General features: G+C 47.6%; 2 protein-coding genes across 2 annotated transcripts; both read left to right on the top strand.

The window, feature by feature from the left end:
- The first annotated feature begins 21,562 nt into the window (after nt 1-21,562).
- Nucleotides 21,563-25,805, top strand: SLC32A1 (solute carrier family 32 member 1). Its single transcript, XM_055306111.1, has 2 exons — nt 21,563-22,049; nt 24,342-25,805. The coding sequence occupies exons 1-2, from the start codon at nt 21,657-21,659 to the stop codon at nt 25,527-25,529; spliced, it is 1,581 nt and encodes a 526-aa protein (XP_055162086.1). The 5' UTR covers nt 21,563-21,656; the 3' UTR covers nt 25,530-25,805.
- Nucleotides 25,806-33,556: 7,751 nt separating this feature from the next.
- ACTR5 (actin related protein 5) lies at nt 33,557-70,394 on the top strand. The gene is made up of 9 exons (XM_055302478.1): nt 33,557-33,961; nt 35,075-35,304; nt 37,061-37,230; nt 42,710-42,927; nt 43,602-43,784; nt 51,385-51,501; nt 52,239-52,378; nt 53,583-53,715; nt 58,197-70,394. Exons 1-9 carry the CDS (start codon nt 33,563-33,565, stop codon nt 58,452-58,454), a joined length of 1,848 nt encoding a protein of 615 aa, XP_055158453.1. The 5' UTR covers nt 33,557-33,562; the 3' UTR covers nt 58,455-70,394.
- The last annotated feature ends 304 nt before the right edge of the window (nt 70,395-70,698 follow it).

Below are 70,698 nucleotides of genomic sequence, written 5' to 3'. Positions count from 1 at the left end.
GGTCTTTGATGTACTTGATCGATCTGATGGATCCTTGGAAATCTCTACTTCCCAAATGTTGTTTCTTTGGCCACAGGTTGTGACCCCCAGCAGTTCCACTCAAGGATAACTTGCAGGGACCCCCCTCTTAGCCCCTGGCCTGGCAGGATCTTTTGGTTGGGATCAGGCTTCTTTCCAGCTCCATCCAGATGGAATTCCTCGGCTCAGACTGCTTGGAAGCGGTGTCCACACTGTCAGATGCTGCTGCTCTTCAGTAAACCCAGCCTGTCTCCCTTGGGCAGTCCCGCCATCTGCCCTGGCAATATTCTGCAGGAATGCACTATATGAAAAAAAGACTCCCTTATGATGAGACCCAGCTGCCCAAAGGTCAGCCACTCTGAGTAGATCCTTTGGGCTTTGTTTTGGGGTCATTGCAATGCCCAGCACTTCTTAATACACACAGTACCACTCTAGCCTTTCCTCCAGTGCTGAGAAGTGGGGGCTCGGGCTGTGACCCACAGGTCCATGAATCTTTGCTAGAAGAGCAAGTAGGTTTCCTGTGAATGCCGCCCCAATGAACGACTTGTTGCCCAGGGCACCACAGTGAGACAAAGTCTGAAGCTGTGTCTGGGCTCAGAAGAGCTTGCTGATGGCATGGAGTGGGGAATGGTAGCAGGTTGTTGATGCCCTTCCCCGTGTTCCCTTGGCCACCTCCAAGCGCGTGTCCAGCTCTGGTGGATGGGTTCTGGGCCTGCTAGCAGTTTCCCGTCTCTGGTGCTTGATTCACTACTCTTCTCAACCCGAGTCTTTCTCTGGTGCCATGAGTTAGTCCAACCCACTCGAAGGGCAACTGGAAGTGCTGGGGGCAACAGCCAAGGTGGGAGAGAGTAGCAACCCTTAGCCTATGAGGCTAGGAGTCAGTGGATCAATACTCCAGACTCCAGGGCAGCCCAGGTGGCTCAGCGGTTTAGCAAGGCCTTCAGCCCAGGGCCTGATCCTGCAGACCCATGCTCCCTGCATGGAGTCTGCTTTTCCTTCTGCCTGTGTCTTGGCCTCTCTCACTCTCTCTCATGAATAAATAAAATCTTAAAAAAAAAAATACTCCAGACTCCAGCGGGTCAATACTCCAGACTCCTCATCTGATGGAGGACAATTCTGAGGCACATTCTACACGGTTTCTCAGTGGGTCACCAAAGGGCCGAGCCCTAGCTGTCCACGGTGGCACCCACTTATTAATATGCCCTTCCCCTACTGGTTTTCTCCCTCCCTTGCTTCCTGGGACCACTCACAAATACTGCACCTGCTCCCAAGTCCTTGCTTTTGGGGGAATCCCAAACTAAGACAAGCATGATGGCAAATGTGTCCACCCTCGATTTGTAAAGTGGCTATGATAGCACTTAATGGTATCAACTTCTTACCAGCACCAAGACCTGGAGCTGGGGAGGCAGACAGAGGCACACAGACCAGAGCCAGAGCCTTGGAAAGGCCCAGTGTGTTGGGGTTGGACACCTAAATAAGTAACACCAGCCACATCCTAAGCAACACGGAACAGGGGGAGCACAGAGAAGGAAGCATTTGCTTCTGCATGAAGAGGCCAGCGAAGGCTTTCTTTGGAGGAGCTAACACATGAGTTGAACCTTGAGAATAGATTATTGCCTGTACTCCATGTCCACGATATAGTGTCAGCTCTTCTAGGAAAACATTCCTACTATATCCTACATCCTCCACTGGGTCACATCCCCCTGGCATCGGTCTCTCCTGCATAGCACTCCATGGCACAGGGCTATTTGTTGGGTTATTTGACCAAACCTCTGGCTCCCCAACTAGATCAGAAGCTCCATACTTCTGGGCAGGGACTTGGCCTGGTTTGGGGGACTTGTCGGTCTCCAGCATGGGGGGTACCTCCTTCCTCTCCCCTTGGCCATCACACTAGGTCTGATTTCATCATCTCCCACCTGGATGATTGTACCTGCCTCCTCACAGGTCTCCCTTCTCCTCAAAGCCACCCTGCACAAATGCTGGTGTCGGCAGCAGTCAGTCCCCTTCTCCTGGACAATGGACTGATTCAGACCTAGAAGGAGTGGGTTGGGAAGCTCTGCTCCCACCAGCAGGACCAGAATGTATGGGCTGGGGTTATTTCTACTGCTTGAATCATTCACAGACCTCAAGTAAGTCCTGGACACCTACCCACTGAGCCACAGCCTTACCTTGAGAGTGTACAAGTTGGTAAACTGAGGCAGATAGCCCTTCTTTTAATTCTGCAGAACCCCTGGACTTCCTCCTCCTCCAGGAAGCCTCCTCCACCCCACTTGTTCCCCTTGAGCCAAGTTAGGTGCCTCATTGGTATGCCCTTAGCCCCGGGGCTTCCCTCTAGCATAGGTCCCACTGTACAGTGTGTTTCATTCATTCACGGACTCATTCAACAAATATTTATTGAGCCCCTACTATGTAAGAGGCTCTGTTTTAAAAACTAGGATACACCGGTGCACAGCATAGAAAAAAAACCCCCGCCTCATGGTGCTTCATTCTGATACTAAACAAGATGAACAATTTCCATGTGCAGTAGATTAGGTGATGAGAAAGCTATGGGGGAGAAAGAAATCCAAGAGAAGCAGTAGGAAGTACGGGTGCCTGCAGCCATGTTGAAGGGTGGGGGCAGGGAGGGCTGAATCCTGACATTGGGGAAAGACTGAAGGAGGAGGAGGAGGCCCTGTGGATCCTGGAGGAGAGGGTTGTAGGCAGAAGAGACAGCCAGGGCAAACTCCTGAGGCAGACGAGAACCCCGGGTGACTCGGCCATCACTCTGAGTGTGATGGGAGCTGCCTGGCTTTGAGCTGCCCAAGGATAGGATTGGACCTGAGTTGGAACAGCCTCATTCAGGCTTCCGTGTTCAGTGGAGACTCCAGGAGGCACAGAGACAAAAGCAGGCAGCCCAGATAGAGTTTTGCAATGATCCAGCCTAAGAGATGCTGGTGGCTTGGACTGGGGTGTGGTAACATGTGGTGACCAATCTCTAGAGCACAGATTCGTTGAGTAGGAAGTTGGCTTTCCAAATTTGCCTTCCAGGACCCTACTGGGTCTGGATCCTTGCCACAAGCCCAGCCCTTTCTTCTTTCCCCAGGGACTGCCTCCTTTGCCCCTCAATCCTAGCCCACCCCATAAGCTTGGGTCATAGCACTGCCATTCCTCACAGACCCCTGCTGCATCCCCACCCTGGGTTGGACTTCTGGGGCCTGAGCACTGGCCCATCAGGCCCCTCCAATAGGAGGTGTCTGGCTTTGCTCCAGGCCAGCTCCTCAATCCCAGACCCTTCTCCTCTTCAGCAGCACAAGGGCTTGACCATCCTGTATATACCAAAGTCTCTCCTTTCCTCCCCACATCTGTCCCCTGCTCCAGCAGAAATACTTGCACATTCCCAAATGCACCAGGCCTTTTCTCATCCCTGGACTTATTAGAATGCCCTTCCTCCACCCTCTTTTTTTTTTAAGATTTTATTTATTCATTCATAGACACAGAGAGAAGAGAGGCAGAGACACAGGCAGAGGGAGAAGCAGGCTCCATGCAGGGAGCCTGATGTGGGACTCGATCCGACACCCCAGGCTGCGGGTGGCGCCAAACCTGCGCCACCGGGGTTGCTCCCTCCACCCTCTTCATCAGAGTTGAATTCCCTTAGGGCTCAACCCAGGTGTCACCTCTTCCAGGAACCCTTTTGAGAGTGCCCTCAAGCTAGGACACACATTTCCCCCATTCTTCTGGTCACATGACTCTTTGGGGGATAACCTCTCCTCCACATTACTCTATATCTAAGCTCCCTAAAGTGAGCCCAGCTCTATGACCTTGCTCCAGAGTAGTCAATGGCTCCTTGATGCTGGATGTTTAGAACACCAGGTGACCTTAACCTACCATCTCTATCTTTGGGACTTGTTCTCCAGCTCCCTTTACACCTGACATTCCCATTTCTGGACCTTGCCCTAAGATTTTTCAGGTCAGTGGCACGAAGTGGCCCAACATTCACCCAGGGCCTTCTTAGCAAGTGCCCTGTATGAGGGAGGAGCTGGACATTCGAAGCTGCAGGATGATAACAGAGACCTGTCCATAGGAGTGAGATGAGGCTGGCACTGCCCCTGTGCTCCTAGGAGTATGGGGTCAGACAGGCCCGGGGTTGAAACTTGAACTTGCCACATCCTAGCTATGTCACCATGGACAAGCTCCTTCGATTCTCTGAGGCTTGGTTTTCTCCTTTGTAAGTGGAAATATTAATACTTGCTTTGCAGGCTTGCTGTGAGAGTCCAGTGAAATAATGAACATAAAATGCCTTAGCCCGTGTCTGGTAAATAGTCAGAACATCACCACATTATAATAATAATTGTCATGGAACAAGTCAATGAGGAAACCTCTGCCACTTTCACAGCCAGAGTAGTGACTGAGAGTGGACTCTTTGCTCACACCTGACAGTGCCTGGCTTGTGAAGATTCAGGATCCTCCAAGACCCAGCTCTGGGGGGTTCGAGACAAGCGAGGTGCAGTTTGGGGATCTGCACTGAGGAGCTCCGTCATGGAACTCTGCAAGTGAGGAGACTGTTTTCTTCTGTGCCCCAAGATGGGCCCACAGGCATCCATCCAGCCTGCAGGGTTTCTGAGGAGCATCCAGCTGCAGCCTTTCTCCTGGGCATCTTCATCAGAGCTGTCCTGATTGGCAGAATTTTTAGGCTATGAGTCTTGACCAAAATGCAAACTCCAAGCTGAGGATGGAGGATGAGATAGCCATCGGCCAGGAGTGGTTGGGCAGGTGGGGTACCACTCAGGCCAGAGGGGGCCAGACTACATAGCTCCGGTCATCTGTTTTGAGCTTCCTGCTGGTTCTTCTGCCCAGGAGCACTCCAGGTCTTAAGAACATGGCAGCTTCCTGGAGGTCTTTAATTCTCCTGTCATGTCCAAGCCAAGCTCCCAAGTGTTGGTTCAGGAAGGACTCCCTCGTAGCTCTGGCTTTGGCTGGATAAACTCATCCCTGGGCCATTCTATGGCCCATGTCTGGTTTTGAGTTTGAGGTCCTAAGTTTACATATAATACCAGAGGTGTCACTTAACCTTGAACATCCACCTCCAACCCAGGAGTGGTGAATAAAACATGACCAGGACATACACGATCTTCTCCTGTACCCTGGGCGACATCAGTAACTGACCAAATAACTCTTCCCACTGAGGATATGCTTCGCTTCAGAATCCAGCCTCCTGCAAGCTACTGCCAAATGATTGGGAAATCCATCTGCATCTGAGCAAAGGTCTCTGTGCCTAGGCAACAGCAATGACAATGATGATGGTAATGACAGTGATGGTGATGATGATGGTGATGGTGGTGATGATGATCTTATTCACAGATGTTCCTTGTGGCTTGAGGCTTGCAAAATACTAACGGCAACCTTGCTTCCATAGGTTTCCCCTTCAACCTTCAAAGGTAGGTCATTGTTTTATTCAGGCCTTTTTAGGTTGTCACTAACAGAGGATTTTTTTTTTCTCTAACATCCTTGAAAAAAAAGCCCTCCAGAGAATGCTGATGTCTAGGCCTGGGTCACATCTTTGTCCCTGGGGTCTGCAGGGCTGGCTCAGGTCCTACTATATGTACTGAGAAGGATGATTATGAAATGGGGTGGGGAGAAGGTGATTCTCCAAGAGAATGGTTCCTGGAGGTAAAAAAAAAAGCACAGGTCCACAGGAGCATGACTGCCCACCCCTAACCGCATTTCCCAGAGGAAGAAACAGATGCTCAGAGATGGCCAATGCCTTGCCCAAAGTCACACAGCCAGAAGGTGGAAGTGGCAGTATGAAAACCCAGGATCCTAAAACTCTGAGTCCTGGATGCTTTTCCTTTCATTACAGCTGCTCCACAGACATTAAAATGAAGTGACGCTTACTACCTTCAAGAAACTGCCCACGCAGAGCACTCTTGTGGGCAGTGGGACCCACAAGGTCTTTTCATCAAAGTGGACAGAAGAGGCCTCTACTCTGTCACGATGCCTCCCCAAATGGCTGGACATGGATTCAGAGAGGATGGTGGTGGCAGAATGAGCAGGGACACTCCCAGCGTCAGCCACCCCCCCACCCGCCCCCTGCCCAGGTGGAGTCATCCTGCATCCCCCATCCAGGAGACAGCAGGAGGCCAAATAGGCAATTAATTACTGCCTGGCGGCTGCCAGCTCCCCTTCCCACTCTGTTCAGCCAAGTGTGTAATGGAATTGGGACTAAAACAGACTCCCCTGCCCAGAGGGACCCTGGCCTGCTTAGCAGAGGATGAGCTCCAGGGAGCCAGGGAAGGGGCTGGGACACAGAAGTGAGTTTATTAAAACAATGAGCTTCTCCTGGCTCCTTCCTCTCTGTCTCTGTCTCTTGGCTGCAGGCACAGCCTTCTCAGGGCTCTGCTCAGGAGGGGTCCTCTCCTGGCAGCCTGAGTTCAGGATTGTTGTTACTATCAGTCTTCGATAACGTTACCTGCAGTGTATTGAGTGATGTCCTGCTTCCTTTACAAGCACTATCTCTTCAAATGTTCAAGAAAGTCTTTGATGGAATTATTTTATCCCTCTTTTACCGCTAAGAAAGGTGGAGGCCCAGAGAAGTGAAGTGGGCTCTCGGGGGCTAGGATAATGTAGTGGTTGGAGTGCAGGGTCTGGAGTGGGGACCCATTCACGGCCCTCAGTGCTCATTGGCCCTAGGCCAATCACCCTCTCTGTGGTGAAGGGGTGAAGATGGTCATCCCCACCTCATAGGGTCACTAGCACAGTGTCTAATGTGAAGCCTTCAATTAACAGGAGCTGTGTGGCTTGAGAAGGTAGACACTGACACTCCTTGTCCCACGACAACTTTAAAATAGCAAAGGTGCTAGATGCACAAAGTGGACATACTGCTGTTTGTGCCCTACATGCATGACAAACACCAGTACAGAACTTGTCATTCACAAATTTTCAAGGACGTTCTGAATCTTTTCTCTCTGTCTTGTTTATCTCTCACAAGCTGACCCCTCACTTGGCTCTCATTTCCTGTGCTTTGTATTAAGAATATAATGGGAGTTTTTGTCTGTTCCCGTGTAAATTCTGATGATGAATCTGCTTTTAGTAAACTTATACACACACTCCTGCTAGAGATTCTTAGAAATCAACCAACCTGGTTGAAAATTTATTGCCAGGGCACCTGGGTGATTCAGTGGCTGACCATCTGCCTTTGGCTCAGGTGGTGATCCCAGGGTCCTAGGATCGAGTCCCACAATGGGCTCCCCTGCATGGAGCCAGCCTCTCCCTCTGCCTATGTCTCTGCCTCTCTCTCTGTCTCTCGTAAATAAATAAAATCTTAAATAAATTATTGCCCCAGAACAAGGGGAATTGGCTCCCCTAGATATTCAGGTGAGAAGACCGATGAGCACGTGGCCATGGTGCATAAAGAGGAGGAAAGAGAAAACCTGAGCCCAGATCAAGGCATACAGAGAGAACTAAAGTGAGCCAGGGATTGTCCCCTCCCCAACTCACAGCTTGGTGGGGGTGTCCTTCCTCCCCCAGCCTCTAAGCCCTGGGGGAGGGGGCTGGGAGAATTTGCTCAAGCCACCCTAGCACCCGCATGAGGCCCAGCACTGAACAGGGGGTCCTTGAATGCTGAATAAAGGAACAAATGAATGGAAGAAAAAAAGGATAAATGGCATATCTATTTGGGGGAAGCTGTAAAGTATAAATAAAAGAGAGAAGAAGTAATTAGATGGGGCCGTCTATTCTCGGCTCCTTTAGAATACTGAATAATCTCTATATTCTGATATGATGGATCTCCAAAGACAAATAGTTGAAAAAACCCAATGCACACAATCAAATGTAGACTATGCTACCTTTTGTGTTTCCAAAGGGGAAGAGAACAATAAGAACACACATTTGTATTTGTTTATATATTTGTACATGTTGCGTAGGTAAATGGAAGAGTGCTTAAGAAACCAGTAACAGTGGTTCGGGAGAATTAGAAAGTGGGTAGATGGATGACAGGAGCTACAGGGACACATTTCATTAAAAAAAATTGTATATACATAATATATAATATATTTGTTTCTGAGGCATGTGGAAAAGAATCAAGAAAAGAAAAAAAAAATTACTCCAAGAAAACACACAAGTCACCCTTAGCTTGACGCCAGGGGAGGCAAGAGATGCCTCATTATCTTCCCAAGGAAGTTTAATTAAGGGCTTTGAGATCTCCTTACCTATTGATCTTGGACCAGAAAACATTAGGTGAATTCCCAGGAGCTCTGGGCCTTCTGAAATCATTTCCCTACACTCCACATCTCTTTCAGCCTCCGCACCCTTCTGTGGTGACAGAGGGGTGGCGCTGGTGGCTGCCACTAGGGCAACAGACAGGCAGCAGGAAATAATTCTTGGAGGGCTGGGAGGTTGTTGGGGTGAGAGGGAAGGGGAGAAGCTCAAAGGCCTAAATACAGGAGGGGTGCAGGAACAAAAAGAAGGAAACTTTGTTTCTGCCTTCACTGCATCCCTGCCCACGCCCACCTGCTGGGAAGGTGGATCCACCAGCCATGGAATGGGGGGAGTGAGAGCAGTCCTGTGTGGACATCCACTCCGGATCTCCAGGGGCAGGAAGCACCCCACTGACATCAGGGCTACATTGATAATAGTCCATGGAAGGAGCACGGATGCTTTTATTCCACTGAGGGCCCCAGGGGCTGAGTCCCAGCACCAGGAGCTGGGAGAATGGGAGGGGGCAGTCCGCAGCACCCACACCTCGGGTCAAATTGATTCAGGAGCCAAAGGGAGGAGGCCCGCAGCTGGGCTGGTTCTGTGGGATCTAGACTCAGGGACCCCATGGAGAGAACCTCCTGCGACCTTGGAATTTCTGACACCAAGAGGCACCCTCTACTAGAGGCCCTTAGGTTAAGCACATTCATTTGGTTTTTACACCTTTGCTTGAAGGAGGCCTCCTGACCCTTCCATGACCTTCATTTTGACCATAACAGAGCCCAGGCTGTGAGTCTCTAAGAGGAAAACCCCAGCCTTGGTCTGCAGCTGGAAGGATCAAGGCCTCCTATTCTTTGAAGCTGCTATGAAGCCTGGTCAAACCCCTGGCTTCGGTGACAGGCTGGGTCTGGGGCAGGGTTTTCTTTTTTTTTTTTTTTTTTTTTTTTTATTTATTTATGATAGTCACACACACACAGAGAGAGAGAGAGAGAGGCAGAGACACAGGCAGAGGGAGAAGCAGGCTCCATGCACCGGGAGCCTGACGTGGGATTCGATCCCGGGTCTCCAGGATCGGGCCCTGGGCCAAAGGCAGGCGCTAAACTGCTGCACCACCCAGGGATCCCTGGGGCAGGGTTTTCACAGCAGGATTTGTTCATCCTCGGAGCAGACCCACATTGCATGGCTCCAGCATCACATGCCTACCTGGGAGTGCTGCATCCTTTTAGGCTGAGCAGGGTCCACTCTGGTTATACTGCTGCTACTAACAACAACAAAAGCAACGTTAACCCCAGCTGCCATTCACTGAGCCCTCCCTAAAAGGCACCGGACTTTATTTATGCACATTACCCCACTTGATCCTCACATCAACCTCACGAGGAACATGGGCACTATCTCCAGCTGCCTGGGACCTTCCAAGCCAGGCTTAGAGCAGATGGCTAGTCCCACTCTGGTGTGACAGCCATAACATGAGAGGCTTAAGAACTGTGGTTGGTCATGTTTCCCTCAACATGGAGAGTCATTCAGAACACAGAGGTGATGTGCTGAGCACACAGATGCAAGAATCAGAGACGGGTCCCAAGGTCCCAGCTCTCCTGAGGCCATGCTGCTTCCTGCCCTTCTTGAGTTACCTGAGATCCCAGCAGCTTCCAGTAATGCCCCTTTGGATCTAAGCTAGGGGCTGAGGTTGAGGAGAAATGAGATAACACATTTAGCCTTTTGATGGAAAAAAAAAGCCAAGTCTCTGCTAAGTGGTAGCTATTATCACTCTGATTAAGAGGACACAGACTCACCCTGAGACGTGGCCTATGCCAGGGCACAGGCGCAGGTTCTATATCTCACACATTACTGCAAGCTGGCTGGTCCCGGAAAGCCCCTTAGACATCACAGACCTGTGAGCTGAGGTGGAGGGTAGAAGGTGCTCCTGCAGCGAAGGGGTCTGGGGACTGGAATGGGGACATGAGTCCTGCTGAAGCATACAGCGAGGAGGCTTGAGGATTCAGTCCCACTTTTCCTGGTCCAGGCTCTCTGGGGCCAGTGATGCTTGGCCTGCCTGTCAGCACCGCGGTTTGTCCAGAGGCCTGTGAGGAGCATCCTCCATTGCAGGCTCTGTGCTGAGCACCAGGACACAAAGGTGTCCTGCAAAAGGATACAAAGTAAAACACATGCCGCACCTGCATGTACATGCAGCAGGCCAGGCCAGAGTACAGAGGGTGGTAGGAATACCTGAGAGGGCCATACCTAGTTGTGGGGAATCAAACAGGGCTTCCAGGAGGAGGTGACATCTAAATAGTGACCTATTAATACTAGCTAATGTCCCTAAAGAATGTATTATATGCGAGATCTTTTAAATGCTTTATATCTTGTGGTGTCATCTTTTCTGCCATCCTTGGAGAGATATCCGACTATCTTCACTGAACAGAGGAAGCTCTGTTAAATGAAATGAGTCTCCTACTCACACAGCTACAAAGTGGTGGAGGTTGGATTTGAATTCAGCCCTGCCTGGGTATGGGTTCTGAGTCACAAAAAGGAGAGTGAATGGGAGTAGGGGTGAGAAGCAGGTCCCTCTCTGTAGCAAGAGCAAAGAGATCCTGCCGCTGAACTGCTGGATAGGAGGCTGCTGAGACAGGCCTGGGGTCAGAACTCACAAGGCCTTGTAGACTGTGAGTGGTGGGGAGGGAGTTTGGACTTTGTCATGAGGGCAGCTGGACGAAGCAGAAGGCCAGACTTGGTTTTAGGTTAGGGCAGCCTGGGTGGCTCAGTGGGTTAGCGCCGCCTTCAGCTCAGGGCCTGATCCTGGAGACCCGGGATCCCTGCATGGAGCCTGCTTCTCCCTCTGCCTGTGTCTCTACCTCTCTCTGTGTGTCTCTCAAGAATAAATAAAATCTTAAAAAAAAAAACAAAACTGCCAGGTTATAGCATCATGTCAGTAGACGAAGCCTTCGGTGGCTGGGGACGGTGGTGCCTAGGCCTGCGTGCTGCTGCCTCCCTGGATGGCAGGTTTCTCCTCCTGAGCTCTACCTCAGAGCCTCTAAGAGCTTGGGTCCAGGCGTTGGAGGGAGGGAGCTGAGGGACTGGGTTTCCATCGGCCTTGGCCTTGCGCAGACCCTCTTCCCCTAGAGTGAGGAAATTGCTGGTGCTTCTCAGCCAATCACCAACACCCCCCCACCCCCACCTACCCCCCACCCACCCCCCACCCCCGGCGCCAAATGAGCCATAATGACTCCTGATTGCTCCTTTGTCGCTGGGCTGGCTTTCAATGCCACTTCCATCTGACGTGTGGGGAGGAGGAAATGGGGGCCATGCAGACCAATGTGTGCTGCTGGTTTTCTATTTTAGGATAAGTTCCTGTGTGGGGGGAGTTTGAGCCCCCCCAGGCTCTCAGATCCAAGTACCAGGCACAGATGAGTAGGGCTGAAGGTGGAGATGAACAGAACCAGTTCCCACAGTGCACAGGACTTCACAGTTTACAAGGCACATCTCTGGCTGTGGGGTAGGATCATATCCTTAGTGGACAAATGAGTAACTGAGGCTCAGGAAGGGGTTGAGAAGGTTGTGTATGATCAGAGATCATAAAGCATAGAACCAAGTGAGGTTTCACTTATTATCAATCAGCTGACATTTATTGAGCACCTACTCTACGGCAGGCACTGTGCTAGGTGTTAAATATAAACCCAAGGTTTTCCAATTGAAACAATAGGAATAGCTACCTTTTAGCAAGCATTTACTATGTGCCAGCTGCTTTGCTGCCTACTTGTCATGTTACAGTTCACCAATCTTCCCACCAACACTGTTAAGGAGAGTGAAACAGGCGCTTGAATGGGGCAGGAAGTGTTTCTTTCCATCTTCATCCTGAAGGTCAGCACAGCCCAAGATGGTTCAGAAATAGGAGCATTTGGAGAGAACAGGACTGATGGCCTGAGGAGGTAAGACAGAGGGTCCAAAGGGGAGGGGTCATCTCGAGGTGGATGGCCACATGGACGGCTCCAGGAGAAATGATCAAAGAACTCCCATCCTGTAGAGCCTGGGTGAGCTGATTAGAATAGAACACACACACACACACACACACACACACACACACATCCCAGCCACAGATTGTGTCGAATTGGAAGATCCTACTTGAAAACAAAGTGAAAGCCTCTTCCACATCTTCCTTTGGACTGTGTGTGCATTTCTGAGCATTGACCAGTTTAACAGTGAATGCACCACCCCTTCTTCCCACTGCCAGGACATAGTTCTAGGACAATCATTTTTATTCCTATTTAGTAGATGGGTAAACTGAGGCTGAGAGACCCTGAACTGCCTCCCCAGGGTCACTCAACCAGGAGTAGCAGAGGGGACTCCAGAGCTGAGCTCAGAACGGACATCCCCCTCAAGCTGTTCCTGGACCCACTGGTCGTAAGGCCAGCCTAGGTGCCCTGGGTACATAGCACACGCAGTGGATGATCAGCCTCAGCCCGACTGTGGAACAGCAAGCCCCTCCCCCTCTTCCTGCCCCTCCTCCCCACCGCCCAGCTCTGCTCAGAGCTATTAACCAGGTCACGCTGGCTTGTCCCAGTCCAATAGTTCCCTTAATTGCCTTTTTATAGCACGTCGTACAACTGTTCATTACGCTGTCATATTTCCCCTCGAAGGCAGCAGTGGGGGAGCCAAACTGAGGATGGGGACCCGTCCAGGTGGCAGGGGCTGTGTGTAGAGCACCAATGTGTGAAGCTTATTTTCTACTTGGTCAGAATGAATTAAATGCATGCTTCTCACACTTGAGTCAGACATGAGCCACTTTTAAAGGGGAAAAACAAATCACAGCCCCTTCCCAACAATTGATGAATTATCTTTATTACAATTATACTGAAATATGTATAAACATAAAGCTAGGTAGAAATCCTTTTCCTTTTAGCTCTATACAATAGGAAAAGCTAAGACAATGTGCCAATGGGATACAAAGAAAGCTAAAAAATGAAAAGATTAAAAATAACACAATTAATTTAATGTGATAGATGATGCACTGCTGAAATTAAATCGCCATTTGCACAATGTGTATGGTTGTCTATGCAGCAGCATTTAGCCCCCCGCTGATCTTTTGTCATGAGACCTGTGACAATGACAGCAGCTTGGTCATCTAGAAGACCTAGAGTCTGCTGGTAGATTTTCATTTTTATTTTTATTTTTTATTTTTTTAAAGATTTCATCCATTTATTCACGAGACACACACTCACACACACACCCACAGAGAGAGAGAGAGAGAGAGAGAGAGAGAGAGAGGCAGTGACACAGGCAGAGGGAGAAGCAGGCTCCATGCAGGGAGCCTGACACGGGACTCGATCCCAGGTCTCCAGGATCAGGCCCTGGGCTGAAGGCGGCGCCAAACCGCTGGGCCACCTGGGCTGCCCTTGGCTGGTAGATTTTTTAGATATAAAATAATATAGGAGCGCCTGGCTGGCTCAGTGGCTAGAGTGTGTGACACTTGATCTCAGGGTTCTGAGTTCAAGCTCCATATTGGGTGTAAAGATTACTTAAAAGTACAATCTTGGGATGCCTGGGTGGCTCAGTGGTTGAGGGTGTGCCTTTGGCCCAGGGCGTGATCCTGGGGTTCCGGGATTGGGTCCCACCTTGGGCTCCTTGCGTGGATCCTGCTTCTCCCTCTGTCTGTGTCTCTGACACTCTCTCTCTCTCTATGTCTCTCATGAATAAATAAATAAAATATTTTAAAAAATAAAAGTAAAATCTTAGGGCCACCTGAGTGGCTCAGTCAGTTGAGCATCTGCCTTCTGCTCAGGTTATGATTCCAGGGTCCTGGGATCAAGCCCTGTCCTGTCTGTCTGGCTGTCTGCTCAGCGGAGACCCTGCTTCTCCCTCTCCCTCTGACCCTCCCCTTCTGCTAACGTTCACTCTCTCTCTCAATAAATAAATAAAAAAAAACTTTTTAAAAAAGAAGTAAAATCTTAAAATAATAATAATATAACACAGAATGACCCAATTCTGAATGAGAGCTCACACACCTCAGGTTAGGAAATGATCGATGTCCAAAGAGTCTTTATCAACTGTGCTGGGCTAAGCCATCCTGCGGGGAAGAACCATGTTCTCTTGAGGCTGGAAAGCCCAGGACACAGGGTGCAGCCCTCTGAGGCCAGCCTGCATCCAGACATTAGTGACACCCACAAGCTCTTCTGAGCACCTGCTCTGTGCCTCTCCATCTCCCTGTCCCAGAGGAGTTGCATGTATAGTCAGGAGGAAGAAGAGGGTGGCCAGAGTAGACATATACACTAGCCAGTGCATGGAGAGACATCTGGCCAGTGGGAGCCAAGTCTAGACTACAGCCCTTCCCTGGAGCCCAGGGTCCAGGTCCTACTAGGAGGACTCACCTGAGTACTGAACTTACAAGGATAGCTCTGAACCTGGGTCTGAATCCTGGATCCACTACAACCTAGCTGTGAGACTTTGGGCAAGTTACTTAACCTCTCTGTACTCCGGTGTCCTCATCTTGTAAATGGACACGAAACCAATCCAAGCTCACAGGGATGCTCTAAGGGAATCATGAAAGAACTTGCATAGCATAAACACTTGCTAAATAGTAACATTGACACCTCAGCTGACTCCAGCTCTCAGGGAAACTGGAAGAGAAAGAAACTTACAGATTGGCTTCTTAAGCTGGAGGCCATGAAGTCATCATGGGCAGGCTATAGAGGCTTTGGAACTCCGTGTGACATGTGTATGCGTCTGGAAAGAGGACCTTCAACCTCATCAGACGTCCAAAGGGTTTGTGACCTAGAAAAATCTTTGCCCACTAAGCTAGTGCTGGTCAGGGGCTGGCAGAGTGACTCAGTGTCTTAGCTATCTGACCAAATGCCACAAACTTGCTCGCTTACCCAACAAATGTTCACCGTCTCACAATTCAGGAGGCTGGAAATCCCAGATCAAGGTCTGGCAGGGTGGGTTTCTGGCCAGGACTCTTCCTCGTCTGCAGGTGGCCACCTTGTCACTGTGTCCTCACATGGCAGAGACAGCAAGCAAGGTTTGAGGGTCCAGGAGGTCAGACACCCCCATCTCCCCAGCCCCTTTGCACTCCTGGAGCCCAAGGTCCTCAATGCAGAGCTCACTGGAGTCAGAACCTCCCCCACAGTTGTCTCTCCCAGTCGCTATAACCAGTGACCCACAGATTCCTAGGATCACTGAGTGCTCTCGAAAGGAGTCCCTGAATCTGAGTGTGCACCCCAAGCACGTTCTGAACAAAGATCACATCTTGCACATGTCCGTATGTAGGAAAAGACATTAGGGTTCAAGAAGGAATTCTTGAGACGTCTTTGGTACAAAAAGGTGGCATTATTAAAGCACGGGGACAGGACCTGTGGGCAGAAAGAGCTGCACTGGGGTCATGAGGAGTGGCCCATTATATACTTCCAAGTTGGGAGGAGGTCAGGGATAGGGTAAGTCTCTAAGGAATTTTGGAAACAAGGATACCAGGACCTTGAGGGGGCTAGCCATTGTTGGGAAAAAGTCATTTATTATCATCTAATAAAACCTGAGTCGTGAGACCCTTCAGATGTATATCGGTTCACTCTCCAAGCCATGTGCTTGGGGGATGATTGCCAACATGTATTCGGGCAGTTTAGAGATAAAGGAAATTTCTAAAGGAATTTTTATATGTTAAAATAGACTTACAGGATCCTGGGGGTCAGGCTAACATTGCCTTTTGCCCTTAGCAAAGTACTAACATCAAGACAGTTGAGTCCCTAGAGGAATGTCACTCTGTTTCAAGGACTTGTCAATAGGCTGTATAGGTAGTAAGGAAATTTAATAATTTTCCTCTGTCTTGGTTTCCCACATCACGTTTGACTAACTTTCAACCCTGCAGAAGGTGATATGAGTGTGAAAAATGAATCTGTTTAGAGGGGCTACAGATCCTAAAATTCAGAGCTGAATTTTGGCCACTGTGTATGTGTGTTTCCTCAGCCAATTAAAAGTTCACAAGGGCAAACGGTTTTGTGACGTGGATTTAATTAAACCCCACAAATGTTTATTGAGTGTCTAATGTGTGCTGGGAACCCCTCGGGGAGTCATGTCACTGTGCTCCCCACCTCCCACCATAACAGGAGGCTATGTTCTCAGAAAGGGGCAGAAACCATTGCTCTAACCCACCAAGTCTGGTCCAGGTGGTCCTCCTTTACAGGCAGCTTTTTCTGGTTTCCAAGGCTGCCGAGGGCCAGGCCTGGGTCCACACTTCCCCTGTTCCCTGGTTTTTCCCTAGAGCCATCTGCACAGAGAGCTTGAGTCTAGAAACCCAGAAGTTTTGGAAATCCAGCCTCCCTTGCTCTGAGACAGAACTCCCCTGAACATCATCCCAGCATGCCTTCAGAGATGGGATGCTAATTTAGCAAGGAAAACCACTAATATTTTGTCATGAATTATTTTAATATGTTTTACCCAGAGCTATTGGAGGCAGCACTTACACCCTCCATGGTCCCACCTGATTTGTCACACTAAAGAGGGGAAGAATCAGGTCTTTGTTTCAGGCATGGGCTGCTGGCTTGGAACCCTCAGCCCTGCTGCCCCCTGCTTCCCTTGTGCCCACAGATACAGCATCAGGAAATTGAGTTCTGGTTTTGGGCAAGGTAGGCATGGCTTTCTCCAGCTGCAGGAAAACCAATGCCCCAGCTTGAGGGAGGAAGGATGATTTATAGATCCAGCATCTGTCCCCTCAGCAGGAAAAGGCTCACGACAGAACTTGCTCTAGAAAAAGAAGGAGGGGGTGTCTGTCTGTGATCATTCAGCCCCGAAATGATGCTCATGATGTTGGCTTTCCAGGCCATTAATTCAAGGGCTCCCTGCCCCATCCCCCATGTTACTGCCTGCTCTGGGAGATAAGCCCAGTTCTATTTAACCCTATTTATTCCCCCCCCCCAGTGGCTTCCATCTCCCTTTGCCAGGCGTTTAACCCCTTGGGTACTGAAAGCATCAAAAACAGAGGGGGGGGGAGGGGGGGGAGGCGGGGGGAACAGAGACGGATCTCATGTTGTGAGAGCGCTGTGCATTCCATTTGGGCCCACGTTGCAGGGTTGATCCAGAATACTGTCCTCACTTCCTGGGGCTTGGCAGGAGTCCTGGGATCCCCCATGCCCCTCAAGACTGTGGGACCTTGTATGGCCCTGAGAGGAGAGCCGCACCCCCACTCCCAGGGAGTGCTCCCTCCCCACACTCCCTCCCAGCTCCCATTTTCTTAGTCACAGGACTGGGTCCCTGGCATGGGTCAAGAGGAAGGTTGTATGTAGCATCTCTGTCTCTTTTGTGCCCTGCTAGTTGGTGCTTCTGCCGGGCATGTCCCCCTCTGTCTCCCACTTCCCTCTTCTGGCATGTTCCTTTTTATGTCTCTTCCACCCCTTTCCTCTCTTTGTTCTCCCCTCTTTTCCCCTTTAGTAATCCTATAGAGATATTCTTGCACTGGGGGTGCCTGAATATGGGTCTCAGCATGAATCTGGATGTGTGATCTTATGTATATGCCTGTCCCGTGCTGCCATGTGTCCAAGGCTGTTATCTGGGTGGTGGTGCCTATGGGCATTGATCAAGGGGTGTCTGTCCTGGTTTCTTTGTGTGGCAGGCAATCTTGGGTCAAATCTTCTGTGTGTCTATGTGCTGCCCTGTCCTTGACCTGTATGTGCTGCCCAGTGTAAATCTGCCAATGTGCTTGAATCCATTTCTTTGTCCATCTGTCAGTTGCCTTGTCATTCTCTGTTATGCGAGTGTATGTGTATATGTGTGCGTTGTGTTTCAAGGCAGGGGGCCTCGATGCTGCAAATTCCTCTCGAGAGGGTGCCCCTAGAGGAGCTGTCAGGAGAATCTAGAGGCTGATGGCTTCACTAGAGCACGCCTAGCTCATTACCAGCTAGGCAGGTTGTCCTGTTTGCCTCCTGGGGCTGCCTGCCAGGTTCCCTTCCCTCTGCCCAACACCTGACGTCCATTCCTTTCCCTGGAAGGGGTGAGGACAGAGAGGTGAAGCAAAGACAGAAAAGTGCACATGCCAACTCACCCTGACTTTCACACCCATCACAGGATTTTTCTTGTACACTCACTTTTCCCTGAACAACCAGATATGGCCATTTTATATGACACCAAGGATAGAATAATTGCTATCATGAACTGGCCACTGAGCATTCATTGCTAGGCATTTTATATACAAGACTCACTGAATCCCTTCAAAAACCAAATGAGGTTGTTATTATTATTTTCATATTTTAGTGATGGGGAAGTAGAAGGTAAGAGAAGTTAAGTAAGTAGTCCAACGTCACACAGCTAGTACACTAAGAGCAAAATTTTTAGTACAAGGGAGCAGAATTTTCCAATAGCGGAGGGGCTGCTTGGGAGCTTGCCACCCTGGCCAGAGAAGAGCCATTTATCCCAATTAGCCAGAAAAGAGGGATACAAGGCTTTCCTCCTCCAACTGCTGGCATCTAACTGCCAGAGGGATGGATGTCTGCTTCGAATTTCAAATTTCGTCTCTTGATGGTGTGGTGGACACCAAATACCAAACAACCAGGAAGAGGAAATGGAAGGACAGACAAGGTCATGGAAGGGAAGGTATCAGAGGAGCATCAGGATTCCTGGGACCTAGCCTGGCTCTACTCTAGACTCTGGGTGACCTTGAGCAGGACACTTCACTGCCACACCTGGGTGTGCTTATCTGTAAAAGAAGCAGTGCTTTAAGGATGTTTTAAGCATCGCAGAAAGGATGATTAGACTGAATGCTCTCTGATGTCTTCACAAACCCAAGAATTGTGGTGGGGAGCCTAGGCAGAGACCATGTTCACATGTCTTGGTGGCTTCCACAACAGTGGGAAGACAGACACATGCGCAGTAGGGCAGTGAGAAGGTTTGCTGAATGAATAAATGAATGAATGACCCTATTTTTCACTAATGAAAGAACTGCACAGCTCCCCTTGGGTCTTATAGCAGTGGACATCATAAGGGAAAAGAGAGAGAGAGGGTAAGCATTTTGGACCCTCATAAAATCTACACATAAATCAGCAATGATCAACTGATACATATATGTCATTACTTCACTTGTCAAAGAAGGCATCAATGGCCATCTTCAGGTCTGGATGTGTATGGGGTAGAGGCAGACACTAGGGACCCCTAGTCTCTGCCCACATCACCTTGTGTGGAACTAAAGAATTTCACCTCGAACAGAAAAGGTGGCAGCTGAGGATTAGGAGGTAAAGATCTTTGTCTGTAGTAGTCTGTAGGAAAAGGATCTCTCTTCCCCAGCCTTAGGGGATGGGGGTGGAGGACGGTCTCTCCATAGGGCAAATCTCGGCAATGGGAGATGAGTTCTATTTCAAGTCTCTTTGGAGGAGACGGTCTATGTTTGAGGAGGAAGGATTTCTGTTGTCTTTGTTGAGTCAAAGCATGACTTGGAGGGTCTGTGTTTGGGGTCTGGCTCTATGGAAAGGTTTTCTTGTCACAGCAGCTGGTGCAGGGAGACTGATTCTTCAGGTTATGGAGGGGGTGGTTCTGTCTTGGTTTCTGGAAAGCAGGCTCTTGGGGCAATTTAAGGGGGTGTACCTGGGGTGGGATCAAGAGCATCTCTGTCTAATGTGGCGGAGGTTCCCTAACTCTAGAGGAGCTGCTTTGGAAGACTGTGAGGTGCTGAGAGTGAGGGAGAGGGAGTAGGGGGGAAGCCTATCTCGTCCTGGCAGCTCCAACTCGCTGGTCAAAGCCCTCAGGCCGCCCTACTTGTGCGCTGGCGTGAGCTAATCTAGAAATACTACAGGGGAGGGGGAGACTGGGGTTCTCAGAGAGACAGAACCTCCAGAGGGGGAAATAGGGGATCCCTTTTTTTTTCTTTGCTTCAGTTTCTCCCTACCCCTACCCCCACCCCAGTTACAGCCGCCAGTTCTCCACGTAGGCCGGGTTGCAAAGCCGCTGTTTACAGCTCAGGCTCAAGAAGAATCCCTGCGGGAGCCCAGCTGGAAACACAGGCAGGGACCCAAACCGAGCGGTGGACCCTCAGGGAGACACAACCACAAAAGGGCTCACACAGGCAAAACCGCAGGCAACCCAGTCGGGAACACTTAACCACACAATCCAACACACAAGCTCTGCGCACGCAGAGACTCAAATGCGCACGAAACCACACATCTACAGAATAAACACGGTTACCAGATCTCACCCTCGGAGTCCACTCAGATTCGGCCCGTAGCTGTATCTGATGCAGTATCGGTCTTTGTCTGCGGGTCGCCCTCTTACTCGTGCGCGCACACACGCACCGCACTCAACGGAACCGGTCCGGGGTTTCAGCACCGCGGAGAGCGCCCGCGCACCTGCGCGCCCGGGGCCAGCCGCGAGCCCTGCTTTCCTCGCCGCGCGACACCGGCTGCGCCCCTCCGCGGCGTGGACATTCGCAGACCCGCCACGAGGCTGTCCAGAGAGGCCTTCAAGAAGTCCTGCCTCCTTCCACGCTCCCAAACGCAAAGAAGGTGAAAGGACAACCGTTCGCCTCCATTCTGCTCACATTTTGAGAGTGGTCGGTGGCGAGCGGGCCGCAGAATCGCTTCCAGCGCAGCGCCCCTGGACGGGCTGAAGCAGCCCGGCGACCGAGGGCAGGCTGAGCATTCTTGAGAGCGGCCCAGGACGGACACTTCTGCCCTCGAGGGGGGCTTGCGGACAGGTCTGTGTGCGTAACGGGTACAGATCGACGCCCAGACGGCCCGCGCCGCCGGAGACAGGTGACTTGTCGCTGCCTTTCTGGACGTCTAGACCAGTCCTTGGCCAGAGGCTCTGGGGCCGAAAGGCTCTCGGGCTCCGGAGGGGGTAGTCGCGGCCTCTGGACCGGGAGAATCAGCACGCTTCGGCCCCCTCCCTCCCTGCGGTGGCGAGGTGGGAAGGGCTAAGATCCGAGCTTAGCACCTCCCCCAGAAATGCAGCACTCCGGCCCCCACCGTGCCCTCTGAGCCCCTTCCCCGTGTGCGCTCCCACTCGGTGCCACCCATCCCGCGGCCGCCCTTCCCCGGCCCCCATCTCAATTCTCAGGAGTCCCTCCGAGCCCCTTGTCTCTTCTCGTCGCCCTCCTCCCCCCCACCCCCCGCCTCCGGGTGTTCCCCCTTCCCCAAAGCCCGCCCTCCGCCTGATTCCGAGGGGCGGGAGCGCATTGGGCCGCGCGCGGGTGGGGGCGCCGCGCCAGCCTCGCGTAGCGGCTCTGACGCCGCCGCCGCCGCCGCCCTCCGCAGCCCAGCGCGCGCCCCGCGGCAGCTCCGCAGTGCACTCGCCGCCGCCGCTCCGCCAGCCCCGCTGCCCGCCCGCAGGGTGGGCTCCGAGCGAGCCTCAAACGCCAGCCGAGAGGGTCATGAGCCAGGGCGCCTCGGGGCGCCGCGGGGAAGGCGAGCGAAGATAGCGGCCTCGCGCCCCCCTGGCCTTCGCCGCCTTGCCGCGCGTCCCCCGCGTCCCCAGCCCCTTGTGTCCTTTCCGCGGACCTCGCCGCCGCCATGGCCACCCTTCTCCGCAGCAAGCTGTCCAATGTGGCCACAACTGTGTCCAACAAGTCCCAGGCCAAGGTGAGCGGCATGTTCGCCAGGATGGGTTTCCAGGCGGCCACCGACGAGGAAGCGGTGGGTTTTGCTCACTGCGACGACCTCGACTTTGAGCACCGTCAGGGCCTGCAGATGGACATCCTAAAAACCGAGGGTGAGCCCTGCGGCGACGAGGGCGCCGAACCGCCCGTCGAGGGAGACATCCATTACCAGCGCGGCGGAGGCGCGCCCCTGCCGCCCTCGGGCTCCAAAGACCAGGCTATGGGGGCTGGTGGCGAATTTGGGGGCCACGACAAACCCAAGATCACGGCGTGGGAGGCGGGCTGGAACGTGACCAACGCTATCCAGGTGAGCGCGGGATTCCCTGCTCTGCCGGCCCCCACCCTCCACCTCCTCCCTTTCTGGAGCACCAGGCTCTACCCTCAGCCGAGTCCTCCCCCCGGGGCGATCTCGATCTCCACCGAGAGAACCCCTCCGCACCCAGGATCCCGCCAACACCCCCCCCATCCCTCCCAGCCCTTGGGGCGGGGGCGGATATCTACAACCCTACAAATCGATGTCTCCCGCCCTGACCCGCACTCCCTCCTGCGGCTCCAGCCGCAGGACTGCTAGGCTGGGGTTTGGTTTGAGAGGCACTTGCCCTCAGACCCTGCAGACGGGAGGGAAACAGGAAGAGGGGAGCGGAGAGGGGTGAGGAAGAAAGAAAATCAGGATCGGAGGGAACCGTGTCGCGGGGGACTCCGGAATGGATTCACAGCTGCATTTTCAGACGGAAAGATGAGAGGGAAACTGCTGAGCTGGGACTCTCCTCCCCTGACACAGGCACAGACTCACTTGGTCATATATCCCCTTCCCACAAGAACAAACGCTGGGCACAGGTGCACACGACATGCAGCTATATATAGACCACAAGATTATCCTCAAACGCACCTTCATACACCCCCACACAAGCACATACCTGTGCATACCAAACACACGCACGAACCTGTTTGAACATACACATGCATACAAGCACAGATTCATGTAAATAGGATCCAGCCCACCTTCTCAGGTGCAGCCCTATTGGGGACATACAGGTGTACACAAAAGTAAGCACATAATTTTGTACCCGCACAAGCACAATTGGTCTCTGGTAACTCCGTGCTTGCAGCACACAGACTCACCCCTTTCACCCGAAATCCCGGCTAAGCCGCAAAGAGGTGACCAGCTTCTCTGCGGGTCACCCTGGAGAAGTCGCCTCTGGATGCTCTTAACAACCTCTGGTCTCCAGGCCTGCCACCCCTTCACCCTACCCGCAAGGACCCACTCCCCACCAGGCGGCGCAGGACTCCGCTGGGAGCGGGTTTGGAGTCTGCCTAACGACCCCAGGAGCTGGCAAAGGGAGGCAGGCCGCAGCTGGAGGGGAGGAGGAGGCCTCAACCCAAGGATCCCCCGGGCCCTGTGGCTTGGTCCCCCTGGCGTCCCCGGAGCTCACGGTCGTTGGGGCGCACAACGTGGATCTCTCGGGAGCAGAAGGCCGCTGCGTGGTTGCTTTGGGGACCCAGGCTGCGCAGGTCCCTGCCCACTGAGTGGTCCGACCCGAAGCGCCTCCTGCTCCCGGGCCCTGCGAGACGGCCGAGCGGTACCACGGGGCAGGGGACCGCGACCGCCTCCTGGCCCCCGCGCCTGCGCCAGGGGCATCTTTGAAGGCCCCGTTCCGGAGGCCCGGAGGGAGGCCAGGGAGCGGACCTGGAGGCTTGGAGACGGCGGGAACCCTAGATTTCGTTAGCTTTTCTTCGCTTTGTAGATCCCAAACCCTCCTTCCGTAGTCCGCCCGCCTCTGTCCACAGCTTGACGCTTGCTCCATTTAGACTCTCACAGGCTCGCGCTTTCCCCCCCTCCCCGAGGCCCCTTTTCCTGCTAGCCTCTACCACTCACGGCCCCTTCCTCAGGCCTCAGCCTCTGCTACCCTACTCGGGGCCAGCCCTAGGACTCCCGGCGCCTCTGGCCTCATCCCCGCTCCCCAAGCTGTTTCGAGCATCCTCACATTCCCGCCTCCTTGCCTCCTTCTGCTTCGCGTTCGCGTTCGCGCACCCTCAGCCTCTCTTCCTCCCTACCCTAGCTCTTTTCTCTCCCGCAGCCGCTTTCGTGTTCTTCCCCAGTTGGCCACAGGCTCTTATGAGCTTCCCTGGATCCCATTCCAGCCCCACCTTAAATCCCGCACCCTCTCTTCCCAATGACTTGGGCCCAGCTCTCTACCTTTCTCAGCACCCTTCTCTAGCCACGACCTCTCTGTCCCCTTATCTCTAACAAATTATCTTATATAGCATTCCCTCCTGGTGTGTTGACCCTCCCACACTCAGCCTCCTCCGCACCTCCCAGCCTTGAGCGCACTTTCCCCTCTCAGCATCCGGCCTTGAACACCATCTCTGGTGTTCAGCGCACTCCATCTCTGACTCGACGCCCAGGCTTCCCGCATTAGGCCGCGGTGCACCCCCAATCCAGACTACTCTAACCTCTAAACCTCCGGGTGGTTTACGCCGGGTTCTCACTCCGCTTAGCTCCCCCTTGCGGCTACTGCCTTAAGCCACGCCCCCAGGTCCCCTGGAGCGGGGCTGCGGCCGCTGAGCTCCCGGGTCTGGTTGCCTTTCCGCTCCGCAGGGCATGTTCGTGCTGGGCCTGCCCTACGCCATCCTGCACGGCGGCTACCTGGGGTTGTTTCTCATCATCTTCGCCGCCGTGGTGTGCTGCTACACCGGCAAGATCCTCATCGCATGCTTGTACGAGGAGAACGAGGACGGCGAGGTGGTGCGGGTGCGGGACTCCTACGTAGCCATAGCCAACGCGTGCTGCGCCCCGCGCTTCCCCACGCTGGGAGGCCGCGTGGTGAACGTAGCGCAGATCATCGAGCTGGTGATGACTTGCATCCTGTACGTGGTTGTCAGCGGCAACCTCATGTACAACAGCTTCCCCGGGCTGCCCGTGTCGCAGAAGTCCTGGTCCATCATCGCCACCGCCGTGCTGCTGCCCTGCGCCTTCCTTAAGAACCTCAAGGCGGTGTCCAAGTTTAGCCTGCTGTGCACTTTGGCCCACTTCGTCATCAACATCCTGGTCATCGCCTACTGCCTCTCGCGGGCACGCGACTGGGCCTGGGAGAAGGTCAAGTTCTACATCGACGTCAAGAAGTTCCCCATCTCCATTGGCATCATCGTGTTCAGCTACACGTCGCAGATCTTCCTGCCTTCGCTGGAGGGCAACATGCAGCAGCCCAGCGAGTTCCACTGCATGATGAACTGGACGCACATCGCCGCCTGCGTGCTCAAAGGCCTCTTCGCGCTGGTCGCCTACCTCACCTGGGCCGACGAGACCAAGGAGGTCATCACGGATAACCTGCCCGGTTCCATCCGCGCCGTGGTCAACATCTTCCTGGTGGCCAAAGCGCTGTTGTCCTACCCGCTGCCCTTCTTCGCCGCGGTCGAGGTGCTGGAGAAGTCGCTCTTCCAGGAAGGCAGCCGCGCCTTCTTCCCCGCTTGCTACGGCGGCGACGGGCGCCTCAAGTCGTGGGGGCTGACGCTGCGCTGCGCGCTCGTGGTCTTCACGCTGCTCATGGCCATCTACGTGCCGCACTTCGCGCTGCTCATGGGCCTCACCGGCAGTCTCACGGGCGCCGGCCTCTGCTTCCTGCTGCCCAGTCTCTTCCACCTGCGCCTGCTCTGGCGCAAGCTGCTGTGGCACCAAGTCTTCTTCGATGTCGCCATCTTCGTCATCGGTGGCATCTGCAGTGTGTCCGGCTTCGTGCACTCGCTGGAGGGCCTCATCGAGGCCTACCGAACCAACGCGGAGGACTAGGGCGCGGGGCTCCCGCTCCCCCGCGCTCTTCCCACCGTCCCCACCCACCCCCACCAGCCCTGTGCGCCCTGCCGCCGCGCTTGGGAAGCCAAGCTTCAAACATCTCTGGTTCCTAGTTCCTGATTATTGGGGATGGGGGTGGGAGGGGGATAGGAATCCACAATCCATCGCGTCTGCGTTTCTGTTGTCCTTTCTTTACCACAACACCCTAGTTTCTGGGGAGGCGGGGACGAATTTACGGGCCGGGCTTTCCGTCCTTCCCGGAGGGACCCCGACTCTTCGGTCCCTGGCGCTGAAGTGGGTGGGAAGGGAGGGAGAGGGGGCGCAGCTCGCAGGCGCAGAAACTTGACCTTGGGGGGACATTTCACAGCCATCCAGTGCTCGGAATCTGCAGCGTCCAGCCATTTCCAAGCAAGAGTGCTTCCCATTCCAGAGACATTTCAACCCCGCGGAGGGAAAGGCTGGCCGGGAAATCCGATTCGGGTGGGCGATTTCCTACGGCGAAGCGGGGAGGCGAGAAGCCGAGGCAGGGCTGACCTGCCTGCCGGTTTTCAGGAATCCAAACTCATCTTGTGCAATTTATCAGGTTGTGGAACTGTTCTACTGTGCGTGTGGTGTGCTCGTGGTGAATAAGATGAAATGTATATCAGAAAAAAAATCTATCTCTAATTTAGAGTGCGGTACATAATTATATCCGCAAATAAAGAAGAAACAAAGGCGACCGCCCTTCGTGTCAGTTCTGCATTTCTGTGCCCCCCCCCCCCCCCCCCGGGATCCTAAAGCGTTGGACCGCAGGGAAACCGGCTCTGGCCCGGTAGGGTGGAGCGGGGGGGGGGGTGGGGGGGTGGGGGTGGGGGGGGTGGAGGAGCACTTGTAGGTAAAGGGGCCTGAGAGAACCCTGGGGAGTGAAGAGGTGAGGATGGTCCTCACTTAAGAGGAGGAGGCTCTCCAGGCGTTTGGGGGAGGCAGGGGAAGGAACATGCCTTGCTCCCAGCGATTTGTGTGGCTTTGGCAGCCCTATAGCCACCAGGACAAGATTTGTTCTGAATCCCTCCTAGGGGTTGGATCCATCTGAGAATTCCAGGGACTCTTTTAACTTCCAATCCTGGGAGAGAGAGAGGGAAAGAAAAAGCCAACAAATAAGGGCATGCAGAAATCTGCACTTGGCTGTGGACTGTGAGGAGAACTATAAAGGAAATCAGCAGGTGTCTTTCCTGAGGCTCCCAGGGCCAGGGGCCAACCTCACCTCCCAGGCATGTCTCACCCTGGAGAACCCCACTTAAGTCCAAGCTAAGTTTACACAGCCACAGCGAAGAGATCTGGCTGTTTAGAATCAACAGCCTGAGCAATTAGAGTCCCAGTCTCCCCTCTTCTTGAACAGCCTGTTTGAGGTTTTTTGTTTTTGTTTTTGTTTTTAATTTACCTAGAGAATCCTGTCCTTTTTTGGTACAGATCCCACTCCAAAGCACCGGTCTTGAACCCATTGGAGAGGGTCGTAGTCGGTCTTAAGAGATGGGACCAAGGAATGCAGGAAGGCTGGGCCATTCCTGGGGTCCTTACTGCAAGAGAAGCCCTGCAGAAGGTTTTTGGTCTCTACCACCAAGGCAGAGGACTAGTTTGGAACAATTTCTCTAGATGTGATCTGTACACAAGGAAGAACTGTGAGAATGCCTAAGAACAATATCCATTCTCCGTGCCTTTTACAATGGCTGTGGGGGCCTGGTGCGCATGTGTAGGAGATATAAAGATGTGCGTGTGGAGTGCGGAGAAGCCTGCATCTGTGTCTTGTGAGAGTCTTGATGAATGTGTGCCTCTGTGTGTGTGTGCGTGTATGTGTATGTGTGCCTGCGACAGAGGTGACTTCGGACCACCCTTGGTTCTAGAGCCATGGAGCATAAGGGACAAGATCTGGTCCCCTCTGTTGCCGAGGGTTCTGACGATTTAAACGGGTCGTTTGAGTTGCCCACTGTCATCTGCCTATCACCATTTGTCACTATTCTTGTTTGTCCAGGATCCAGAGCTGGCCCGAGGAACCTCAGTTTCCAGCTTCCCTCAGCTTTCTGATGTCTCCCAGGCCTGGAAGGTGATTCCCTTCCACCCCCAGCCCTGCCTGCCCTGCCTGCCACTTCTCCTCAGTGGGTCCACTGACCCTGGGGTGCGCTCTGAGTCTCAGGGCAGTCTGTAGTCTTCAGAAAAAGCCAGGACTGCTGCAGTGGAGGGAGTGGGAGCATCACGTGCATCAGCTCCATCCTTCCTATCTTTAGAAGGACAAATGAGACGCATAGACAGTGCCACCTCCTCGGACTTGCCTAGATCCACTCCCCAGCATTCTGGTCCAGGCTTTGTGCTCAGCTTTCAGGAGCCTGGGTCCTGTGTGAGATGGGGGCAGGACAGCCAGCCTTATAGGAGCACCCCCATTGGTAGTACATCTATTTCTGACTTGCATTCAGGCTGCAGGGAGAAATAGGGAGCTGAGATCCATCCCTGCACCCCTGCCTCCAACACGCCAATGTGCAATGTATGTGGGTACAAGTTGAAAGGAAGCATTCCAATCTTGCTTTGGGTCTTCAGTGAGGGCACTTTCAGAGTCTGAGGGAGCAGTTAGGCCTAGCTAGATTCCTTAGGGGGTTGAATTGAGGAAGGGGTGGGGGCCCCCAGGGTGCCCATCAGTGCCCATCAGTAACTCATCAGTTCTTTGTGCAGATCCTGAAAAGTGGTCCCCTCCAGCATCCGCGTCAGTCATGCATTGGTGTACCTGGCTCAACACTTTGAGACCCTGGCCTGGAGCCAAGACCCTTGCCCCTGGGGGAATCCAAGAGTTGCCACTACCTGGTCCCCAGATGGCCCTGCCTTGTCCCCCAGTGGTGAAAGCCCAAGCTGCCTGCCCTCAAAGAAGGCTCTCCACTTTTAGAATTTGGGTAAACTCTTTCCTGTAGACACCAGATTTCTAAAAGCTTCCTCCCTCCCTGCCCCCCGTCATCCCACCCTGCAGTTGATAATCACTGTTTATCTCTATGCTTTATTTTCAGGTCCTCCATATTTTAAAAGTAGGTTTTGATAGTTTTTTCCCTCAAATATAGAAGGATGCTCTGTTGTGGAACATGCTTCATTAAATGACAGATCTTACCCCAGGGACTGATCTGTTCCTGCTTTAGGGACTCAGGAGGGAGCCCAACAGGCTTATAGGGACAAGTCAGGAAGTTGAGAGGATCCTTGACTTTCTGTTGGTGGGAATGAAGGTTCTCAGGTCAAGGGACAGAGAGAGGCCTCAATCAAATTGGGGACAGACCAGCTAGATGGCTTTGTCCTCACTGCCAGTGAGGGGGTGATGGAAAACCCAGATCTGGACATCCAAGGATTCAGGAGAGAGAGCTTGTTGGACCCCAGAGAGCCAGCCTTGGGTGTTCTCGCTGCTTTTATTTTTTTTCCTTTTCAACATTATGAGAAGTTTCAAGCATACAGAAAAGGTGAAAGAATTCTACACTGACAGCCCACATGCCCACCACCTAGACCAAACAATTACCATATTTACAATGCTGAAATATCTATCCCATAGCTATCCATCTGTCCATCTAGCAATCCACTAGCAATTAAATAAAATGCATTTTCCAAGTTGCAGACATTAGTGTATTTCCCTATTGTTGAAGCACTCAGGATCAGTTATGATGACATTCAGATAGCACAGGACCGATAGTAGTCTACGCTTCACCATATCGAGTCAGAAGCAAAAGAAAATATCAGCAACAATCGGATCTCGATTTCAAATTTTATTATTTTGTTCATGTTATTTTGAATGCTATAGCTGTTTTGAATTTTGATTTTGAAAATAGTTTATCAAATATCTTATTGAATTTTTTTGCACCTTCTTAAATTTTACTCTCTGAGCAAATACTTCACTTGCCTCATGCTAATCTCAGTGAGGTATGGCTTGGGAGATGAGCTCTACTTCCTAGAGATTTGGACAGAGTCTGTTCAAGAGCCTAGCTGTGACTGACCCACAGTGAGGCTGTGGGTGCCACCCTTACCAGTTGTGGGGATCAGGAGGGGCCAGAAGAAGAGAGGCCCCTAGCCAGAAACACCCAGCAGGATGATCCAGTAGTGCTGAGGGCCAAGATCGAGGGGTAGGGGGATGGTGGTGGTGGTAGGTGGAAGAGCTTTATATTTTCAGCAGCTCCCAACAACACTCTGTGGGTGGGATGGAAACAGGGTGTACAGATGTAATTCATTAAGATAAGGTCATACTGAAGTAGGGTGGGCACTTAATCCAATATGACTGGTATCCTTCTAAGAAGAGGAAAAGAGATTCACACACAAGGAGAATGCCATGTGACAGTGGAGACAGAGAGTGAAGTGATGTGCGTACAAGCCAATGACTACAAACAACATCAAAATATAATATAAAAACATGGAACAAATTTTTTCCTTTAGAATCTTCAGGGAGAGCATGGCTCTGTGAACAGCTTGATTTGGGACTTCTGGCATCCAGAAGTATGATAGAATAAATTTATGTTGTTGTCAGCCATTCTAGTTAGTGGTGCTTTATTATTCCAGCTGTAAGAAATTAATACAGTAGGCTTCTGATTATTTTCTTCTAGTCATTTCTGTAGGCAAATAACCACAGCCATAGATTTTGACCAGTGCTGTGTTTGTTGTGCAACAGAGTAGCCACTAGCTACACACAGCTTTTTAAATTTAACTATAAACTAAAATTAAATAAAATTAAAAAATCAGCTTCTCGTTTGCACTACTCACACATGTCTCATGCATTGGACATTGCAGAACATTTCCATCATGGCAGGAAGTATTATCGGGCACCATTGGTCTAGTGTGTCTGTCAATGTTCTCCTATGATGCTGCTGCATGGCAACCTAAAATTTTGATGGATTATAAGAACAAACATTTTTGGTATTATTGTTCATGCGGCCACAGGGCAGATCAACTTTATGTTGCAGGTCAGTTGAACTTGGTTCCTGGCCACTGTTTGAGTTCTGGTCTGCTCCAGGTGTCTCCCATCCTCTTTAGACTCAGGATATGTTCTTCTCATGACTAATAGCAGGAGTGCAAGAGACCAGCCTAAAACCACAAAGCACACTTAAAACCTTTGCTCAGGGCAGCCTGGGTGGCTCAGCGGTTTAGTGCTGCCTTCAGCCCAGGGCCTGATCCCGGAGACCAGAGATCGAGTCCCATGTCGGGCTCCCTGCATGGAGCCTGCTTCTGTCTCTGCCTCTCTGTGTGTGTGTGTGTGTGTGTGTGTCTAATGAATAAATAAATAAATCTTAAAAAAAAAAGCAACAACAAAAACCTCTGCTTAGGTCACATTTGGTTATCATTGGCTAAAAGCAAGCCACATGACCAAGCTCAGTATCAATGACTATGGTGAGAGGCCTTATAAAGTTACATGGCAGATGGTATGGATTATTATCCTCTTATTATACGGAAGTAAAGAAGTGGGATCAAGAATCCAGGCTACCTTTCTTAGACATAGTGCTTGTGTGTGTGTGTGTGTGTGTGTGTGTGTGTGTGAAAAAGTAATACATTCACATGGCTAAAAATGTTTTAAGGTGTGCAGTGAAAAAGTTTCCTCCACCTGATCCTCCCACCTTGGCTCCACTCTTTTCTTTAAAGACTTTATTTATTTATTCATGAGAGACACACACAGAGAGGCAGAGACATAGGAAGAGGGAGAAGCAGGCTCCATGCAGAGAGCCCGATGTGGGACTTGATCCTGAGACTCAAGGATCACTCCCTGGGTCAAAGGCAGACACTCAACCGCTGAGCCACCCAGGCGACCCTTGGCTCCACTCTTTACAAGTAAACTCATATTAGTTTCCTCTCTATCTATATGAAAATATGAGCAAAACCATATGTATTTGTTACTCCCCCTTTTAAAAAAAGGGAGTTCATTACACATTGTACTGCCTTCACTTATTTCTTTTAAAACTAAATTTTGAAGACTTTTCCATGTTAGTATGTAGAGATGTAGTTCTTAAACTTACATTCACATATATTTACTATTCTCTGTCTTCTGCTTATTCCTGCTTTCTCAGCTCAAGGATGAGTCCTTTCAGATATGAGATAATGGGTTTGTGTTGGAAGGCTACACCCTTAATCTGATTTTGCCACTTGGCTGGTTTTCAGTCTGGCCTAGAAGTGTTCACAGAGATTTTGAGAAAGGTTTAAGGTCTCATCTCCTGTTTAAGATGTTTATTCAGAGAGGTCTTTTATAATTAACTTGCTTTTTTTCTCTCAAAGTTATGTGTTCCAGAACTGGAAGCATAGAGTCAAGGCAGCTGCTGTAAACCTTTGTATACTGCTAGCTGAGGGAAATCAAGTAAGGGAGAGCTTGCTCAGTTCTTTTATTTTATTTATTTATTTAGATTTTATTTATTTATTGATGAGAGACACAGAGGCAGAGACATAGGCAGAGGGAGAAGCAGGCTCCATGCAGGGAGCCTGCCAGGGAACTGGATCCCAGGACCCTGGGATCACACCCTGAGCCAAAGGCAGATGCTCAACCACTGAGCCACCCAGGTGCCCCTATTGTATTTAATCTAATTAATTTTTTGTCTGTTAAATGATTATGCCTTAGAAGTGAAACATTGATGCCTGACAATGGTTTAAAGGTCATTGACTTGGGAAATGTAGAGAACAGTTGCAAAAATTGTATTTGTAATCATGAATATCGGAAACAGAAAACATCCTCATAAATACATTGCCTGTTAAAAATATATTCCTGTACATAGAATCCATCGTTGTGTAGACTTTATTTTGTGGTCTCCATTTTTTAAAAAGTTTAAATTAGATTTGCCAACTTACAACGCCCAATCCTTTTAGAGCTGGGGGGGGGTCCCATTACCTCCACTCCCATGCCCATTGCCCAGAATTTAGTCATATGGTCATACTAGATGACCTCCTGCGGGGTGGGGAGGGGGCAGGTTACCACCCCTTTTGGCAGGTCACCAAAAGGAAGAGAGATTATACATATTGAGGATCAATTAGTCATTTTTTTTCAAATTTTTAAACATTTTATTTAAATTTAATTTGCCACCATAGAGTGTAACACCCTCCCAGTGCTCATCTCATCACAAGCCCTCTTAGTGCCCGTCACCCAATCCCTCTACCCACCTCCCCTTTTCCTAAGTCTTTGAGGTCTCAGTGAGAGGGCACAGTCTGTGGGAGCTAATAAACGATAAATAATAATAATAAACCTCTGAAAACGCTTTATTGTATCACAAAATATTACAGGAAAGTGCACAAATCCTAAGTGGACAGTACGATGAACTTTCACAAAGTGAAAAAGTGCGTAGCAGGACTGCTGGGCAAGAAATCGAGGGGGATCCCCGGGTGGCTCCGCGGTCTGGCGCCCGCCTTCGGCCCAGGGCGTGATCCTGGAGCCCCGGGGTCGAGCCCCGGGATGGGATCCAGCCCCACGTCGGGCCTCTGCCTGTGTCTTTGCTAGTCTCTCTCTCTCGGTGTCTTTCAGGAATAAATACATAAAATCTTAAAAAAAAAAAAGAAATTGAACACTATCGCTCCCCTAGTCCGCTTCGCGGGCTGCAGGCGAGGGCGGCCTCGCCGTGCGGAGGAGGAGTAAAGGAGAGTTTACGGGGAAAACGGGCTGCGGCCGGTCGAGAAGGCGGGACGGCGTAGGTCAGCGCCTAGTCCGGGAGCCCAGGGAGGGGCGGGGCCCGGGGGGGCGTCACGCCTCGGGGCGGGGCCCGGGGGCGTCACGCCTCGGGGCGGGGCTTACTGGCCGGCGTCCCGGCTGCGGCGAAGGGGCGTGGCCAGGCCGGCTGGTGGGGCGAGGTCAAGCGGAGGCGGGACTGCGAGACCAAGATGGGCGGGGCCTAGCGATCCCCACACGGTCGGGGTCGCAAAGGCTGGCCGGGCGTAGCGAAAGTCGGCTCGGCCGTCGGGGCGGGATCCTGCGCCTTCCGTGCCGGGCTGCGGGGGGGGGGGGGGGGGGGCGGGGCTCGGCGCCGCCTGGGCGACGCTGCGGAAGGGGGCGGGGACGGCGGCGTGCGCGCTCCAAGATGGCGGCGGCCGGGGCGGCCGGCGCCGTGGCCAACGTCTTCCCGTTCCGCGACGCCCGCGCCGCGCCGGACCCGGTGCTCGAGGCCGGGCCGGGGGCACACGGGCCATTGCCGGTGCCGCTCGTGCTGGACAACGGGTCGTTCCAGGCCCGCGCTGGCTGGGCGTGCCCCGGCCCGGACCCGGGTCCCGAGCCGCGCCTGCAGTTCCGCGCTGTGTGCGCCCGCGGGCGGGGCGGGGCTCGGGGCGGGGCGGGCCCGCAGGTGGGCAACGCGCTGGGCAGCCTGGAGCCGCTGCGTTGGATGCTGCGCTCGCCCTTCGACCGCAACGTACCGGTCAACCTGGAGCTGCAGGAGCTGCTGCTGGACTACAGCTTCCAGCACCTCGGTGTCTCCTCGCAGGTGAAGCGGGGTGGGGGTGGGGGGGGCTCGCGGCTCCGCGCTCTGGGCTCTCTGGGGTCGTCCTCACTACAGGAGCTCTCATTTGCTCATTTACTCATTCACTTGGTCAGTCGAGTAAGTCGTAAGCGCCCAACGTGTGCCAGGCTCCTGGGGTACAGCAGTGAGCACACAGCGCGCCTCCTCCCTTGCAGCACACATTCGGCCGTAGGTATTGAGCACCCCACTCTGTGTCAGGCACTTTTCTAGGCGTTCGGAATACATCCGTGAATGTGGAGCTGGAATGGAAAAAAGACAGTCTAGTATGAAACGGCGAATAACTAGAATTAGGTGGTAGATTCAGGTAGGGTAGGAGGAGAGGAGAGTATTCCCCCCCCCCCCGTCATGGTCAGGATAGGACGCAGGGAGAAGATGCTGTTTGAGCAAGGATTCAAGGAGGTGATTGAGGGAGCAAGCCATGTGAATGAGCAAAGGGCATTCCAGACGGGGAACAGCCAGTGAGCAGGCCCCGAGGCAGGGATGTGCCCCAGTCCTAACTGATAGCAGCCAGAGTGAGAGGAGAATAGTAAGTGGAGGAGGAAGTCAGAGAGCTGCGGTGGGGGGAGCAGATCACGTTTGGCTTTTACTTGCGTGAAATGAGGAGCCATGGCAGGGTGTTGAGCAGGGGCAGGGATGTGGCTTTTGTTCCAGAGGGATCGTTGTAGCTGCTAAATGCAGAACAAACTGGCAAGGGGCATAGGGTAGAACCAGGAGGTCAGTTAGGAGCCTGTTGCCATAACCCAAGTGAGAGGTGGTGGTGACTTACGCGAAGGAAGTTGGGGGAGGGGGATGTGGTATGAAGCCATTGGGTTCTGAAGGTAAATCGGTGACAGAGCTGATATGGTTTGCTGACACTTTGGAGGGAGTTTGACTTAATAACCTTAAATTGACCCTGCTTTCATATTTTCTACAACAACTTCCAGTAGAGATGAGGTGAGTATTCTACAGTTGCTTCTGGTCAGATTTTTGATTAAAGACCAAAAAGCAAATTCAGTCTTTACAGTAGGACTTTGGTTTCTTTTTGTGCTTTGAAAAGAGTGTTTTTTGTTACTTGTCTGTTTTTTTCTTTCAAAGTAGGGCTGTGTCGATCATCCCATAGTTCTGACAGAAGCTGTGTGCAACCCACTGTATTCTCGACAAATGATGTCCGAGCTTCTTTTTGAGTGCTATGGGATCCCTAAGGTTGCCTATGGAATAGACAGCCTCTTCAGCTTTTACCACAATAAGCCAAAGAACTTGATTTCCAGTGGGCTCATCATTTCATCTGGATACCAGTGTACACATATTTTACCCATCTTAGAAGGGAGGTGAGTAGCCTTGACAGCATTTGAGTGCTGTTTTGAGAAACATTCAGAAAACATTTATTGGGGGCCCACTTTAGAGGTGGAGTGGAAAGAACAAGCATTGGACTGTGAACCGGCCTCTGGGCTTGGCTCTGACATACTTGACTATGTGACTTTAGTCAATCCACCTTCCGTCCTTTGTGATCTCCTGGGCCAAGTTGCAGTAGATGGTCTGCGAGGGCCAAATCCACAATTCTAGAATTTTACTATTTGGAACTATGGCAAGATAGCTCACATAGTACCTGCAGGTAGTAGGTGCTCCATAAAAATGTTTTGAATACATTATTTGAATAATGTAAACGGTCTTTGAAATGTTCTGGAGTCACCTTATTATTGAGAGGTTATTTTTTTATTTAAAGCTTTTTAATCATGATTGTTTAGACCTTTTTTTTTTTTTTTAGACCTTTTTTTTTCCAGGTATAGTGCCTGGCATGTAATACAGGTACTTATTAAAACATTTCCAAGTTGGATAAAAGGTGAGGGTAGTTTCATTTTTAAACCTGTTTTCATTTTATGTTTGGACTTTTATGCTCAGAGAAGAGACGAGGCCAGCATAGTGCTCTCTGAGGTTTCTCAGTGCATAAAGGGCATTTAAGTAGGAAGTAGAGCCCTGGTTTTGGCCTCGAAGGCCTGGATTTGCAGCCCTGCTGAGGGTGAAGTTACTTACCCTCTTCACATAGCTGCTTAACATGTAAAATTGGGAGAAACTAATTTCATCCTCACCCTGAGGATGAAATAATTATGTAGGTGATGGCACTTTGTGAACTAGAAGATTATAGTCTGAATGTTTAAGTCAAAATAAATGTTGAATTTATTTAGAACTAAAGTGGTATTTTCTCTGAAGTTTCTACAAAAATTTATGAAGATAATACTTCTTTTACATATTACCAAACATTCCTGATGTATAGAGTTTTCTATTTTATGTAAACAGAATATGCAGAAATTAAAAATAACCTTGTTATTTTTATATCATACTGAGAGAAAAGTATTTTACCTGAAAGCTAAGAAATGAGCACATTGGAGCGTAGCCTGTTCTATGCTGGCATCTGCTGGTGAAGCATGATATAGCGGCAGCATTTCATTATGCTTCAAGACCCTAGTGCTCTGCTCCTCTTTCTCATGTTAAGAAAAATGTTATTCTGGTTCTCTTTCCCTTTATATCATGTGAAGGGGACCAGGTCTTTTTAGTTTACAGTAAGCCAGTATGTGCATGGTTCCTTAATGTTTATGCATCAGTAAAAGTGGAGTATCTAGGGGAGGGGATCTTAAACTCCAGCCTTTGCTGCACTTACCTGGGAAGTTTGTTAAAATGCATATTCCCGGGCCTGCCCCAAAGCAAAGGAGTCCTGAGAATTAGTATGTTTAACATTTTCCCCAGCTGATTCTGCAAGGCCCACAGGTTGAGAAATGCTTGACAAGTCACATTAGGGTCTGAATTCAAAGTGCACAATCTTTCCATCTAACCTTGTTTCCTTCTGAGACTCTTACTGGAAATTAGATGCCATGTGTCTGGGTGTGGACTATGAATTCCTGCATTGAGTAAGAGACTGGGAACTTTAGAGTCCCTTCATCTGTAAAGTTTTCTGTTCCCTTACCTGGTTGGTTTCTTCTTTGTTCATCTGGACTGTTACCCTTCTCTCAGACTCCCCACCAAGTGGTCCCCGTTCTTTCTTCCATGTTGCCAAGAATGACAGCACTGTTCTCCATTCCTTGATTGTAGGTTAGATGCTAAAAACTGCAAACGCATCAATCTGGGAGGAAGCCAAGCAGCTGTCTACCTCCAGCGCCTCCTGCAGCTGAAGTATCCTGGGCACCTGGCAGCCATCACACTCAGCCGCATGGAGGAGATCCTGCACGAGCACAGCTACGTTGCTGAAGATTATGTGGAAGGTAATGAAGAGGGCATTTGCCTGCGGCTTGTAGATGTTGGCTACATTGAGGGTGTTCCTTAAATTGTGCCCAGGATAACTCCTTGGCTCTTTAGTATCCCCTCTTCCTTTTGGTATTTACTTAAACTGTTCAGTAAACTGTTAACTTTTTGAAAAGGGTTTTTGGCTATTTTACCTCCTTTACCTTTCCATATAGATGTTAGGATTAGTTTATTCATATGTATAAAAAAGATTCTGTTGGAATTTTGATTGAAAGTATATGAAATATGTATTAGATTGGATATGAAACAATATTTTACCAGATATATTAAATCAAGATGTAATATTAAATCTAAACTGGGGAAAAGTGACATTTTGTACTACGTGGAATCTTCTAATCTATGAACATAGTAGCTCTTTCCATTTACCTAGGTTTTTTTTTCTTTCTTCAACATGTTGTAGTTTTTGACATACGGATCCTGTACATGTTAGATTTATGCTTGAGTCTTTGTTTGCTTGTTTCATTTCTTTTTCTACTTCTCATTGTTAATGTATAGAAATGCAATTAATTTTTATGGGTTGACCTTATATCCTGTGACCTTGCTAAATTTATTTTTGTTTTTTTTGTAGATTCCTTGGGAATTTCTATGTAGACATGTCATCCATGAAAAGGGACAGTTTTATTTCTTCCTTTCTGATCAGTTTGCCTTTTTTTTTTTTTTTTTTTTTTTTTTTTTTTTTTTTTTTGCTTTGTCTTGCCTTATTTTACTGGCTGGGACTTCCAGCACAATATTGAATAAGAGTGGTGATAGTGAGCATCCCTGTTTTATGCCCAGATCCTGTTTTTGGCATAGTGGAGGAATGTGGTCTTTCACTATTAACTATATGATATTAGTGTGAAGTTTTTTACAGATGCCCTTCATCTAACTGAGGAAATTCTTTTCTCTTCCTAGTTTTACTGAGCATTTTTATCATGAATGGATTTTGAATTTTGTGAAATGTGCTTTTTGCACCAATTGATATGATCCTGTGGTGTTCCTGCTTTAGGACTACTCCTATGGGAGATTTTAATGATTGCTTTTGGATTTTGAACTAGCCTTGATTGGGTAGGGGGATAGACCCCACTTGTTCAGGTACATTATTATTTTTATATGTTTTTTTTAATTTGAGTTGGTAATATTTTGTGGGATTTTATGTCTATATTCATGTATTCATGAAGGATGTTGATCTATAGTTTTCTTATATGGTCTTTGACTAGTCTTGGTATCCCGGTGATGCTGGTCTTACTAAATTAGATGGAAAGTGTTCCCTGTTCTTCTTCTGTTTTTTTGTTTTTGTTTTTTTAATTGGGGGAGAAGGGGCAGAAAGAAAAGGAGAGAGAATTTTGAGGCTCTGTGCTCAGTGCAGAGCCCAACATAGGGCTCAATCTCAGTACCCTGAGATCATTACCCGAGTGGAAACCAAGAGTCGGACACTTAACCGACTGAGCCACCCAGGTATACCCGCCTTCTATTTTCTGGAAAACATTGTGTAGATAGATGATATATATATTTTTAAATATTTGATAGAATGCTCCAGTGGAACCATTAGAGCCTGGAGATTTCTTTTTATACAGACTTAACTATAGGGATGCCTGAGTGGCTCAGTGGTTGAGTGCCTTTGGCTCAGATTGTGATCCTGTGGTTTGGGGATTGAGTCCCACATGGGGCTCCCTGCAAGAAGCCTGCTTCTCCCTCTGCCTGTGTCTCTGCCTCTCTCTCTCTGTGTCTCTCATGAATAAACAAATAAAATCTTTTAAAAAATAAAGACTTATAACTATAGATTCAATGTCTTTAATAGAAGTAGGACTATTTAGGTAATCTCATTGATGTCTTTTTATTATTTCCTTCCTTCTACTTACTTTAGGTTTAGTTTGCCCTCTTGTTCTACATTCTTAAGATAGAAGTTCAGATTATTATGAGACCATTCTTCTTTTTAGTGTAAGCATTTAATGCTGCAAATTTCCCTTTCAGCATTGCTTTATCTACATTCTGTACATTTTGATATTTTTAAATTTTTATTGAGTTCAGATATTTTCTAATTTCCCTCAATATTTATTTTTATGAACCATTGATTATTTAGAAATGTGTTGTTTTATTGAGAATACACCAAAATAAAAAGCTTCCACGCAGTGAATGGATACAACAAAACTTAAAAGACGACCTATGGAATGGGAGAAAATATTTGCAAATGATATGTCCAATGAAGGGTTAGTATCCAGATTATATAAAGAACTGATTAAACTTAACACTCATAAAACAATCCATAAATGAGCATTTCTCCAAAGAAGACATAGAGATGGTCAAGAGACATGTGAAAAGATGCTCAACATCACTTACCATCAGAAAATGCAAATCAAAAGAGATACCATCCAAAATCAAAGATACAAGAAACAAGTGTGGCCAGGGTGTGGAAAAGAAGGAACCCTCTTACACTGTTGGTGGGAATGCAAACTGGTGCAGCCACTCTGGAAAACAGTATGTAGGTTCTTCAAAAAGTTAAAAATAGGACCACAGTGATCCAGTAATCCCATTACTGGGTATTTACCCCAAGAATACAAAAACACTAATTCAGAGGGATATATGCACCCCTATGTTTATAGCAGCATTATTTACAATAGCCAAAGTATGGAAGCAGCCCAAGTGTCCATTGATAGATGAATGAGTAAAGAAGAGGTGGAACACACACACACACCAGAATATTATTAGCTGTAAAAATGAGTCGATCATGTTGTTTTGCAATGATACGCATTGAGCTAGAGTACTATGCTAAGTGAAATAAGTCAGCAAAAGACGAATCATATGATTTCACTCATGTGGAATTTAAGAAACAAAACAAATGAACAAAGGAAAAAAAAGGCAAACCAAGAAACAGATTTTTTTTTTTATAATAAATTTATTTTTTATTGGTGTTCAGTTTGCCAACATACAGAATAACACCCAGTGCTCATCCGGTCAAGTGCCCCCCTCAGTGCCCGTCACCCATTCACCCCCACCTCTCCTCCCTCCTCCCCTTCCACCACCCCTAGTTCGTTTCCCAGAGTTAGGAGTCTCTATGTTCTGTCTCCCTTTCTGATATTTCCCACACGTTTCTTCTCCCTTCCCTTATATTCCCTTTCACTATTATTTATATTCCCCCAAATGAATGAGAACATATAATGTTTACCCTTCTCCGATTGACTTACTTCACTCAGCATAATACCCTCCAGTTCCATCCACGTTGAAGCAAATGGTGGGTATTTGTCGTTTCTAATGGCTGAGTAATATTCCATTGTGTACATAAACCACATCTTCTTTATCCATTCATCTTTCGATGGACACCAAAGCTCCTTCCACAGTTTGGCTATTGTGGATATTGCTGCTAGAAACATCGGGGTGCAGGTGTCCCGGCGTTTCATTGCATCTGTATCTTTGGGGTAAATCCCCAGCAGTGCAATTGCTGGGTCGTAGGGCAGGTCTATTTTTAACTCTGTGAGGAACCTCCACACAGTTTTCCAGAGTGGCTGCACCATTTCACATTCCCACCAACAGTGCAAGAGGGTTCCCTTTTCTCCGCATCCTCTCCAACATTTGTGGTTTCCTGCCTTGTTAATTTTCCCCATTCTCACTGGTGTGAGGTGGTATCTCATTGTGGTTTTGATTTGTATTTCCCTGATGGCAAGTGATGCAGAGCATTTTCTCATGTGCGTCTTGGCCATGTCTATGTCTTCCTCTGTGAGATTTCTGTTCATGTCTTTTGCCCATTTCATGATTGGATTGTTTGAAGAAACAGACTTTTTTTTTTTTTTTTTTTTAAGAAACAGACTTTTAATTGTCAAGAACAAATGGATGATTTGTTCAAATCAAATGCAGGAAGGTGGGGGGATGGGTGAAATAGGTGATGGGAATTAAGGAGCATACTTGTAATGAGCACTGGATGATGTATGGAATCGTTGAATTGCTGTAATGTATGCCTGAAACTATGTTAACTATACTGGAATTAAAGTTAACACTTAATTAAAATAAAACATTTAGGTTTTAAAGGTTCAATCTAATTTGATAGTTTAATAAATAGTTGATGTGGAAGGCTGAAAGTTAAAGTAAGGTTTTTTATGGTTAAGTATTAGAGATAACTCATGTAGTATTTCCATGACTTATTTCTAGTTAAATTTCATTATGTCAAAAAACCTTGGTATCAGTGGAGCTTGTGAAGGTTTGCTTTATGACCCTGGTGCATGGTCTCCTTTGGTGAATGTTCCATTTATACTTGAAAAGATCATGGGCTTCTGCTGTTGGGCGGAGTAGTCTGTGATGTCATTTAGGTTCACTGGTTGATGATGCTCTTCAGTTCTTCTATGTCCCTGTTCCTTTCCCGTGCTTGTAGCTCTGTTGATTATTAAAAGAGTTTTGAAGTCTCAAGAGATAATTGTAAATTTTTTATTTCTCCTTTCATTTCTGTCAGTTTTTGCTTTTAAGTATATAAAGCGCTTTGGTTAGGTACATATTGAGGATTCGTATTCTATCTTGACAAATTGACCTTTTATCATTATACAGTATCCCTTTTTACCCCTTGTAATTTTCTTGGCTTTGATGTCTACTGGGACATTAATACAGCCACTCCAACTTTTTTTGCTGAGTGCTTGCATGGAGTGTCTTTCCATCTTTTAAATCTACTTTTATCATTATATTCAAAGTGAGTTTCTTAATAGTTGGTTGTTTTGTTTTGTTTTGTTTTTTAAATCACGGTGTCAGTCTCTATCTTTTAACTAGTTTGGTAAGACAGTTTAAAATTTATTATTCATATGTTGGGTTTAGTTCTACCATTTTATTATTTGTTGTCTGTTATTCTCTTTGTTCCTGTCTTTACTGCTTTTTTTGGGTTACTTAAATATTAAAAATTTTGTTTTCGTATTGGTATTTTATCTGTTGTGTTTTTACTATATCTTTTTGTATAGTTTTTTGGTGGTTGCCTTGAGGTTATAGTAAACAGACTCCTTGCAGTGTTTTGAGGATCTCTTTTTACCATCTCAGTGCAATGTGGCAATGTTAGCACCCCAGGGGCTCCTTTATCCTGGGTTGTCTTACGTATTACATTTATACACGTTGAAAACCCAACAGACATTGTGAGGGCTTTTTACTTTGAATTGTCAAACATATTTTAAAAGAACTCCAGAAGAGGTTAGTCTATCATGTTGACCGAGATTTTCATCATATCTATTGCTATTTCTTCATTCCTAAAGTTTCAAGTTTCTTTCTGTTATCAGGTCTGTCTGGCAAACTTTAGTTAGCAATTTTTTGAGAACAGATCTGTAGGCATTACACATGTCCAGGTGTTATATCTGCGTTTTGTCACCGGGGTGGAGTCAGAGTTTGAGTGGACCGTGCTTTCTCTACCTTATCTGGATCTCAAAGCTTGGTATTAACTTTCTAATTTCTGTGCTAATAGTGTTTCCGTTTATAACTTCCAAAATTATTTCTCCAAAGAACTGCAAAAATGGAGATGCCCTGATTATTACGAAAACAATGTCCACAAGATGCAGCTCCCGTTCTCTAGCAAGCTCCTGGGCAGCACTCTGAGCTCTGAGGAGAAGCAGGAGAGGCGGCAGCAGCAGCTGCGGCGCCTGCAGGAGCTCAATGCCCGCCGGCGGGAGGAGAAGCTGCAGCTGGACCAGGAGCGGCTGGACAGACTGCTCTATGTGCAGGTGCGTGTGCATCCCAGGAGGGCGCTGCAGCCTTTGCACAGGCGGTCCCAGAAAGGTTTCTTCCTAGATCTTCTTCCTCAGCCAAGAAATGCAGTGACTGTCTGAGTTCCCCTTGCGGTCAAGGAGGACTCGAGGGTTCTCATTGTGGAGCTCCTCAGCACAGAGGAGTCATGCTGCATACAGAGCAGCAGGTGTCTCAGAGAGTTGTGGGCTTGGCCTTCACCGATTTACTTTGGCCTTATAATCTCCTTTGTCTTATAACTTTTGAATTGAAGTGCAGCGCACATCCACAAATCTATAGTGTGTAGCTCGATGGATTGTCACAACGTGAGACACAATGTATATCTGCCATCCAGAGCACTGGCATCCCAGAGACCTCCTGCATATCCCTTCTTAGCCAATACTTTTCTGACATCTGTCACCATAGATTAGTTTTGCCTATTCAGATGCTGCTGAGACTGTAATACGATGCAGCCTAGAGACAGCTAGGGAAGAGGGCGGTGTGTGAACTGTGGGTGGGAGGTGAGATTTTGTGGAGGGGCAGGCTAGGGGAGTTGTGGGAGCCCTTCCTGCTATAGTTTTTCTCTGTTTAGCTTCCAAACTACTTCTTTTTCCTTCCTGTTTGTGATTGTGTTGTCATCTTTGAAGATGAATTGCAGCTGCTCTGGTTTCAGGAACTTTTAGAAGATGGCCAGATGGATCAGTTTCACAAAGCTCTGGTAGAGCTGAACATGGACTCCCCGGAAGAACTGCAGTCCTACATACAGAAACTCAGCTCAGCAGTGGAGCAGGCAAAGCAGAAAATCCTCCAAGCAGAAGTCACCCTTGAGGTGGATGTGGTGGACAGCAAGCCTGAGGTACCAGGGGCCTTGGGAGGAGGGTCCCGTAGGGTCGTTTAGCCTGAGGGCAGGAGGGAGGACTATCTTGAGAAGGCTGACCTCAAAGAGGTATGACCAGACTTGGAAAGCAGCATGGTGAGTGCCGTCCATGGGGACATGGACAGGGCAGAGAGGCACTGACCTTGTGCTGACTGAAGTTTGTACCCAAGGGTGAGTCACCCTGTAGACTTCTGGCTCCCCTGGGAGGGGCATCTGTGCATGTAGAGTAGAAAGAACATTCACGCACCAGCCATGTGGTGCCATCTTGAATCTGAACATTCTTCTAATGGTTATTTGCAGTTAGTCACACACTCCCTTCTACTTTTCCTCATATTTTCTTAAATATATTGTGGTTGATGTTTCACTTACTTTCTTTCCATCGTGATGTCCCCTAAGGACAAGGGTCATGCTTCATAATAGTTGGTGGATTTTTTACAGCAGCTAGTGGATGTGCTTAATAAAATGTCCATGTGTTGATTTAAGATCAGCCATGACTAAAACTGTTTGAATAAGCTCTTCAGTGTTCTCTGTCTTCTTTTTGTTTCCATGCCAGTGGACTGTTAATAAGTGTTGATATGGCATCAAGGCAAGTGGCAGGGCTGAGATAGGGCCCAAGGTGATGCACACCCTCACACTGGGCGCTGCACACCCATACACACGAGTTGACTTGCTTGGCTTTAGAACTGGAAGAAAGTGTTAGTAAGTGTGTGCATGTCCTAAATCTATCTGCTCTGGAGTTCTAAGACAAAGGACTTGTTCATTGACTTGTGACATTTCTGGGCCAGGATTAACCATTCTAGCTTGGTAGGATTTTGTTTTTAAATCAACTTTCTTTAAATTCTAAAACTTATACATTTAGAAAGAAGCAGTCCCATGGAAAAATCCAGTTTGGTGCTAGGCGTGGTGTGGCTGCTTGCCAGTGACTTCAGAAGTGTCTTTGGCTCAGCAGGAAGCCTGTGCTTGCTCTGACTCTCAGCTGGAGGCTCACTTACACACTTGCTGCACTCAGCCTCCATCTCCAGCTCTCCAAATACCTGAGATTCCCTGAGGCCAACAGCCAGCCAGGGCATGCATGTCAGAGCAGACCCCGAGTCAAGCTTCCTGGACACAGCTTCCCAGGATGGCTAGAGTGTGGGTGAGGGGCCATGACTGCCGTCTTACTCTGGAGTGGTATCCCAGGTCAGCTTCCCCGATTCCCTGTTGTGCTTTGGATCTCAGCTGTTTACTGGGGTCCAGACCCATGTTGCCTTTGTTGTGTATTTCCCCTTGTTCAGTTCTTACTGTGCTTAATGTGCTAGTAGGACATCAGCATCTTTATACCAGAGATGTATCATTAAACCACTGGCAGGTGAGGAATTTCAGATTTTTATTTTTATTTTTATTTTTTTTTTAATGAGAAAGACAGAGAACACAAGCAAGGGTAGAGGGAGAGGGCGAAATAGACTCTCCTGAGCAGGGAGCCCAATGTGGGGTTTGATCCCAGGATCCTGACATCATGACTTGAGCCAAAGGTAGACGTCTGCTCAGTCATCTGAGCCACCCAGGCACCCCGGGATTTCAGATTTCAAAAGAAAAGCCCCAAACAACTATAAAATGTGATTCGTAAGCAGTTGAGAGCCAGTTTTTCCTTCTCTTTGTGGATTTTTCTGTATTTGTTGCAGGCTGTGAGTCAGCCACTCTTCTTGCAGTTAGCAGGTACTTATTAAGTCCCCACTTCCTTCCGTGCTCTGGGGATAATATTCAAATCTCTCTGGGCTTGGGGAGGTTTTGAAATTTTGGACTTTCAGTAGTTTCTCTGTATACAACAAATTTAATGAGTTGATATGTCCTCAAAGCATGAGCATTTATTGAGGGTGAGTGTGATTAGGGTCAGTTACAGTAATTTCATGGGATAAATGTGACCATGACACTGGCTGGCTAGTTCTACCTTTCAAAAAGTATTTATGGTGTTTTCCGGCAATGTAATTTGTTTAGAATGGAGAGAATGGATTTATGTGGATCAAAGTTCATATCGAAATACCATCCAAGTAGTAATGGCTAAATTGGATTAATCCAGCAAAATTTTTAACTGAAGTGTTTTCTGAAATCCATTTTTTCCCCATAGACCAGTCCATTTCAGCACTTGCTATTCTGCAAGTATTCTGATGAGGATATTGTAAAGGAGTGGGTTTTGTCAGCATTCCTAATGAAGTATTTAAACTAGAGGATGTTGGCCTTCCATCACTAAGTACAGCAATTGCTTTGGGGGAGGGGCACATTTTTAGAGCACCATCACTTTTTGGAGAATACAATGAGCTTAATATAGAAAGTTCTCTTGCCTGATTAGCCAAGATCAGAGCTGGCTTCTGCTTGTTCTTAAGCCACTCCATCAAGACTATTCCAGGGAACCATGCCGCATCTTCTCTCATGTGCTTTGGCAAACTGTCATTCTGTTCAGTTCCAAAAGAATGGCTATTTGTGTTCCTGAATGCTACACAATACATGTGGACACTCTGGCAAACCCCAGAAGGCGAGAAGCCAGCCGTGGTAGAGAAATCTGTTCTTTCTAGCATGCCCATTGTCTGCTTTGAAATCATTGGCTTTGGGGCAGCCTGGGTGGCTCAGTGGTTTAGTGCCGCCTTCAGCCCATGGCATGATCCTGGAGACCCGGGATCAAGTCCCACATCGGGCTCCGTGCATGGAGCCTGCTTCTCCCTCTGCCTGTGTCTCGGCCTCTCTCTCTCTCTCTCTCTCTCTCTCTCTCTCTCTCTCTCTGTCTCTCATGAATAAATGAATAAAATCTTTTAAAAAAATAAATCATTGGCTTTATTTCTCTGTGAGTCATATGAATTAGGATGAGTAAAATATCTTTTTATCATTTCTAGTGAAACAGAAGTGATCTTTAAGTAGCATGTTTCTGAGTATAGCTAGATGAAGGTAGATGATGATGTTTTTGCTATAGCTGAAGAAGTCTTTTGAAATTTGAACATTTTATAATCTGCTATTCCAGGGAAATTAAAGGGTGTATCCCAGGGGCTCACCACACACACAGTAATAGGCATGGTATGCTAGGTACTAGTGACATAGATTAACATACATTTTCTGCATCTTTCATTTACCTGAAAAAATGAGGATATTGTATTCTACTTAGCTGACTGTAATGAAGCTTATCTGGTATGATGGTAGATGTGTGTGGGAATATAGATGAAGTTTTGAGAAAGGATTGCTATATTTGAGGTGGGCCCTGAAAGATTGTAGATTTCAATAGGTAGCAAATAAGGGAAGGACATCATAGATTGAGACATTTAGATGCAAAGAAGGATGCATGCAGGGAGCATGGTAGGTTTAGTGTGCAGCGTGGGAGATGAAGCAGGGAAGGGAGGCAGAGGCCAGCCTACAAAGGTCTTTATCAGTCAGCCTTCACACAGAGCCTTCAAAGGATGTACAGCAAGGAAATAATCTAAGGAGACTTTATGTTAGGAAAATAACTAGTGACAGTTAGGATGATGGGTTTAGGGAGGGGTGAAGCTTGGGGTGGGAAGACAGGTGTAAATGTGTTGTAATCTGGAAGAGAGCTGATGTGGGAAGGGTGGGAGAGCAGCCATGGGGGTGGAAGGTAGAGGAGACACTTCAGAGGTAGCATCCAGGGTTTTTGGTGCCACTTAGTGGATGTGGTGACAGAGTAGCAGTTGCTGATAATAGAACATGTGACATGTGCCAGACCCTGTGCTGAGCACTTCTGCAAGTGTTATCTTGATTAATTTTCACAATTCTGTGAGTACTATTATATATCTGTTTGACAGAGAAGGAGGCTGAGATTCAGGGGAGTAGAGGAATTTGCCCAAGGTAGTGCAGCTGAGGTTCAGACCCAGGCCATCCAAGTGCAGGATCACTCTGGTCCCTTGAGGGTCCCAGGCTGGAGGTAACGCCTTTGGTTTGAGTGCCTTATCTTTAGAGTCTCTGTGGGACTTAAGATGAAATTTGCCAGGACCCTGCTGTGGAAGGACCTAGTATTGCATGGGGAGTGAGAAGAGAAGGATGCCTGGGGAAGGCCACTCCTTAAAATTCTGAGGGTGGAGGAAAAACCAGGGTAAGAGACTGAGGAAGAGCTGAAAGAGCAGCAGGGTTACTGGGAGCATCGTAAGAGCTTGGGTGGTGGGCTCAGCCTAGAGTGGGTGATGACACCAGAGCGTGGAAGGACAGGAGAAAAGGTAAAGAGGTGGGGTGCAGGATAAATAGGCAGTGGGCTTTCTGAAGCACCTGAGGCCATCTGCTAAGAACTGCCAGTGGTGACTAAAAGTGGGGGCTGTGGAGAAGTGCTGGGAGGGCTTGCAGACACCTGCTCTGGAGAATGCTCGAGGAAGCCGAAGAGGATGGCAGGCCCGCCAGCAGCAGCCTGGGGCTTTCTCCACTCCTGCTCACAAGAAGTGTATTTCACTTACCTGTTGCTGTGTGGAAAAACTACTCTAAACTTAGTAGCATAAAATGATGACCATTGTGTTGTGCTCCCAAATATGATGGGTCAGGAATTCAGAGCATAGTAGGGATCTCTGCTCTGTGACACTTGGGGCCTCATCTGGGAAGACTTGGACAGCTAGGGACTGGGACCCCTGGAGGGCTTTTCACTTAGCTGGCGTCTGGGTTGGGATGACTCCAAGGCCATGCTTAGCAGGATGGTGGACCTAAGCACCCATGTGGGGTCTGTCTATGTGCCTTGGGCTTCTCAGCATGGCAACTGGCTTCTTGGAGGGAGCTCCCCAAGAGAGAGTAGCCAGAGAGCGAGTGTTTCAGAGGTCAAGGTGAAGGGAGCTGTGTGGCCTCTTATGACCTCACATAGGAAGTCACATGATACCACTTGTGTCAGTTCTTTTTTTTTTTTTTTTAAATTTATTTATGACAGTCACAGAGAGAGAGAGAGAGGCAGAGACACAGGCAGAGGGAGAAGCAGGCTCCATGCACCGGGAGCCTGACGTGGAATTCGATCCCGGGTCTCCAGGATCGCGCCCTGGGCCAAAGACCGGCGCTAAACCACTGCGCCACCCAGGGATCCCTGTGTCAGTTCTAATGGTTGGAGTCTCACAGGTCCCTGCTAAGATTCGAGGGGAGGAAAGAAGCCCCATCCCTTTGTGGGGAGTGTCAAAATCCCCTGGAGGAAGAGCGTGTAGGATGGAAGATACCGTTGTCATGGTTTTTGAAAAATACAGCCTGCCTCAGAGCAGAAGAGGAATGAGCCTATGGGTGGGATCCTACCCTTTGGGATCTGAGAGTGGCTGTTGGAGCAGCACAGCGGTAGAGTAGGATTGGAGGGTGGCAGCTATGATCAGGCTCCCGGGTGGGTAGAGGAAGCTGTGAATGCACAAGGGAGGTCATCCCTGGGAGGTCAGAGAGGTCAGGAGTGGAGGTTGGGATAGAAGATGAGTCAGACCGAGGTGTGGGGAGTAGAGCAGTAGGTAGGAGGTAACTCTGGAGCCTAGGGCTAGCCTTTACTCATTATTCGGAGAAAGGATCCACAAGTATTGCCTGTAGTTATTTTAAATACACAAGTGACATATGTGTGCCTCCAACCTGGTATTGTAACAGTTAAGGGACCAGAATGAGTGCCTAGTTGAAAGAAGGAAGAAGTGTTCACTTGTCACCCCACCACTGCCCTAGGGGTACTCCCTAGGAGGAGGAGGAAATATGCTCAGACTATACCATTGTGACATTAAATAAATCTTTGGTTGCCATTCAGAGCTGGACTGATGTGACCCCAAAGCCTCCCTTCTTTCTGTAACATCACAGTGCTCCTGGTTGCCGGTTGCCCTGGATGACGAGCCCCCAAATGAGGGAGAACTTTCATGATCTGTTTCTGATCCTCTGTTGGGACCCCTGAGTTTAGTGCTGAGTTAGAACAGGCCCAAGCATTCCCAGGGTTGTGGCTTCTTTCTGGGAGATCAGAGTCTTCCAGACTAGACTGCAGACCTCCAGGGGAATGTCTTCTCATGTGCTTGGCAGCCCGTCCTGGGGTAGAGAAGCCTGCCATTTCGCTCAGCTGGTCTTGCTGCTGCTTGTAAAATCTTTTGTTCTCCTGTTCACTGTGACCTCAGATCTTTTCCATACTCGCAGAGCCCAGTTTGTCCTGCTGCACTCAGACTCACGATGTATAGAAGTTTAGCTTGAGGCAGGTCCAAGACTTTGGAGCTAAACCATCTGTCTTGGGCCAAGCTTCCAACACTTAGTAGTGTGATGTGATCTTGGGCAAGTGTTGATCCTCTGTGGAGCCCATTTCCTCACACCTGAAGCATAGTAGTCATCTCCACAGGGAGGATTGTGCAAGTATCAGGTTTTCTGCTCCTGAATTGGATGCAGTATTCAGATGGCTCTCACCTCCTTCCCTGAAAGCAAAGTCCATGGATTCTTGCCTCCCAGCCTACCTTCTTCTCTCCTTAAGTTACCTATTTCCACACTAGTTCTTTTCCTGTTCTCTAGTCTCAGATGAAATGTTCCCCGTCCTTTCCAGGGTTCACCCTCTCCTTAAATTTGGTAGAATTCTTTATATTGAACAGAATTTAGGATACATTATCCCTTATTCTATAAGCCATATATGCATGTAACTGTTCTGGTGGGTGTGCACCGCAGGAGTGTTGAAGGGCATTCCCTTAAGAGTGAGTTTGAGGGATGCCTGAGTGACTCAGTCCGCTGAGTGTTCAACTCTTGATTTCGGCTCAGGTCATAATCTCAGGGTCCTGAGATTGAGCCCTGCATCAGGCTCTACACACCATGGAGCCTGCTTGGGATTCTCTCTCCCTCTGCGCCTCCCTGCTCCTGTGCACTCTCTGTCTCTTTATTTTTTTTTTCTCTGTCTCTTTAAAAATTAAAAAAAAAAAACAAAAACAAAAAACGAAACACCCTTAAAAAAGTGAGTTTGAATGCTAATTTACATTGGCAATATATGTGGCTATGTTCTAGAGCAGTGTACTTAAGTGCTCTGAATTATATTGATAATTTGTGTACTTCATAGATTTCCAAGGGTAAGGCTGACCTCAGAGGGCTTGTACCCCATGCAGGGACCTCCCTTCAGCATGCCAGGTGGATAGTACCGAGTCAGCTTGCGTCCTCCGCAAGACCTCGTAAGACATTCCTTTTTACGACAGCTGTCATTGTTAGAGCATTCTTCCATGGAATTTCTTCCTGTAACTTCTCCCCCTTGAGTCCAGAAGGTGAAACTCCTCTGCCTTTCACATGGCAGAATGACAGATGGCTAGAGATGTCACCTAGAACCACACTACCCCTGCTCAGATTCTCTTGTTCAGGTCAAAATTACAGTATGCCCTAAGCCCGGTGTTGGGGGTCCTGCCAGCGTGAGTTGAATCCACTTAGGTTCACTGTGGCTGAAGAGGAAAGCCCATTGTGCTGGGTGCCAGAGTCGCAAAGCTCTCTGCTGCCTCGGGAGCTTTTAGTCTTTTTTTTTTTTTAATAGTTTAGAAAATTTTTAATAATTTTTACACAAACTTCGAGGACATTGAGCAAAACACCAATTCTTGTTCGTGACTGTGAACTGATAGAGTGAAGGGCTTCTTAAATTACAGGTGCTGTTTTGTTCTGTTTCTTCTGTTCTTAGACCCCTGACCTGGAGCAGCTGGAGCCATCTCTGGAAGATGTGGAAAGCATCAATGATTTTGAACCCTTGTTTTCAGAGGAAACCCCTGAAGTGGAGAAGCCAGTTACCACTGTCCAGGTTGGGTTCCTGTAGCCTGCACCATGTTTCTGCTTTGAAACCATTGATAAAAACAACTAGTCTGGTCTAGTCTGCTTCTTTAGGAATATTTTTGCAAACAAACAAACAAAATCCAGTTTTATTTTCTAGAATGTTGGTGGGCTAGGGTACTAATACTAAAACATCTGAAGTCAGGGCTTTTCTTATTGATTGAGGTTCCAGCACTAAGATTGTGAACCTGTGAGAAACAGTCTGCCTTGGAAGAAATATTTTGGCAAGTAATTGAGGACTTTAGACCTGAAGCCTAGCTTTAATGGTTTCATTTATATTTAAGCCAGTGTAATTATGCTTAGTCCCCATTTGGGCCTGAGTTTCTGTCATTGCAAATGGCAATCAGACAGACTGACCTGAGTCTGAGACTCACTGGGGAGAGCGCTTTTTCTGCTGTGTAGCGACTGGGCTGCTGAGCAGGGTGCTGGCTGGAGGTTTGGTCTTGCAGTGCTGGTCCTTTCCACTGCTCTTCTTCTGATATCTCTTTCCCTGTAATGCAGAGACCACTTCATCATGCAAAGTTGAAGGTATTTGTAATACAGAGGTGGGAGAAAGACCGAAAATGGGATTATCTTATCAGGAGAGTTAGGGAGAGGTTATTCTGGCAGGAACAAAGAACAGAAGCTATGTTGGAATAAGAAATACTGGCAACTGGAATGTTTGTCACTGTGGCCTAAAAATATCTTCTAAACCTTGGGTTTTTAAAGCCCGTGTTTAACTTGGCAGCCTATCATCAGCTGTTTGTTGGGACAGAAAGAATTCGAGCTCCAGAAATTATCTTCCAGCCGTCCCTCATAGGGGAAGAGCAAGCTGGGATAGCAGAGACCCTTCAGTACATCCTGGACAGGTGAGATTAAACCTCCTTTTCCTTCCATCTTCCAGAACCATTTCCTTGGATTTGACACTGAATGGTAGATGAGATGGTTGGGCATTTGAAAATCTGTTTCATGCCTTCCTTTTCATTGACTTGCTGTGTTCTGATAGTATTCTTTATCTTCCCCAGCCCTGGCATGTCACAGGGGCTCTGTAATTCTTTTTTGAACATGTAAATGCTCAGTTGATTTGAGGAGCTTTAAGAAATTCTTTGATGTTTAAGCAATACAATAATGTACATGCATTGGTTTTCATATAAACCTTTACATTATTGAAGACTAGTGATTTTTAAGTACCCTTAAAATTTGCAGAGCTTATGAGTTTTTTTCCTCTTTGCCGACATTATATTTAAGAGTTTGTACTTCTATAAACTGCTCCTTTCCCATCCCATTTATATAGGCATTTTTCCTGCAGTGTGAGTTTTCATAATTCAAGCTGGACAAGTGGAGAGCATGATTTGTAGTTCCCTGGCTGCTGTTGATTGAAACAGAATGAAAACTGGCACCTAGCAAGGAAGAAAAGCTATTGTGGCCACTTTGAGTGGCTTTGAGCTTTGTCTCAATGGGAAAGTGCTCAAACATGTATAAGTTAAAGCTGTTATTTTTTAAAAAAAGAAAAAAAAAAACGCAGGTGGAAGGATGGGTCAGCAAAAGTAAGGCAGGACTTTTTGGGGTAATGGAAATATCTGTATTTTGATTGTAGTCATGGTTGCTGGGGTGTATACCTTTGTCAGACTTTATCAGAATGTTTGGAAATCAGTCCTCCATAAAGTCAGTTCTTTTAAAAAGTGTGTTAAGAGGCGTAAAACTTGTAATCCTACTAAGGAAGTGAATTCTGCAAAATCATAAATGACAAATGGAGGTTTTGTGGGTTTTTTAAAGATTTATTTATATATTTTAAAAGATGGGGAGGGGCAGAGGCAGAGGGAAAGAGAATCTCAAGCAGGCTCCATCCCCAGCACGGAGCCTGATGTAGAGCTCAGTCTCATGACCTGAGTTGAAGTTGAGAGTTGGATGCTTAACTGACTGAGCTGCCTGGTGCCCCAGGAAGTTTTTAAAAACACTTTATGTGCAGATTTCTGTTTTTTGGCAAGACCTTACATTTCTTACATTTCTACATTGGCATTCTCTGATCCTACGTTGGTAGGACTATGCCAGAAGGAATCATCTCTCTCCTAGATACTCAAAGGATGTTCAGGACTTGCTGGTTCAGAACGTTTTCCTCACCGGTGGAAACATGATGTACCCTGGGATGAAAAGTAGAATTGAGAAGGAGTTGTTGGAGATGAGGCCCTTCCAGTCTGCTTTTAAGGTACTGCTTGCTCATATAACCAGCTGTTTTGTAAATAGCATTAGTTATTCGTTTTCTGATTGCAAAAGTCATAAATATGGTGTAGGGGAGGGAAATTACTTTTAGTTCCATCATCCAGAAATATCTACTGTTAACATTTTTTGGGTTTTTTCTGGTCTTTGATATGTGTTGAATTTTTAAAGCAGAATGGGAATCATGTTTTATGTATTTCTCTGTTGTTTTTTAACTGAAGAAAGACATGCATCTAATAAAATTTGGGGACTACAAGGAGTACACACTGAAGAGTAGTCATTCTCTTCGCCCCCACCCCCATTCTACAGGCAAAGCTTCTCTTGTGCAGATTCTTTGTATATGAGTGTAACCTGCCTGTAACCTGCATTTCCTTAAATCACCATGAGCGTTTTCCCATGTCATTATTTTTTCAAAATACTTTTTTTTTCCCTGTATGGTGTTTATGCCCCATAGTGTATCTACCAAATCTCTGATCACTAGGAGACATGGTCTGAGCCCCCATAGAGGACAGCATCTTGCAGCTGTTAAGATGCCTAGTCACAGCCCTTAGCTGCAGGGAATTTACTACCTGAGGGGCAGCAGCCAATTAAATAGACCGTGATATCCCAGAACATGATGTACATCCATGCACGGGCATCTGCCTGTCTTGGAGTTCAGGAGGGGTTCAGACCTGAGTCCCTAGGATGAGAAAGTGTGTACCATGTAGACAGTGTGGAGTGGGGTGGGATGGAGGTAGCATTCCAGAGAGGGACTAGCATGAGCAAAGGTTCAGGGACCAGAAGCCTGCTGAGGGACTGAGGTGCCGTGGAGTGTGGCTGGAGCGTAGGGCCGCTAAAGAGGAGTGGAGGGGGGTGCAGTGGAGAGGTCAGCAGGGCCCATACATCCTGCTGAGGTTGATCTTGGTTTCCTGCTGTATGATGTATTTATTACACATTCACAGCATGGTCTTTGGGCTCTGGTCCTGACTCCATCACCACTCTTACTGAATTTTGCCAGGCCTTTGTTTTGACAGTGGTGCAAAGGGATAATCAGAGCTCCTGTGACCAGGATTCACTGTGCTAGTGCAGGTCTAGTGCTCAGCATAGGGCCTGTACAAAGTGCACACTTAAGATGTGAGCTGTTGTATAGAGTAGGAACCTAGGACCACCCCAGGTTCCATGATTTGCTAGGAGGACTCACAGGAATCATACACACACACACACACACACACACACACACACACACTACATAATCACGTATCATACTTGTATATAATCATGCTCATGGCTATGACTTGAAAGGAGACAAAGCAAAATCAGTAGAGAAAACGTGTATGGCGTGAAGTCCAGGGGAAAGCAGATAATGAGCTCTGGGAGTCCTCACCCAGTGGAGTCACACAGGACATAGCAGTGAGCCGTGACAACACATGTGAAATGTCAGCAATCAGGGAAGCTCATTAGAGACTCAGTGCCCAGGGTTTTTATTGAGGGCTGATCATTTAGGTACCCCCTGCCTGGCACATATCCAAATTCTAGACTCACAGAAGGAAGCTGGTGTTCAGCATAAACTACATTATTTGTCCAAACATCAGGAGAGTGAGCTGCTCTTACCAGTCAGGATGGAAGCCCCCCTGAAATCCAAGTTCGCGTGTGCCAGCCAAGGACAGCCTCGTGAGCAGTTAGGCCTGCGGGTTAACTCTTTCCTACACAGCTCTTGTTACTGTTAGGCCCCATGGCACCATAAAGGAGTCTAAGCAGGGGAATCATTTTGTTTAGTTTGAATTTTAGGAAGCTGTTTTTGACTTGTGGAAAATAGGGTATCAGGTATCTATGTGAAATATCAGAAGCAGGAGGTCAGTTAGGACACAGCTCCCAGGTTTCAGGATGGAGTCCTCATTCCACCAGTTGCAGCGTCTCCTATGATCTGACCTTGAATTACTCCAGCATTACCTCTCATCACTTCCCCTTCCACTCTGTACTTTGTTCCCCAGTATATCATGTTTCCTTGCCTCAGGGCATTTGCACCTGCTGGTTCCCTTTGCCTGGAATCTTCTTCCCAGCTTGATACTCATGTCTCTCATGGCTGGCTTAGATGTCACATCTGCCAGAAGCCTTCCCTGTCCTTCCCTGTATTCCTTACACACCTCTATTAGGGAGGACAGACTGTCTTGTGTATGGTGCCCCAGGTCTTGGTTCAGTGCCACTGGGTGGCTATGCAGGAAATATGCAGTAGGTTTTGGGAGAGGACAGGAAGGAGTTGATGTGGTAGAGATTAGGGGAGTGAAGTTGTAAGAACTGAATAACAGGTTGGATTTAGGGAGAAAAGTGTGGGACCCAAGACCATTTCTACGCTCTAGGTTGTCCTGCAACTAGTGGGACAAATACAGCATTCCTTAGACTAGGAAATGGGAGATGAAGAGAAGGCTCGTGGGTGGAGAATGAGTTCCACTTCTGAGGCGGGTTGAGTTGGATTTCCAGTGGGATGCCCAGGAAGCAATGACTCATAGCCAGCTGCTGAGTGCTGGAGAGAGGAAAGCAGAAGGGTGGACTCAGATCCCCCAGCACAAACTGTGTTGTCAGTGGGCACCGTTTGGAGGATAGAGATGTCCATGATTAGGCCTTACATAACATCAGCATTTAAGGTCTTGGGAGGGTGGGGGTACCCATGAAGGAGGCTGAGGAAGAGAGGCAGGAGGAGGGCCAGACCCTGTGTGTGGGGGGGTGGTGACGGTACAGAAAGTGAGTGCAGGTGCGCGCTGGCAAACTTGACTTGTGATGACATAACACGTCATATTATTGGATGTTTAAGATCTATTGCTTGATCATCGCGAAAGCCCTTCCTGTGAATTACTTTGTGAACATTAGCTGTAGGAATGCTGCCAGATTGCTCTTTGCTGCTGTCCTTTAGCTGGTTCAGCCTCGTGTGGCACCGCCCCAGCTTCCGTGGCTTCCACTTTTGCTGCTCCTTTGCAGCTATGATGTGATAAGTATGCGTCATGCCAGAATTAACCCCTGATACTCACTCAACATTTAGGTTATGTATTCAGCAGCTCAAGTGTGGGCCATTTAAGATCTTGAGATGGTACTTGAACATACTTTAAGTTTCTCTTGGTTTCTTATTTAAGCAGCAAAACATTTTAATATTCAATTATAGTAGTGTTTTAAAAGTTAACAAAGAATAATCTCAACATAAGCACAAAAAACCCCCAGCAAAACATTAAAAAATGTTACTAAAATCTCAGACAAGTTAAGTAGGCCAAAATGAGGATAGAAAAAAATCAAAACACTTGTAGTTCAGCCACTGTGAGTTACATATAAACTTTTTGTTCATTTTCTTCTCTTGTATCTGATTTTAGCTTAAAAAAAAAAAAAGAGATTGTTGATGGCTTATTTGTGACCTGTATTTTTGTTTTACTTTTCAAAAATTTTTTTCTATGCCAGTAGGTATGTGTCCAAAGCCTTTTTTGTATGGCTGTATAGTATTTCATTATTTTATTCCATTATCTTACTGGTTTTTCAGTGGTAATAATGCTAGCTACCATTTATTGAATACTTAGTCTGTGCCAGGAGTATCACACTGCCTCACACTCATTCTCTCCTGCTCCAGCCAGAGCATAAGGGCTCTTGTGACCCTAATTTACTGACGCTCTTTTATCACAAGTATGTCCCATGTCAGCCCAGTCAATCTTCTGACTTTTGTGTTTGTCTGCTTCATCCTCCATCTGTGTATGCTGATTCTACTTTATGTCACCTCCCTGTTACTTCAGAGAGTTCTCAAACTACCATTCCAACCTGGAAATCCTGTGGTTGGAGAGGGAGGTAAGAAGGAGGGGGGAGTCAGGTGGCGACACAGGAAGCCTAACTGGAGCTCCAGAGGATGTTCCTGTTCTGGTCAGGTCAGCTGAGTTGAGGGGCTCCCACAGGGCTGCTGACTGTGGCCTCACTCTGACAGTAAGCAGTGGAAACAGCACTGGCAGCGTCCTGGAGAATGCCTGGGCCATCCTCTCTGCTTTTCACTCCTGACTCTTATCTACCACGGCCAGAACCACCTTGTATCAGCCTCTGCTTCCCTCTGCTCACAGAGTGGGTGTCAGGGTGAGAAACCCTTTCCTCCACCTGGAGTGCTGGCTCTGCTTCCTTTCTCCATGTGGCAGCTATGGCAGTTTGTGGTTGACAGTGTGGGAACAGGAGGGGCAGCTGGGCCTTTGTTGCCCCATTGTGGCAGGTCCGGTGTTGGTGAACTAGCTGGCAGCCGCTGATTGTGTGAGGTCGAGTCTGCTGCATTTTGCATTCTTGTGTGCTCTCTTGTAGAGTCTGCAGCTTCCCCACCCAGCTGTATTTGGAGGGTGCGGGCAGTTGGGCACCAGGGCCCCCACATGTGTGTATTTCTGGTGATACCACATAGGGGGTTGCAGCTGGGCCTGCTAAATAGTCACTCCGTGAGCCCTAGGGTTGGAGATGGCCCTCTGCTGAGTGCTGTTTGTGTTTCAGGTCCAGCTTGCCTCCAACCCTGTGCTGGACGCCTGGTATGGCGCTCGGGACTGGGCCTTGGACTACCTGGACAACGATGAAGTGTGGATCACCAGGAAAGAGTATGAAGAGAAGGGAGGAGAGTACCTCAAGGAGCACTGTGCATCCAACATCTACGTCCCCATCCGTCTGCCCAAGCAGGCCTCCCGCTTCTCAGACACGCAGGCCCCCGGCAAAGGCTCGGGGGCCAGTGGAGGCAGTGCTGGTGAGCAGGCATAGTGGATGCCCTCTGGGACCTGGGGCCTCGGCCAGTGTGACGAACGGTGGCTGTGCTAGCTGGCTCTGCCCTGAGCCAGCTGGTAGCACTGGGCAGCAAGGTGGATTTCTCCTGGGGAGAATAGTTACGGGACTCTGGGAGTTTCCCTTTGGAAGTGTGTTCACTTGGGGGTTCCTGCAGTGAAGAGACTTGAAATGGCTTTCTGGTATTGTTCCTGAACCAAGGACGAACTGTGGCATCAGCTTCCTGCAGCAGTAAATGAAGACAGTGTAGGACAAGGATGTACAAAACGTAAAAAGTTTATTTCTTTATTTAAAAAGTTCTTTAAAAGAATCCTTCAAAATGGATATTGTCAGTGTAGATATTCTTCTGACTTTATTCAGAAATCATGTGACTGCCCAGCAGATGGAGGACTTTCACAGGTGTATAAACAAAAGGTAGTGTTAGTGTGACAAAAGCAGTTGCCCACCAAATCTCAGGAGCTGGAAATGTTTTCCTTCTATCATTTCCTCTTAAACTAGGTAGAAAGGGCCTAGAGAAGGTACAAAACGTAAAAAGTTTATTCTTTGTTTAAAAAGTTCTTTAAAAGAATCCTTCAAAATGGATATTGTCAGTGTAGATATTCTTCTGACTTTATTCAGAAATCATGTGACTGCCCAGCAGATGGAGGACTTTCACAGGTGTATAAACAAAAGGTAGTGTTAGTGTGACAAAAGCAGTTGCCCACCAAATCTCAGGAGCTGGGAATGTTTTCCTTCTATCATTTCCTCTTAAACTAGGTAGAAAGGGCCTAGAGAAGGTGACCAAACGGCAGAGTTTCTCCATCAGGGACCTGCGTGGGTCCACTTCTGAATGGGCAGAAATGAGGCCTTTGCCCAATTTTTGTTCATACTTTCTATGCTGGAAACTTTTCCACCACATGAGGCCTTCCTACAGATTTTTCTTTCAATGTCCACAAGTTTGTTGGCTGCTTAACTTTCTTGGGCCTTTCAGAAGAACGAAACAAGTCTGGAAAAGGTGAATTCTGTAGCTGCCTCAGTGTTGCCATAATCTTATATTCCCTGTGCCCTTGCAGCATCATCTTAAATGGACAAATGACCCCTCTCTTTTATAGAGATTGCTCAGTGTGAATTTTAACAGAAACATTCCTGGTAATTGAATGCTTATGTCCAGAGGCCCCTGAGACGCTAGTGTCTGTCCCAGAATCTGTCCATTTAAATCCCATGGAGCCTCTAGCCCATCCTTCTGATGAGGCCCCCTCAGGACCTGTTGGCTCATGCAGTGTACCAGGGGCGATCACCTGGATCTGCAGCCCTCGGGTTAGAAACTAAAAGCTTGGAGTGGGCAGTGGTGGTGCAGAAGGTAGAAGACTCAAGCCAACCCAGGGTCTCCCAGAGGATTGCCAGTGAGCCACTGGCCGTGTATAGCAGGGCCCAGGTACTGAGGAGACTTTGATAGGCATGTGCTGTTATGAAAAAAGAATAGTTGCCAAGAAGAAGGCAGGACCAACCTCCACATGAGGGAGGTTTTCATATGCTGTTCCCAGGAAGAGGAGCACACTGACTGCTGGTAGGCCTGGAGATCCCTCTCCCATTGTCAACAGTTTTAACAGCCTGAGCGACATAGTGAAATCAGCGTGGCCAGGGAGGCCGAGCCCTGGTGGCGAGGCCCCTGGGTGGGCAGGTAAGCCCAGACATGTTTAAGCTGGGCCTACCGGAACTGAGGAGGTGTGGGGCTGCAGTGAAGGGCAGGCTGAGGGGCTTGGGCTCTCCAGTTGCATCTCTCACTCCTCACATTAAGCATACCGTGACCTTTCACAGCCGCCTTACGGGTTACCGTGGCTCTTCTGAAGGAAGCTGCCCCTCTCTCCCCAGCATGCCGAGCAGGCATATGCCATCCGTGCATTCCCTCAGCCTTGCACAGACCACCAGCAGAACACTCACCACAAGCCTGGGCTTTGTTTCTCCCCCAGGACTGTTGCCTTAAACTGAAGTGTTCCGAAGAGCAAGAAGTGTTCCATTCAGTGTAGAGTATCTACAGCTGAGTGCTGGACCGGGAGGGTGCTGAGGGCTCACAGGATTTTTAATGGATGACTAAATCTATGACCAGAGAACATTTGAGAATAGTCTGATTGTCTACTCTGTTGAGAGGAACAGATCAAGAGTCCACGCTGAGGACTTCCTCTCAACCGGGGAGCCCTATTCATTGAGGCATCTGATGTTCCTGGATAGGTGGGCCATGACTGCATGCAGCTGAATGTTCTGGGGGCGGCTGTGAAGGAACAGACTCCTGTATCCCAGCTTCAGGCTCTTGTGGCAGGAGGAGATAGCCTGAGGAAGGGACTGTCCTGTGTCTCTAGGACCAACTAGCTCTGGATTTGAGTTAGGGCAGCTCTCAAAGTTGGGCAGCCACAAAGAGTGATTGAGCCCCCCCCCCCCCCGCCGCTGGCTAAGATGGTGGTAGGGGTACCCTGACTGTTGCCTGCTTATGCTGCCTCTGCCTCCTGGTGGCATCTCTGGAAATAAGCAGTTTTGCCAAAGGAACAGAGCAGGTAAAAATAAAAGGAAGTGGCATAAGAGTGTAGTTAAGTGTTCAGAGATGTGCAGACAAGGCTAAACCAAGAAATGGAGATTTAGACAAATGTAACATGCAAAGATTATTTATGCCTACCTAAGGGATTAAGTGAATAAAGTGACATCTATCCTTAATAGAACTTTGCCATTAGATTGTCACAAGAAAATTAGAGAATGAGAGGGTGCCAGAGGATTCAGAGGTGTAGGCAGAGCCTGGCTGTGTACAGAGTACATTCTCTTTTCCTTCTGGGCCCATGGCTGCACTACATTTCCCAGCCTCCCTTGTGGTTGTTATCAGGGCCATCTGAGTTTGGCTGGTGGAATATGGGCAGAAGGACGCCCGTCGTTTCCAGGGCTGGCTTCAGTAAACCTCGCCTAAGAGCCCTCTTCCTCCTTCCCTGACTGTGGGCTGAATGGAGAGCCATCTAAGGCCCAGAGGAGTGCAGAGTCACAAAGTGGAAGGAACCAAGTCCCTAAGTGACTGCCTGGAGCAGCGGCCCTGCAAATTCTTCCCTTGTGAGGAAGTAAACTCTGTGTTAAGCTGCAGAGCTCTCAGGCCTTATCTACTATAGCAACTAGCATTATTCCAGCAAAAACTTTAGGTTACAAATAAAAATGTCATCAACTTCGTGTTAAACAGGGAAAAATAAAAATATGAAACTAGGAGAATAATGTGGCAGATAGTGATTCTTTCATTTAGAAAATGAGAATGACCATCACTTTTATCCTGTAGGAGGATTAATGATATAATGAAATCACCTAAGGATTTCTACCAACTTGGCAGATTTCTGATTTAGAAGACCCCCTGCCCCCAACCTGCTACAAAGCTAGGCAAAAAGTTAAAGTATAACTATACAAAAAGTTATAATACTGAACCCGAAAGAGAAAATTCTAGCTATCAATAGGAAATGATAGAAATCAGAAATAAATACAAAAATCGTGGCTGGAGTGGTAACCACAGTACGCACTGAGGGAAACCAGAGCTTTCAGGCTGAGATGAGCCCTAGGGATGGACAGGGACTCCTGAGCCCTGGGAAGTCCCACAGGCAGACTGACCTCCTTGTTTTCTCTTTCTGTTCCCTTCCTTCCATGACATGTCTATTCCCCCAATTCCGCTTATGTCTGTGAGCATCCACTAAGACCCAGGTACTCTTCCCTTGTGCCCCATGTCCACCAGAGCTCCTCTTCCTTTCCTAGGCCCAGGGAGCCCTGTGAAATCCAATCGTTCCAGAGGCCCAGAAGCCATTTCCCATAGCACACATTTTTACTGACCAAAGTCACCATGAGGGCAGGGTGAGTCTATGCTATAGGGAAAGTCAAGGTGATGCGGTGGGTTGAATTGTGTCCTGAGATGATATGTCCGGGTGGTAACCCAGTGTCTCTAAATGTGACCTTATTAGGAAATGGGTTCTTTGTAAATGGAATTAAGGATCTGGACGTGAGATCAGCCTGGTAGGGTGGGCCCTCAATCCAATGGCTGGTATCCTTATAAAATAAATGACACAGGAAAGAAAGCAATGGAGAGGCAGAGGCTGGAGTAAGGCAGCCACAAGCCAGGGAATGCCAGGAGCCACCAGAAGCTAGAAGAGGCAAGGAAGGATTCTCCCCTAGAGCCTTCATGGGGGGAGTGTGATCCAGATGATACCTTGATTTGGTATCCAGGACTGTGAGTAAATTTCTGTTGCTTTAGGTACTGTGTTTGTGGTCATTTGTTATATACGCAAATGTCCAGGTCGAGTCTGGGAAGGAATCTGGGTATGGGTAGGAAATTTTTAAGCCATAAAGAAGCAGAGAACTTGCCTACAAGATGGAGGAGTCCTAGCAATGGCAGGACCAAGATAACAACCAACATCTATCATGGGGCAAGCTGGCATTGGCAATGAAGGATAGGGAGGTGGGGTTTGGGAAGTGCACAGGACCAGAGCTGAAGGTCCTGGAGAGGCCAGGCTTCTGGGGATAAGAGAGGCCCTAGGCAGTCCGAGGTGGTGTATGGGGAAGCATGGAAGGGGCTGGCACCTGGAGGTTTATTACAGCAACAGAAGATCACAGGAAGCTGGACCACCCAAAGGTGCTAAATACTGGAGAATCTATCTCACTGCAGCACCAGGAGGGGGAGCTTAGAGAGACTTAGAGACCAACTAAAATACTCTCCCTGCCCTGCTCCTCACCTATATCCTGCTAATAGGTGCTCAGGTAAACCTAACATGCCTAAATATGAAGAGTAATAAAAACAGCATTCTAAAGGGGATATTGCAAGATAAAACTAAAATCAGAAAATTCAAAGTCAAACTTGTTAGCAGAAAATACAGAGGGATAAAAGCCAGAAAAAAATTGTAATGCAGCATTCCAACACAAAATAATTAGACAAGCAAATGCAGTTGTGAGGACACCACAAAACAAATGAAAATCTTCGAGTAGAAATGACCAAGCAGATGTGAAATGAGAACTGAGAGGACCCAGGAAAAGAAACTGAATATAAAAGAAAAATGATCTCAGAAATCTAAATCCAAGATGCACAAAGGGGAGATAGAGTCACCTGGAAAGAAAAAGAGGAAAAACGAAGTGAAAGAAAATAAGAGAAAGTTCCAGATAAGGAAGAAGAGGCAAAAGAAATCTAATCAAGTTGGACATAGTTGAAAATTCAGTATATTGAATTTTATATTGTAAAGGAAAAAAAACAATGGAATAAAAATTCATATTTCAGTGGTAATTTGGTAATACTTTCCTCCGAGAGAGAAAATGCTCTGAATACAAATACGGAAAGAGACACTGTGTATGCACGTGGGAAGAGAGACTCAGAAGTGTCAACTCTAAGAAGATCCTAGGCAAATAAATCCTCTGGGCTTCTAGGCAAAAAGACACAATGGCTTACAGTATCAAGAAAAACTAGATGTCATCAGACTTTCTGACAGCACTCTGTGTAATTTAATAGTAGAAAGTTGACCAAAGAAATTGAATTATGAAAAAACAAAAACGGTAGAATAAACTTATTTGAAAAAAAAATTTAAGAAACCTGCTAGAAAAAGGCCAACAACAGTTTAAAACTACTAGAAAGAATAGGGAAAGAACAAATACATGAAATAATAAGGAATTACTAAAACAAGAAAAATCATTACTTTCTACAGTTCCTTGCAAATACATTTGAAAATATAGATAAAATTTGTCATTTTTTAGGAAAATGGAATGTACCAGGACTGACCTGACAGGAGTCGAGTCCTGGCTCCAGATGCTTTCACCCAGAAATGACACAACACATGTGCTCTGATTTCATTGGCCAAAGCAAGTCATTTAGCTGTGTGTGATTTCTTAGCATTCTGTGTTACCTCCTCTAACTAGTTATATCTTTATGTAATTTTTTTTTTTGGTGATTGCTCTAGAAGTTACATTATGCATCCTTCATTTATTGTATGGATTCTGTAATACTTCACATACAACGTAAGAATGTTGCCACATATAACTCCATTTTTCACTTTGGGGATTTGCTATTGGTATGTGCTTTACTGTCACAAACCCCATAACACATTTTTAATTTTTAAAATTTGGTCAGTAGTCTTTTGGAGAAATCTAAAAAGATCATCTTTTACCTGCACATTGATTCTTTCTGGTCAAGAACGTGGGAGTGGGAGGACATTTTCTTGGCATTAGTTCTGGCACATTCTCCTCATACTAACAGGATGGGGGAGGGGCTTCCCTCTGACGTTTGCCTAGCCAAACAGCCTTTTGGAAACCTTCCAGAGGAAATGCAGTGGGTTCTCCCTGGAGCCTTGCTGCAAATTGGAAAAGAATTGTCTGGAAGATGAATTCACCTCCTTGGCTTTTTCTAGCCTGCGTAACATTTCGATGAAAACCTGGCTGGGAGTGGGCTATATCGGATCCTGCCAGCCCTTTCCCAGACTGGGCAACCATCTGGAGATTGCCTGGGAGTCAAGTTGATGGGTATTTTCTCAGTCTAGACAAAATTCTGCGAACTCTAACTTTAGTTGTGGGAGGAGGAGTTTACTTGCTGATCATTCGCTAGCTCAGGACACCAGCAGTACTTTGGACTGGGTTTCATAGAAGTATTGTTAAATCTAGAAGGGTTTATAATTGGATCAGCAATATCCATGCCCTGGTCACTGTTCATAGTAAAGGACGTTCCGAGAGTATGAACTAAGGAAGTCCTTTTGTCGATAGATTCTGTCGGCCTTTGTCATAGGCATGTCTCCGCCATTGTGAGGAGGTACACCCAATTGCTTAAAATATACAAATAAGAATCTGAATAAAACTGACCAGAAAATTTACAAAGGCCCCCAAGGAGGAGGTAGATCTGCCCTCTTCTTGACAGCTTTCCCCACATTCTGACTATAGGGAATTTCTTACAAGATCATTGAGGAACACTGGGAAATTTGGGGACCTGCCAACTATACCCAGTTAATCCTGACATCCTCTGTGTGTGTGCCAAGCCATGGGTTCTGGAAACAGGATGAACAAACAGACCCTTTGGTGCCTCAAAGTGGTGCCCCCACTTTGGGGGTACACCAAAGAAGACATGGAATGCAAAACATCCCAAAGGTTCTTTGAATTTGGGGCCAATTCTGAGGGAAGGACCAAAATCAAAAGAGCTTCTAGAAGAGCCTGCTTGGGTGAAGAAGATGAGAATAGGAGGGGGTGGCTGGGGAAGATGAAGGTGAAGTTCTACCCCTTGTGAGCTCTGAGAGCAGTCAGGCGAGTTTTCAATAAATGTGCTTTTATTTTCCTCATTCTGAGTTCCCAGGCCTGCTCTTTTCACTTGCTGCTATCAGGATTCCAGGGCTTGGCCTTGAGAATAGAGAGCCTCCTTAGTGGCAATTTCTAGTGAAGAGAATCTCAGAAAAGGAGGAAGTGTTCCCTCTTACCCTGAAAATTTGGAAAAGCAGACACTCTCTGGAGAGCAGCAGAAAGCTGTTTCAAAGAGCCTATTCCTGGGATGCCTGGGTGATTCAGCAGTTGAGCATCTACCTTCGGCTCAGGGTGTGTTCCCGGGATCCAGGATCCAGTCCCACATCGGACTCCCTGTGGGGAGACTTTTCTCTCTGCCTATGTCTCTGCCTCTCTCTCTCTCATGAATAAATAAATCTTAAAAAAAAAAAAAAGCCTGTTCCCTTAAAATATGGGATTCTCATCCTGCTCTGATTTTAGCTGCAAGTGTTATTTGTAACAAAGGACTTTTTTTTAAAAAGATTTATTTATTCGAAAGAGAGAGAAAGCATGAGCAGGAGAGGCAGAGGGAGAGAGAATTTCAAGCAGACTCCGTGCGCTGAGCCCAGAGCCTGACTTGGGGCTGGATCTCATAACCATGAGGTTATGACCTGAGCCAAAACCAAGAGTTGGATGCCTGATTGAGCCACCCAGACACCCCTGTAACAGAAGACTCTTTAAAGTTGTCTGGGTCTTACAGAAATATAATCATGTGTTATAAGAAAAAAGAAATCTTTTAAAAAAGTGATATCTTTAAAATTAAAAATTTTAATCGGTAGCTTTGCTTAATTATATATTGCCCAAGTAATAACATTTCATTTACATTTCTGTTTTAAAAATAAAGGTATAGCCCTTTGTCCATTGTCTGTATTGGCCAGAGGAGCTTTGCAATTTACCTCTTCTTCTTTCTCCTGTGACTATGACTTTAACAATACACAATACAATGTACAAAATTGTGCATTTGGCTTTGGAATTGTATGTATGTTATTTGCAATTATAAAACGAAGTTTTACTCAAAGTGAGAGCACAATCCTTAAAAATCAAAAGCAAAGTGAAAGAAGTGAACCTAATTATCAGGTTGGTAGCTTGCTTACACAGAGGTCTTATTTTAAGTCTTGAATGAGGTGACTTTAATAAGGTGATATTGTTTTAAGTGACTTTTTTTCACAATAGTGAGGAAAAAAACCAGTAGTTGAATGTACATCTTTCGTGGGATATAGTCTAAGAACAAAAAAGGACTGTAAAAACATCTTGCTGTTTCAGCAATTAGGGCATTGGTAATGGCTATTCTGAAGATATAAATGTATATATATACATGCAAATAATTCTGTTAATGTTGCTAGAAACCAGGATTTCCAGCATAAGAGACAAGATATAAAAATATAAAATCAGTGGTGCCTAAGTGGCTCAGTTACACGTCCAACCCTTGATTTTGGCTTAGGTCATGCCAGGGTAGTGAGATCTGTGCATCAGCTCTGTGCTGGGCATGGAGCCTGCTTAAGATTATCTTTCCCACTCCCTCTGCTCCTCACCACGCCCCTCCCCCACCGTGTGCTATTTCTTTGTCCAAATAAAAAATATATATGTATACATATAAAACCAAAAATTAAAAGTTCTGCAATCCTAAATTTGAATCATAAGTATCAGTATGAGCACATGATGTATTTTCTCTCTAAAGGTATTAATTTCTTAGCTGAAATATGATCTGGAAATAATGAATATCCCAGTATCAAGGAACACCCCTAGTGTGGCTTTTTATTAACCAGTTCTCATTAAAAGGAACCAGGGCTCTTTGGAGAAATGGCTGCTTCCATCTCTGGGGCAGGAAAGATGAACCTGGCCTACCTACTGTTGCATCAGAAAGCAAGGAAACTATCAAAAACTCCCAAAGACTCCTGGGATCATATTGAAAGAAGGAGCCAACTTGAAGTGGCTCCCACTGGCTGAGGAATGAGATCATTGGAGCCTCAGAAAGAACAAAAATGGGGGCACCTGGTGACTCAGTCGATTAGGCATCTGCCTTTGGCTCCGGTCGTGATCCGGCGTCCTGGGATCAAGCCCAGGGTCAGCCTTCCAGCTCGACAAAGAGTCTGCTGCTCCCTCTCCCTCTGCCGCCCTCCCTGCTCATTCTCCCCACCCCCCCCCCGTCTCTCAAATAAAATCTTAAAAAAGAAGAAATTAAAAAATTAAGGGTTCAAGCACATCAGATATGAAAATCCATGAATTCATCATTGGTTGCCTTTGGAGAAACCAGCTCACAATTCTGCAAATGATATAAAATGAAAGAAGTGAGCATTGATTCAGCCTTTCTTGTACCAACTGCATCCCATGGTAAACAAATGGTAAGAGAATTCTTCTTTATGGAAGACTTCTAGCTAATCTATGAAGAAAGAATGATAGAATTCCATCATTGTCTAACTCTTGACAATGGCAAGAGGCCATGATCACCGACCCCTGCTAAAACCCATTGGGTGAAAAGCTGAAGGTATCTTTATAATGGACGGATATTATGTGCCTTCTGACGTGATGCAATATAACATCTTGAACACCATCCATGAAGTACTCTTACAAAAAATTTTTAATCTGAATCTAGTCAGGTCCCCAGATTTGACTGCCAGTTTCCTGGAAATACTCGGAGCAGAGAAGCATTGTATAAATTAAGGTCCCAACAGGAAGCAGATGGTGAACGCTGATTAGGGAAATTCCAAGCGGGGTTATTTATCCAGGTGAAGGCAGTGTGGAAAGAATTAATGGAATGAGAGGCAGAGAAGCCTTCCCCAGAAGAAAGAAGAATTACCAGAACCTGGAAAGGGAGGGAGTTGTGTCTTGAGAGGAACAGTTACCTTCGGCCAAGAAGCACAGCCAACCCAATGTGGCCTTGCAGGTAGGGGGCCAGGGAACTGATGACTCTGACTTCACTCTTTTCCCTCCTTCCCACTCCCCCCCGGGGCTCCCTATTGGCCAGACCCTGGAGCCAGAGGGTGATGGAACCTGGAGATGCCATCTATGTGGGTCAACCTCCAGGAGCAAAGACCAGCGTGGAGAAGAGTGGAAGGAGGACCTGAAGGGGGCAAGTAAGTAAAATTGGTCACAAACATGCTAACACCATGGGGATGCAATCAGCAAAATCCGGAATTCAGAGAACTCTCCAGGACAAACAAGCTGCTGCTTCTTTTTTTTATTCCACCAAATAAATTGCAAAGAAGGGGGAAAAAAGAGGCTGGGTGGGGAAACCTATAAATTAACTTTCCTCCTGCCCCAACAAGTAAACTGCAAAGGGGGTAAAAGGAAGACCCGTGAATTAAAAGACACTTGAAACTAAAAACAGATACGAAGTTTGGACCTTGTTCAGATCCTGATTGTAATGAATCAACTGTTAAACAAAATAAACTTCTGAAAAAAATCTGGGAAATGTGACCATTGGATATTTGATGATATGAGAATTATTGATAAGTTTTTATTTTCCGATGTACTTGTTATGCCAAGAGAGGGGTGGGGAGGCTTATCGAGGTACATACTGAAGTATTTGCAGATGAAATGATGTGTCTGGGATTTGCTCCAGAGTAATCAAGTGGGGTGGAGGGGAGTGGGAGGGAGGTACAGAGGAAAAGTTGCCAACTGTTAGGTGGGGAGGAATAGGTACACAGGGGTTCATTATACCTCTGTCTCTTGCTTTTGCATGTGTTTGAAGTTTCCCATTTAAAAAATTAGAGTCATAGTACTCTCATCTAGCCTTTTTTTGTTTGTTCTGTAGCAATATGTCTTAGATATTATGCAACCTCACTGCATATGGAGTGGCTTCTCATCTTTGAAAAATGTATGTGCATATGCGTCTGTCACAAACATGATAACTCCATGAGAGTGTGATCAGCATATCCATGACCTAGATATATGCTATTTCCACAAATAGTAGCAGACCATGCACAGTATAACATGTCTTGGAGATCACACCACATCAATATAAAGAGAACTTCTACATTCTTTTTTTTTCTTTGTTCTTATGTCTTATGGATAAGGCATTCACAAGATTCTGAAAAACCACCCTCCAGTCCTTTGTTCTTTTATAGTAAGAAATGTGAGAAGAATTACAACCATTTTCCTGTAATGGGTGTTTGTCATTTGACTTTGTTGGGTGTTTTTTTCATGCAGAATTCTTTATGGTCTCAAATCAAGCAATCTTTTAAAATTGCTTTTTGAGTTTTATCTCATACTTAGAAAAGCCTTACTCTGAGATAATAAAAATCTTATGTTTTCTTTCCGTAAACTTAATTCTTTTAAACCTTTTATTTAGAAAGATTTTCTTTACTTATTTGACAGAGAGAGAGAAAGGGAGGGAGGGAGTGGGAGGGAGAGAGAATCTGAAGCGGACTCTATGCTGAGCGCAGAGTCCACAACGGTGCTGTGCTTGGAGTTCCAGGAGATTACGCCGGGAGCTGAAACCAAGAGTCTGAATGCTTAAATGAGCCATCCAGGCACCCCTCTTTTAAATCTTTCTTGTAAAAAGAGTAATGTAAATAATGGCATAAAATTTAAGTGTACAACCTAGTAACTTGTTATAAAATGAGCCTGTGTAATCACGGTGGTCAAGAAACTAAATACTGCTTTTCTGTGTTCCCTCCCCAGAAACCCCCACTATCATCTTTCCTGATTAAAATCTGCTGCTTTACAAACATTATATGGTCTCATTCATTTGGGGAATATAAAAAATAGTGAAAAGGAATAAAGGGGAAAAGAGAAAAAATGAATGGGAAATATCAGAAAGGGAGACAGAACATGAGAGACTCCTAACTCTGGGAAACGAACTAGGGGTGGTGGAAGGGGAGGTGGGCGGGGGGTGGGGGTGACTGGGTGGCGGGCACTGAGGGGGGCACTTGATGGGATGAGCACTGGGTGTTATTCTATATGTTGGCAAATTGAGCACCAATAAAAAATAAATTTATATAAAAAAATCTGCTCC

Source organism: Nyctereutes procyonoides, unplaced genomic scaffold (assembly GCF_905146905.1).
Source record: "Nyctereutes procyonoides isolate TBG_1078 unplaced genomic scaffold, NYPRO_anot_genome, whole genome shotgun sequence".
Classification (NCBI taxonomy): domain Eukaryota; kingdom Metazoa; phylum Chordata; class Mammalia; order Carnivora; family Canidae; genus Nyctereutes; species Nyctereutes procyonoides.
Note: the sequence above shows the minus strand (reverse complement) of the source record. Positions and strands in the feature narration are given on the sequence as shown.

Excerpts from the sequence above, each read along its gene's own strand:
- SLC32A1 (XM_055306111.1), top strand. The coding sequence starts at position 21,657 with ATGGCCACCCTTCTCCGCAGCAAGCTGTCCAATGTGGCCACAACTGTG. Across the intron at positions 22,050-24,341 it reads ACGTGACCAACGCTATCCAG|GGCATGTTCGTGCTGGGCCT; the intron begins GTGAGCGCGGGA and ends TCCGCTCCGCAG.
- ACTR5 (XM_055302478.1), top strand. The coding sequence starts at position 33,563 with ATGGCGGCGGCCGGGGCGGCCGGCGCCGTGGCCAACGTCTTCCCGTTC. Across the intron at positions 37,231-42,709 it reads TGCTGAAGATTATGTGGAAG|AACTGCAAAAATGGAGATGC; the intron begins GTAATGAAGAGG and ends ATTTCTCCAAAG. Across the intron at positions 53,716-58,196 it reads CCTTCCAGTCTGCTTTTAAG|GTCCAGCTTGCCTCCAACCC; the intron begins GTACTGCTTGCT and ends TTTGTGTTTCAG.